The sequence below is a fragment of the Gigantopelta aegis genome, chromosome 6 (assembly GCF_016097555.1).
Source record: "Gigantopelta aegis isolate Gae_Host chromosome 6, Gae_host_genome, whole genome shotgun sequence".
In the NCBI taxonomy this organism is placed as follows: domain Eukaryota; kingdom Metazoa; phylum Mollusca; class Gastropoda; order Neomphalida; family Peltospiridae; genus Gigantopelta; species Gigantopelta aegis.
Window position 1 is genome coordinate 22,948,333 of NC_054704.1, and position 72,089 is coordinate 23,020,421.

General features: G+C 37.7%; 2 protein-coding genes and 1 long non-coding RNA gene across 3 annotated transcripts; 1 reads left to right on the forward strand and 2 right to left on the reverse strand.

Annotated features, from left to right (window-relative positions):
- Positions 1-4,395: 4,395 nt before the first annotated feature.
- Positions 4,396-32,099, forward strand: LOC121374426 (uncharacterized threonine-rich GPI-anchored glycoprotein PJ4664.02-like). Its single transcript, XM_041501527.1, has 7 exons — positions 4,396-4,456; positions 5,690-5,788; positions 17,096-17,290; positions 24,255-24,440; positions 25,002-25,181; positions 26,981-27,163; positions 29,119-32,099. The coding sequence occupies exons 1-7, from the start codon at positions 4,396-4,398 to the stop codon at positions 30,183-30,185; spliced, it is 1,971 nt and encodes a 656-aa protein (XP_041357461.1). The 3' UTR covers positions 30,186-32,099.
- Positions 32,100-32,197: 98 nt separating this feature from the next.
- On the reverse strand, positions 32,198-38,925 carry LOC121375476. The gene is made up of 4 exons (XR_005958315.1): positions 38,848-38,925; positions 38,341-38,493; positions 36,950-37,004; positions 32,198-33,845 (listed from the first exon to the last, which is right to left on the reverse strand). It is a non-coding gene; the product is annotated as an uncharacterized LOC121375476 (long non-coding RNA).
- Positions 38,926-39,897: 972 nt separating this feature from the next.
- Positions 39,898-57,943, reverse strand: LOC121374427 (sulfate transporter-like). Its single transcript, XM_041501529.1, has 10 exons — positions 57,682-57,943; positions 55,732-55,842; positions 54,563-54,741; positions 53,528-53,692; positions 51,770-51,925; positions 50,589-50,671; positions 49,319-49,466; positions 47,147-47,260; positions 45,661-45,738; positions 39,898-40,188 (listed from the first exon to the last, which is right to left on the reverse strand). The coding sequence occupies exons 1-10, from the start codon at positions 57,941-57,943 to the stop codon at positions 39,898-39,900; spliced, it is 1,587 nt and encodes a 528-aa protein (XP_041357463.1).
- Between the last annotated feature and the right edge of the window lie 14,146 nt (positions 57,944-72,089).

Genomic DNA, 72,089 nt, shown 5'->3' on the forward strand with positions numbered 1-72,089 from the left:
TATGGTGAACACTGGACAGGATTTCTCCCGAATATTCCATATTTCTTGCACAAAGCATGCAATCGCTGCAACAACTAAATGGAGAAGATGAATTAACATTCGGTGCGTGTCACATGACCTCACATGTCCCAGATCAACAAGGCCAAATCATAAATAAAATAAAAATGTAATGAATTTTTAAGCCCCCTGTTGTTAGAATTTGTTTCCAATTATTATATTCGATCTGTAAACGGTGTGCTACATGTTTGTGCCTCTGCTGTAGTGAATAGTATGTGTAATCCATTCATAACAATTGTAAATAATTTTGAGTGTTCAAATTGTGTTAATTAAGAATCATTTCATTAAAAAATGATATGTTACAAACTATTTACTGGTATGAATGTAATGCCTATTGACATCAAGTGTTATCGATGGGTGTTGGTAAAACGCGGACAACCCCAGAACGCTTGACAAAATTAATTTTTTCTTAAAATATTAAATAATTAAACAAAGTATTCGTCAATTGTGTATAGTTAAGAAACATATAATTGTTCATGTAGTGGCCTTAAAAATGAAAAATGTGCGGTACGATACTTTTTGCAAGCACATGCGCCTGAAACGTCGCACGCTTTCCTATTTACTGGAGGGTAATTCACTTTTGTTTACTGGAATGGATTTGTTTTACGTCCACATTGTGGATTATTTTACGTTAACTGATTGCTATCTGTTTTGTTTCACGTATCTTCTAGATGAAATATGTAGAATAGCATTTCCGTAAATATTGTATTCGTGTTTCTGTCGTTAAGTGAACGCAGTTTGGGACGTCGATGATACATTTCCTTCTGCTCCTTTTCCATTTCCCTCAAATTCAAAATATGCTGAACTTTATGTTGTGTATAATCATGTACGTTATAAAAATATGTGATACTTGCATATCATATCGATATATAGGACTTCACCTTATTTTTGTAAATGTGTATTGAAGTACAGATGGTATCGCAAACGATATCGACCAATGTTCTCAGGTTTTTATTTTTTTTAAATACAAAATAGTAATACAAAAAATTGTACATAAAGATGTATGTTTACTTCAAACTGATCTTCATGTGAAGAAGAAGATGCCATCTTCTTATTTAAATTCTTCAAAACAAACAACGCAAACAGCATGTCAACGTTTACACGTGACGTCAAATTGTGAGGCGCGTTTACTCGGTTTCTAACGTCATGCTAAGTTGTAGGTTTTCGCGTGTGACGACTCATACACACACACACACACACACACACACACACACACACACACATATGAAGACTTGTGCACGTTTCATATATATATATATATATATATATATATATATATATATATATATATATCCGGTGAGAATGTAAAACTGATGAAAACTCCACAATGTAGAAAGCAAATTCTTCTGTAGTATAATATTTTTTCTATGAAAACGAAGCATACCTGAGAATCGTAGCGTGTTCAGGAGGTCGAAACAAGGTAAATAACAAAGGGGATACATTTTCACCTTGTCTTACACCAACACAACATGGAAAATAATTTGTCATTGAGTTATATGCGCGAACGCAAGACTTAATATTCTGATACATATTATAGATTCTCCAAACTGAATCAAAAGCTTTGCTAAAATCTATAAATGTACAAAAACTTTTTTTATCCCGTGCTTTCATCAGTACTATTAGTCTATATAGTGTGACGACATGATCATTTGTAGAATAATCTTTCCTGAATCCTGCTTGAACTTCAGAATATAATTCGTTTCTAGATGCACTTTTAGTCTATTATTTAACACAGCAGTAAACAGTTTTCCAAGAATACTAAGTAATGTAATAGGTCTATAATTTCAGGATTATCTTTATCACCACTTTTATAAATTGGCTTGATTATAACAACTAACCATGAGTCAGGGAAGATGCCGTTTTCAAATACTAAATTAAAAATTTGAAATATACATAAAGTTTGATATATGCTTAAAATATTCATTAATTAATTTGTCGAGACCCGAAGCTTTGTTATTCTTAAGATTAAAAACAACTGTAAGTATTTCTTATAGGGCTATATGAGATACAATTACTTTCTAAATCTCTAGTAAAGTCTGGTTCGGGAGTTGTGTCACCATTGCTGTTTACTTCTTTAAAGTATTGGTAAAGTGCTTGTGAGGGTGGTAGATTGCAATCACTTTGTTTTTCTTTTAAATATTTAAAAAAAAAACTCGCGCGTTGTGCGGCTGAGATCTGTGAGTTTTTGTTCTGTTTTCCAGTTATGTCTTCTTAAGTGTTTTAATATTACATTCTTGTATCGTTTACTGGCATTTAAAAGTCGTTGTTTGTTATCCATTATATTCGAGTTCTTGTTCTGGCTTCCATGTACTTTCTTCTAAGTAATCTGCATTGATTACCGAACCATGCCTTGTTACTCCCGCGCTTGGGTCTAACACTACTTCATCGTTTATATAAAATTGTTATTACCTGTGAGAAAATCTACACCATTGAATATATTATATGGAGAACTTGGACGTTACCGGTATCGACTAATCACTGGAAAACAATCTAAGTTGGTGTACATATTAATACTGAATGATGTTAAAAATAACTTGTTTTAATCACAAATGGATTATATATGTTACATCTGTTTTAGATGATATTGGCTGTACATATACATGGTTACCACGCTGAATGATATTACTAGTGCTTCCATGTTGAAAACTTATATTAACACAAAACTTACTGACCAATGCTTACAATCAATGCTTACAATCATGGTATACATGTACTTATATTGAAGAATCACCCAACGCTTCACACCCAAACCTATAAATTAATTTAAAATACTGTTGAATTTGAGACATACCTCACAATTATAGAACGAAAACACTGGAGTCCATTGTTACATTATTACGTATCAAACCATAATCTTCTAATTGAAACGGTCAGATGAAACAATGTACCAGTACAAAATAGAATATGTGTAATAATTACGATATTGGAGATGAGTTTCATTATATATTTACATGTATGTTGTTCAAGAATGAAAGAAATCGCTACTTACCATCTTTCTGTCAGTCTAAACCAAATATATATAAATTTTATAAATTTAACTCTAAGGAAGCTGTAAGTTATATTTTGTGGTCTAATTATGAATACTTTCAAATCCTCTGGCTGATATCCTATGTATTGTTTGTGTATCTTTGTATTTATGTACATTTATGTATACCCACCATCTTGTTACAATTATATATATATATCACTTCTGTGTTCTGCCAACTTGGTTAAACCATTGGCCGCTACTCTTTTAACCAAGTTAAAGGGAGAAAAAGTGTTTTTTTTATATGCACCTTTGATATACCAGTCATGGTGCACTGGTTGGAACGAAAATAGCCCAATAGGCCCAACGACGGGGATCGATCCCAGACCGACCGCGCTTTACCAGTGGGCTACGTCCCGTGTACTTTTGTAATGCGCAAAGCAATTTTTTTTAACCAAAACGCTATTGTTCAGACTTATTCGGGTGTTCCACCACTTGCCCATCCCCTAAACACGGCCCTGCATGTCCAAAATACGATAACATTGCTTGTACACATCAAGTCGATGGTCAGTAGCATATTATTTTCGACATATAATCTATGATTGCACGTGCTGTTGTAGCATTGTGTAAACCACATGAAATACAAGTATAGAAGGGTATATAAGTTCACAGAAAATGTATTACTGGACATTCCATACAATATTGTTATTTGAGTAAAATATGGGTAAATCGAACAGCATTACAGTTGATGTGAAATCTTGTATTAAGAACGTTTTTGATTATTTTGAAGACAAATATCAACGTGGTAGACCTAGATATGCCGCTGATCGAATTGTCGAATGAGTTTCCGCTGCACTTAAAGTTTCAATTTCAACAGTGAAAAGAAATATAAATATTTTACAATCCGATTACACAATGCATTGTTAAAGAACCTGACCGGAAAGTCATCGATTTCTAAACTCTGTTCGATAACTGGGACGAGAAAACGACTTATTATCTGTCATGCTGGCTGTGTTAAATATGGACCTATAGATGGTTGCGATTTGGTATTTGAAGCTAAAAAAATAGACGGAGACTACCATGGTGAAATGAATCATGAAAAGTTTACTAAATGGTTTGAAGAACAACTTATGCCTTCTTTACCAGAGGCTTCTGTCATCGTTATGGATAATGCTAGGTACCACAACAAAATAACTGAACTAACACGATGTCCTACACTTAACGCCAAGAAAGACGACATACAGTCGTGGCTACGAACCAAGAAAATACCAACAGAATAACATAACAAAAAAAGTTCTTTTTGATCTTGTGAAAAGTAACAAATGTGCACCGCAGTTTGTTACTGATGATATTGCCGAACGCCATGGACACTTATGCCTAAGACTGCCGTCAAGACATTCGGAACTGAATCCAATAGAACTGATTTGGAGTCAAGTAAAAGGGCACATAGCTCGTCATAATGATGGTGAAATTACCACGGTAAGGAAAGAACTGACACTTGGTTTGAACTCTGTCACATCTACAAACTTCTCTGACGCCGCTAAACAAGTAATAAAGATCGAAGAAGATTTCAGAAAGCAAAATAGTTTTATAAGAAATAAAATGTCACCTGTAATAGTCTCCCTTAACGAAGACAGTGGTGAAGAAATTAGTTCGTTGAGTGATTAAGTTGCTTATCCGTACCCATCAAACATACAACGTTCAATGCATTTATTAACTCTTTAACACTGAAAACTATTTATTCCCATGACATTCATTATCAGTCACTATCAAACAACCTGTCAATTGAACAAATATAAACGTGTATTACAAAACAGAGACAGTCAATATAAACCATATAAAATACACCTACACACGAAGCCAGAGGTGGGTGTGGGGTTGGGCAGAGGGCCTCGCCTCCACCAATCGCGTGTATACAATATTCTGGCCACGTGTGTATACAATATGTCACAATGAACATCACGAGATTAAGACCTCATCCCAACCCCCCTCACTATCAGGGAACGTGGCCTTCAGCGGAGCTGAAGACTTGCCCGTGCATTTGTAAATAATAAATATTATATATTATTCATGGACATACCACCTGACAGTTATAATGTATCTCATAGTTACTTTACAGTGTTTTATCCCCAATAGCACCCAAACGTATTTATTTTTGTATCAGTACATTACACATTAACGTAATAGAAGGCGCAGAAGTTTTTCAATAGCGGGGGTCCAAAACCCGTTGTTGCTTTTGAACAGGTGGATGGTATATGTTTTAATTTTTTTGCTTATTCTGTAATATATATTGTTTGAAAAAAATAGAGGGGGATTGTCACCTGGACTCGCCACCTGAATCCGCGCCTGAATTGTTTACTGGCTTACATTTCCAAATTGTTTTGTAAATATAGGTCATACTACAATATATTCCGCTAGGAAGGTGGAAAAGAACATTAGTTTGAAACACACTATGGGGTGATGCTTTTGTTATGCAAATAGCCGTAGTTATTTATAGGAGAAACAACCTGCATTCAAAACGTACAGAGATTTTTGTAAAATCAAAATAAGTCAACTTCGTGCATTTTAGAAGATGAATTGTATATGAAATATGTCGGGTTTGGGTTTGTTTTCAACTTAGGGTCTAAACAGTTGAACAGGACTATAGTACATGTATTGTTGTTTCAGAAACACTGGTACGTCGTCGGCCACTTCACGTATCCTGGGGTGTGTTACTGTGTATTATTGTGATACTGGGCGTAGTGGCCAATGTGACAGCAGCAGAAGGTAAGTAATTCAAAATCAACCCCTTTTTAGCTTAAAATAAATTTACTGATAGTATTAACAAACATAATGTAATAAACAAACAAACAAGCAAGGAAGCAAACAAGCAAACAAACAAACAAAACAACAACATAACATACAAAACCCCAAAACACAAACACACACAATAAACATTACAAACCAAACCAAACCAAACCAAAATACAAGATACAATATTTTCACCATTAAAGCCGTTTTTGATAACCGAAATCATAATTTACTTAGATTTTATTGTTTAGATTATCCATTTCCGTACATCCGAATTATTTTTGGTCATCCTGGTATTTTTAATATCACAAAATACATTTTTCATATTTTTGAAAACACACGTGTGTCTGAGAAGTAACGATTATGGGGTCGAGTTTTATTTTTATTTTTAAGGGTATTTAACCGTTTTGACGTCATACTCTTGCTTCACTCTATCGTACCTTTATCCACATGTGTTGTAGGTTTATAGATTAATTACACATAGTGTCCATTTTCACGGGCTGAAACTAGGCTCTGGCTAGTGCCCTATGTATTAGTGGATTTGTCAAACTCTAACATAGCCAAAGGATATTATTAAGATGTTAAGATAATGCACTGAGACACGAATCCAGGAGAAGTTAATCAGCGAACTCGGAGGTTGTGTGACAGAAGCCCTGGTTCTCTGTGTAAAGGGTCATTCGGAATCAGAATTCAGTATATGAGTATTTCTAATGCGAAACTTACATAACAGTTACGAAATGCCATAATATACAAAACAAAACTTCTGAGAGTACTGCTGAATCAATGTATGTCCCCTACCGGGCCCAACTATTTTTTTTTATCTCCCAAACTCACGGGCCACACCTTTGCAAAACAATTAGTACATTGTAGTGGAAATCAAGCCCGATCTGTAACAGTAAATGATAAAGCTATACACAAAATACCAGCTCAATATATTAAGGGATTGTGAACAAACGTCCGAAAAACAACATGTGGGACAAACAGACAGACAGAAAGACGGAGACGAAACCTATAGTCCCCTCCATTTGGACTGGTGGGGGATTTATAAAATCACAAAACAGGAAAAACAATTATTCATGTATTTTTCATTCATTAAACTGTACTTACTATACATGGATATTTTGAATTATGTTACTAAGCATTTACGTTGACATCATCGATGTATCTCTGACATTTTAATTTGCACTGATTACTGCTAGGATCAGGCTACCAACTACAGGCACAAAGTTGCTAGTCTGAGCGATCTTACAACTCGATTCTCATCATATAACCCATTAGTTGTTAATCTGAGCGTATCCGTCTAAGTCGGGAGTTGGCGAAATTACAACGCAACCGTCAAGTCGGTCAACTTCGTCGTGACAGTTGACAGTTTGAACCTAGTATTACAATTTTTTAATATTTTATTTGAATAAATAAATAAATAAATAAATAAATAAATGGATGCTAGATACATATTGTTTTATTCTTATATATCTATACTAAATGAGAAGTACGGTATTCACTGCGTGGGTAATTCAGCGCATATTTATAGCTGATCTCACTGAATGTCATTAACATCGATTCTCTAGCGATTACAGTAATTATACGTAACGTTTGTCTCCATAGTTTGTGAATAATAAATAAATTATCACATTTGCATTAATGTCACAGCAAATCTATGGAACTCGTTTGGGAATTAATTTTATATAATATATATATATTAGAGAAATCCCGCGTGGAGACCCACCTCTAGGAACAAATACAGACATTTGTGATGTACGAACCAGCGAAGGCTGCTAGCGATTCAAAGAATTACCGGTTCATTGCCAAGTACCGGTGCAGACGTTGATTCTATGAAATATCAGGCGACGACCGTCTCAGTTGCGACGGTTTGACTTTCTGGGTGTGCGAACTGCTTAACTGCACAGGTTAGAATACAGTGAAATGTGTTATGAACAGGCTCTGGTCTAAAGGGGCCTTGGGCCATGGTGTGCAACCCCCTTCCCCAGGTCGAACTCAGAAATGGCCCGAAAATTCAGTTTAATTATATATATATATATATATACACACACACACACACACACACACACACACACACACGCGCGCGTGTATGTATTTGTGTTTGTGTTTGCGTGTGTGGTGTGTGTGTGTGCGTGTGTGCATGCGTGTGTGCGCGGTGTGTGTAATTGTGAGCGTGTTGAAGGCCCTGTAAATTCGACTATATCTACACAAGCACCATCACCACCACAACAACAACACCGACAACAACAACAACAATAACAACAATAATAATGTAGTAGTAGTAGTAGTAGTAGTAGTAGTAGTAGTAGTAGTAGTAGTAAGAAGTAGTTAAAAACAATACTAATAATATTGACAGTATTGAAAACAACAATACTTCTACTAATAATAATAACAGCAACACAAACAACATACAGTACCGGTAACTAAAGCTTCGTATCCATGACAACATGCATGAACCGTCGCACAAATATCAATGTCCTCATCAATAATATAATAAGTCTCAATAAAATATTTGTATGTCGTCACAGCTCATTTATGTGTAGTTACAAGCAGGCATTGATATGAGAACTGCCAAGTGTCAGGGAAACCCGACCTGAACAACCCGCCGCTAATGCCCGGCGCAGACGAGCGTTTTTTTAACGCATGCGTCTGCGTTAAAAAACGCAGACTCGACGCAGACGGATGCGTCTCGTGTGCGCCTACCTGCGATGCGTTCCTGCGATCCACTGACGATTTTTTAAATTAATTAATTTATTTATACTTTACTCTAGGAAAAATAACAAAGATTAAATGTAATTTATTAATACATTTTAAAACATAATAAACTTTATTTAAAACATTATGTACAATATACTATTACGATATAAATCTTTCTTATTTCACAATTGTTTGTTTTAATTATTATTATTAGGCATAGTACAATGAATGCAATAATTTATATTTTTTAATTTCATCTATTTAGAAATGTCATTAATTACACATGCCTAGTATTTGTTTCAAAGATGAGCAGTTGGAAGAGAGAGAGAGAGAGAGAGAGAGAGAGAGAGAGAGAGAGAGAGAGAGAGAGAGAGAGAGAGAGAGAGAGAGAGAGAGAGAGAGAGGTTTAGAGAGGTTAAGGTCTGTACTGGTTTTTAAAATAAATAGGGAAAATCCTATCACTACCAACGTGCATCCGTGTTGTACGTGCATTTTGAGCACGATAAATTTGTGTACGGTTTGTGCACGTAGGCCTCATGAACAAAAATGAAATGATTTAAACTCGACGTCGAAAGCTGCATTTTTGTTTTATGTTCCTTACGTTCTAATGTTGTTTGGCATGCATGGAATAATGTGCCATAATTTATTTCATTTTAAACATAAAGATGTAGTCGTACCATCAGAAATAAAAAGGTTGCGTTTCTTTTTAGAGTAATATATACTCTTCAAAAGAAGAAACGCAAAACCACATTGTCGTAACATTTGGAGAATTGATTTAATTAGTCACTGAACCACACCTGTCTCCATCGCAGTTGAGGCCATTGTCGATGAATCTGGCACCACTGCAGTCGGAGTCGACGGTGTTGTGGTGTTAAAATGACACCTCGAACTGGACGTCTGGCACGAATTCCTACCTCACGTAGGCAGTTCCGTACGGTCTGGTCGGATATCCTGCGCAAACCTGGTATTGCTGCGCCTGTGGAGGTGGCAGTAGTCAATCGTTCCCGAAGGTGGCGTACCCGGATGTAGCGGTCCTGCCCGGGGGTAGTGACCCGTGGTCGACCGGATCTAGGGAGGTCACGTGTTGATCCATGTTGCTGGTAACGGTCCCACAGTCTGGAGATGGTGCTTGGGGACACATGGAATGCCCTGGCAACGGCCGTTCTGGATTCGCCTGCGTCTAGTCGGCCGATGGCATTGTTTCTCTGCGGTTCACTGAGACGTAGCATGTCCTGGATTGTCAACTGTCGGCCAGATACAGAGGCCAGGCAAGCGAACACCCTGCACTTTTATACTGTCGGTGTTCATGTTGCACGTGCAGACAACGCACGTGCAGTGGTGACATGGTTGGCACGTGGCTGCGTTTTTGCGAATATTCACATTTTGGAACTTTATTGTACAGTAGCTGCGTTTTATCGAATGTAACCGTGGGAATGTGTTTGGGACATGCAATGACCTTATATTCACAAAGCATGAACCGGTAGGAAACATAAAATCGGAGTTATAACCCATTTGTACCCTTTTGCGTTTCTTTTTTTGAAGAGTATATATAGATATTAGTCCATAAAGTATTGTTAAACGTAGGAACTCGGAAAAGTACAAACATATACAATGAATACCGACAACTGCCCTAATCGAAAACAATCATGGCTTGATGAAAAGTCTTTGGAGCATCCGACGCTAAATTACATTAATTTAAGATAACAAACCTCGATATTGATCACGTAATTTTTCTGTGAAAGTGTGCTTTAAACATACTATAGTAGGCCTATACCAGACAGACTATATATATCAGATTGACCATTTCGTCGAACGCTTACATTTTACGTGCAGACGTCCTTATTCAGTGTTTCCCCCAGGCCCTTAATGGATCCTGGACAAACCGTGTTAATTTCTTTACCAACACTGAATTGTACCCACGTTTTGAAACAATACAAATTTAATACTAATAATAAACCCCATTATTAAAATGTATACGTGACACCGATATGTACACCAAAAAGAAAATGAATTTCTGAGCTCCTAGCTTACTCATCACATTTGGGACCTTGGGCTACTCTTTTCGATTAGCAGCAAGGGATATTTTATATGCACCATCCCGTAGACAGGATAGCACATACCACGGCCTTTGATGTACCAGTCGTAGCGCACTGGCTGGAACGAGAAATAGCCCAATGAACCCACTGACAGGGATCGATCCCAAATCGACCGCGCATCAAGCGAGCGCTTTACCACTGGACTACGTCTCGCCCCAAATTCTGAGGGAAACACTATTTACTGGAGACTATGGGAATTCATTTCTGCAATGCATATATGCCTTTATACAAACGTAATGATAAGTTGATAGGTATAAAACAATTTTATTTCAATAAATATAATTCAAAGACATATTTAAAAAATAAATCGACTTCACACATTTTGTTGATTATATTTCATTTACTAGTATTTAATTTTCCTTTTCATATAGAAAAAAATAACAAAAACAAGTAAATTAAATAAAATATAAATATAAGCACAATGTTCCTTTATTGCCTTTATAAGTAGTTTCTTTTTTATAATGTCAAATACATCAAACTATAAACAAAATATGAATAGATACACATAAAAAGGATCATATTTAAAAGTAATAAAGAGTGATTTATTATGCAGTCTTTAAGTTATATATTAATATTAATCTAAAATTATAGCACTAATACTGTTTTATTATGAATTAAATTAACAAGTATATAAACTAATTTCACATCACAAATAATATATAAACTTAATGCATTTAGAAGCAAATGCAATGGATGAGCATATAAAACCAGTCTCCAGAGTATATACACATACATACACACGCACACGCACATATATTATTACATACATATACAGATACATATACATACTGGTCTAACGGTCACCTGCCCATAACGGCCACCATAATTCCCACCCAATGCATTTCCTTCTTTATTTTACCTGTATATAACGGCCATCTGATCAATGCGGCCAAGTTCGGCCAACGATCACTATTTTTGAACAAACATTAATGGTTGAACCTGCTATAACGGCCATCAACTTACAATGACCACTATATTTGTACAAAAATAACTTTTACTTTAGTTGAAATAACACATACGCATGCTCCAGTGATATGGTCGGTCATTTAATTTAAAAGGCGACTTGTTATTGGTTGAAGTAAGACTTGCATTGGACTTACGTATATATTTGACTCGTCAACACTGAAAGATAGTGTTTTTTAAAACTCTTTAAATTCCGAATTAGTTGTTATTAATATTTTATAAATCATACATGTCTAGACCACTCTCTATTTGTATACCATTAGAAAATATATAGGAAAAAAAGTAACGGAAAGAAGGAAACAGATCTTCATGAGGCCAAATAATTTACAAAAAATCCACACAAATCGCAAATTAATTTCATGATTTCATCAAATGACATATGGCATATTTTGACAATTCATTAACATATGTTCAATAGTTCAATAGCCCTCTTGGTGACTCGGATGGTGTGTCCAACACCATTGAGAAAGTCTGGTATAGATTTCGAGACACTGACACGGTCCTGGCACAGGTTCTTCAGTCTCTTCTGGAGACTGCTTGACCATGGTTGATGCACTTCCTCGGAGGGTTCCCAACGGCATCTTGCTGGATTACTATGCGTACAGTGGATTCCTGATGCTGGAACCACTGGGTAACCTTCCAGACTGAAGGGTGGTGGTGTCCTACCATACTGAAAAAACTTGTTGTTCCACTCTTCACAGATGTTGTCTGTACGATGGCAGTCGGTTAGAGTGGTGTCATGGGCATTCCATTCACAAGGTGGATAGAGTGGCGGAGTACATCGAAGTCGGAGATTGGTGTTCCCATCATCCTGGGTGCCAATTATACAGAAGCTTGGAAAACTTAGCTGGAGCCATAGAAACGTTACCATCCATGAAGATGGTACTAGCAGTTGCCAGTCGACGTAGTCCTACCTCTGTAGCAAAAGCGATGATTCTGCTTGAGCCCTCGGGTCCGTTGTCGTACAGAAGGAATGGCTCCGGATGTGGGCCAACGATCTGTTGAAACTCTGATAGCGACAAGTCGACGAGAGATTGTGGTACTGGAGTCATCTTACGTTGGTTACGTAAACTAAGCTTGACGTTGTCCTCTAGTGGTAGGCGAGATTGTACGTCGGGTCCAATGTCGGCAGTGGCCCGAGCGTAGATCTGTGATGGCGTGTCTAGTGAGCTTGTAGCTTGGTTGCGTATGCCGTGGCGACACTTGGTATACATGACATCCGTGGCATCGGGCGCGTCACTGTGAGGACGACCAGGCTCAGGATCTGTCACATCCAGTGTAGTAGACAGCGTATCCAGGCAACCTGCAAAATACAAAATATAATGATTACGAAGTGTCTCAGTTGTTGAAAATAAATACGTGAATTAATTAATTAATAAATAAAGGTATTCTAGTTTTAAATTTGATGCATTATCCAAAAGCGTCTTCTATGAGGATACAGTTATCATTTAAGTATATTAGTTAGAAATCATCTTTATTATTTAGGGGATAACCCTACTGTGTTTTTCAATTTGCGGACGTATATCAGTGGTTTTATTGTCGCAAATTTAGTTTTACTGGCGACACAGTAGGGTTATGTCTATTCCAATTCCAACTGTTTTATCACTTTTTTCTGAAATAAACTATGACTTCCCTAAGATATAGTGGCATTACAATGACGTCACTCAGGAATGTAAACCGATTTACATACCAACAAATGATTCCTACTCTCAACAAACGAGTACGCCGTTTTGTAATTTTGTAATAATTTATTTCAAATTTCTTCTCAACGTGGTGTACAATGAATTGTATTCTTGAGTAACTATTAACTGATAACAATAATAAAAACAGTAAAATAGAGCAATTGTTTGAAATAATAAACGACCTTGAAATTAACAAAGCATTGGTTTTTAAACTACAGTGAGCATGTTAAGATTTACTGCTGTTGGAAATTTGTCCAATAATTGTAATTTTTCGTGTTTCCTTTTTTCCGCTTCTTTTTTTCTTGTTTTCTTTTTTCCTGTTTCCTTCTTTCCTGTATTCAACTTTATTGCGTGGGAATTCTAAAACAATATATTAATTACATGTATATTATAACAATAAGATAATATATATAATATAATATAATATAATATAAGATAAGATAAGATAAGATAAGATACATTTATTTCGTGTAAAAATTCCGCATTTGATGCAGCTTGGGGAAAAACATTTTAAAAAGCGATATAATGCATTCATTAAATTTCCACTAATGCTAATATTTGGACCAATACGACTCATTTTAATATTTAATAAACCACGCATGACATCTCTTTATTGTCCTGTTTGAGATGCTTAGATGATAAATGAGTGCAAATCACCATACACATGCTTACTCATTTTTTATTAATTAGTTTTTGCATATTATTATAGATGTTGTTGTTTACAATGTTGTTAGCAACTCACCGTATCTTGGTTGTGGTTGAATTAAACTCATTTAGCTTTTAGTCACATTAAAGGCCATGCCATCTTTTATACACTTGGGAAATATTATTTGATTGTTAATTGTAGCTTCCTTTGACAATTACATTTGTGTCAGTAATTTAATAAATAATAAATTAACAATTTGTGTTTCCAAATCCAAACCAAACACACCCAGAACCCTCCAAGAAACCAAGCTAGAAAAACACAACAAAAAAAAACCCACAACGAAATCAAGCGAAACACTCACAATATTGCAACAGCAGAAACAACCTCAAAACACATTCAGCTATCTCTCAATTGTTTGACCTTAAAGCACTCATACAGCAAATGCTTGTAATAGCATAAACTACGGTTGAAACAGCATTAAAAAGGATTTCCACACTAAATAATCAGATATATTAGTGTTCGGTCCGAATATTCCAATATTCGAATATTCGCTCGCTAAGTTGTTATTCGAAATATTCAAATAGTATTTTCAAGTATTCGAATATGTCAAGATTTAGCCCTGCATTCCCTTGCCTCGTGCATTCAATCAAGAACATAAAGTATGTCTTTAATTTCACAATAGAGTGTTAGTAATGACGTCATGCGGGTGGCTCCATTTCGTAAAAAAAGAGAAGTAGTTTCGATAACAAGGGAACACTAATCAATATGTCGATTTCAAATCCGATAAACAAGAATTAAAACAAATCTCTGCGATAAATTCATACAACAGTAATTTTTCGGATGTTATAAAATGTTTCTAGGGCCAATTTTATACATGATTAAAAACCAAAGTTTACTTCAGCACCTATTTGACGAGACTATCATACCAAAGTAGGTACTGTATAACTAAACTGCCTACGTCAAATTTAAGATTAACGCTGCAAACAGGTACATGGTTTAATATTCCTAAATAAAACATATGTAAACCTTGTAGGCCTAATACTGATATTGGAGATAAATACTATTATTTATTCAATTGTAAGTATCAAAATATCGCAAACTGAAGAACACACACACACACACACACACACACACACACACACACACACACACACACACACGCACACATGCAACACACACACACGACTCATACACACGACACACATACACAGACGGATATAAATACACGTAGTGAACAGATAGGCACGCATTCGCACACACCTTTTTACACACTGTCACACACCCATTTTTGTACACACTCCCACATGCACTAAGAAGTTAAATACATTTTTTCGGCGCAACGTGGGCGCGGTCATCGAGAACAGCGCCGCTAATTTGGAAACACTTCATTTGATAACCATATTATTGACTATACACGCACATAATAATTATAATGTCACCCAAACATAACCAGCTATCTTTATTTGAAAATCCATTTACTTCTATTTCGTTAATTTTAACTCGTCTTCGTGCTAATATCAAATTACGGTTCAACGGCGTTGTCCTGAGCACACACCTCAGCTATCTGGACTGTCTGTCCAGGACAGTGGGCTAAAGGTTAGTTGTTAAAACTCGCTTTGGGTGGGAGCCGGTACCGGGATTCAAACCCAGTGCCTACCAGCCTGAACCACTACACTACCAAGGCCGGTATCCATTTACTAATGTATATGACGTAAACCGGTAGCCCAGTGGTAAAGAACTCGCATTATGCAAAAAACATTGTTATTTGATTAATGTTTCATTATGTCCATAAATTGCCTTATTCAAAATATCGACAACTGAGAAATAATAATTGAATAACCTGGGACACTATGAGGCTATGAAGCACTGTTTCGTCGATTATTTGAATCGATTATTTAAATATCTGTCTCAATAACGGAACAGTTGAGCAAGAGATCATTATATAGTTATGTGATTATCATATTATATAACAACATGTGCTAAATATCCATATCACATTTATGCAGATATAGTTATTAGTTTTTAACATCTTAAACCACGAGCAAAACACTGGTGAACATGATATAGAAACAGAAAACGTGTTTATTTAACGACATCCTCGTCGGCAGTTTCCGGTCCTGTAAGTAAGTCAACACGTGCTCATGTCAGTCGTGCGCGACAACAGCTTGTTCTGAACGTCCACGTTAAAACTCTTGACCGTGACCTTGACCTTGTCGTCAGCAAAACGCTCTGGCGAAGTCAGGGTTTGATAGAAACACGTCAACAATTACCCAGAGGTTTTACTACTCACTAGTGATATGTAATGTCACTACATCGACGGCTCTCTCGCTAACCAATAACAACTAACCTTTAACCTCTGCCCTGGATAGCCATATCGGATACATGAGATGTGTGCTCATGGCAGCGTACTTGAATCTTAAATGGAATATAATATAAGCATAATAATCAAGATCAAATGCAATTAACATACCATCATTTACCCATCTCGAAGGCCCCATCTACCCACCCACACTAGAAGTCACGTGACGTGCACTGAGGTCAGTGAAGGAAGGAAGGAAGGAAGGAACTGGTTTATTTAACGACGCACTCAACACGTTTTATTTACGATTATATGGAGTCAAACATATGGTTAAGGACTACACAGGTATTGAGAGAGGAAACCTGCTGTCGCCACTTCATGGGCTACTCTTTTTGATTAGCAGCAATGGATCTTTTATATGCATCATCCCACAGACAGGATAGTACATACCACGGCCTTTGTTACACCAGTTATGGAGCATTGGCGGGAACGAGAAATAGCCCAATGGGCCCACCGACGGGACTGACGTGCACTGAGGTCAGTGAATGCATAATACTAATATATTACTTCAGTAAATCTAAAAAGATGACCCCAACCAGTGCCTCGTTGCTGATATATGAACGGCCGTGGTATGTGCTGTCTTGTCCCTGGGGAAAGTGCGTATAAAAGTACGTTTTCGCTAATAAAAATATTTGCGAGTTTCTTGTGAAGAGTAGGTGTCAGAACTGTCAAATTTTAAATAAATTATAGCTGATGATTAATGACTGACTGACTGACTGACTGGTCGACTGTGCACTAGACACTGTGGTGTAAATAATCCAAACAAACTTACTAAAACTGAAAACCGACGGGGTATGAATGGAGAATTTGTCAATGCCTAGTTTTGTATGTTTCTTTCAGAAGTGAATTGTCAAGGTCTAACCGTCAAAAACGGATTCTTGAAAGATTACCACCCTAGGGCTGGCGGTCTGTTTCTGCCCGGAGACACCATAGCGTACGATTGTTTATATGACTACGTGGAAGCTGCCAATGGCGGAATTCTAGTTTGTAACACATCAGGCGGATGGGATGGCTTCAGCGACACTCTTTGTAGAAGTAAATCAGTTAATTTTTATTTGAAAACATTTGAATGTAAACCTGTTTGTATGTAAACACAACCTTTGTCTATATGTTGATAGTAAGTTTGCATATTATATCACGTTTAGATCATAATATGTAACTTGTCTGTGATTGTATGTCAACAGCAGCTTTGTATGTGAAGATTACATTTGTATTTAAAAAGTCAACTGGAATATCAATAGTATTTGTTATGGAAAAATAAATTGGTATGTCACAGAAATTTGTATGAAAACACTAAAAGTCTGCATGCAAGTTCATATAAAACTGCGAATGTGTATGCAAGTCTACATAAAGCGGCCCTCGCGTATCAGCCGGCGTCCGCGCGAGTTTTCTAATCGCAGGAGTCGCCGGGGTATTTAGAGCTCGTGGATGAATCGGGTGAATTTCATGTCTGCGACGTGTGCCCTCACATATTAGACGGAGCCCAGGCGGTGCCCTTTGAACATTGGTTAGCAGTGGAGACAGTGCGGCTGCCAGGGCGTCGGGCGGACACCGCTAGATAATCTGGCGGGCGCCGGCTGATCAAAGAACAAATCGGTAGGCGTCCTGGCGGAGTCCGGCCGGGCGACTGGCCATTGATGCCGGGATTCCCACCGGCGTCCGCGCCTCGAATGAAATGCCAAATCCAGGGACTATATATATTCCAGGGCCCAAATCTTGGGGTGGCAGTTGGGGCCCGCGTGGGGGCCGTTTAGAAGCCGCCGGGGGTGAGGGGGGGGGGGGGATGGGCGGTCGGGACCAGCGGGGCGCCCGGCCGTGAGGATTTTCCCCCAGTAATTTTCGTCAAAATCTTCAGGCGGCCGCCAGATCACCGGTCGGTTTCCGGCAGGCCGCCGGGCGGGGCCCTAGCGACGTGTCTACAGGATTGCCACGACCTAAAATCGCGCTTGAAAAATCGCAGATTTAGGAGTCAGGTTTTCACGCCCGCGGGGTTCGGCCGGACGCCTCGCGAAAATGCCCTTTTTAGGCCTGTTTTATGCCTTGGTCACAAATGGCCTGCGGCGTGTTGGCGGCGGCCGTAAGTTCCCAAAATTGCCATAACCGTGCGGTGGCCGCACAGTAGAATACGATTGTTTAAATTTGACATTATTGTTTTTTTTTCGGAAATCGCAAGGCCGTAGGCAGCAACCCCGCCGCATGTAGTATCGCAAGGTCACTGTACGGTGGTTTTTACCCTGTCTGGTGTGCCTAGAAAATCGTACGGCAGCCGCAACAACCGTGAGGCCTCCTTACTGTCACGTCACGGTGATCTTGGGGCCTCCGTGAGATGGCCGTGCGATGTTCAAAATATCGTACGGCGGCCGTACAGTGACTTTAGGGCTGCCGTACGATGGCCTAACGGCAACCGTAGAGTTGGCGGCCGCCGTACGATCATCTTTCTGAAGAGGTATATATTGCCTGCTGTGACACTAGCCAGATTAATTACTAAATTGCGCATAGGTAAATCTTCGCAGCTCAACAGCTGCTCTTTCACCAATAAAAACCCTAACTGTGTGTGGCACCCGGGAAGACATGACACACTATCTCCTGGATTGCACGCTAACAACAGCCAGAGAAAACTAATGATAGAATCAATAACCGAAGCCAACCACAATAAACCAATTACACCTAACTTTTTACTTAACCCTGATAAATATCTAAAACATAAAACCTTCAAAGCAGTATATCAATTCGTCCAGACCACCAAACCAAAACTATAAGTGCCACGTACTTGCCTTGCCACCGGCCTCGGTGGCGTCGTGGCAGGCCATCGGTCTACAGGCTGGTAGGTACTGGGTTCGGATCCCAGTCGAGGCATGGGATTTTTAATCCAGATACCGACTCCAAACCCTGAGTGAGTGCTCCGCAAGGCTCAATGGGTAGGTGTAAACCACTTGCACCGACCAGTGATCCATAACTGGTTCAACAAAGGCCATGGTTTGTGCTATCCTGCCTGTGGGAAGCGCAAATAAAAGATCCCTTGCTGCCTGTCGTAAAAAAGAGTAGCCTATGTGGCGACAGCGGGTTTCCTCTAAAAACAGTGTCAGAATGACCATATGTTTGACGTCCAATAGCCGATGATAAGATTAAAAATCAATGTGCTCTATTGGCGTCGTTAAATAAAACAAACTTTACTTTACTTTTACTTGCCTTGCCAGCGTTCGGTCGACGTGGACCACCAACCCGACTGATCGCAGGCAGGATGGGAAACCGCAGCACACCCATCGGGCTCCTGACAGTCATAAAGTTAAAAACTAAAATTAGAAAATGATCGCAACCACCCGCCTGTACGTCTCCCGGAGGGAAGAGCGACCTTCTGCACTCGACCGACATGCACTCCAATCCGGGGGACCAACGATCTATAATTAAGATAAGTAATTAATACGCTGCTTAACTCGTGACACCCGTAACTCCCTGGATGGAACATCCACCCTACGCACTCGAACAGACCACGTATTCCGACCCGGGGAGAGAACGGTGAAACGACAAAAGTAAAAGCATATACCTAGCCAAATTAGCTGGCACAAATTCAGCAATAAATTAACAATTACTAAAAACCACCCGCCTGTACATCTCTCAGACGGAAGAGCGACCTTAAGCACTCGACCAAACAAGCACTCCAACCCGGGGATCAACGGCGGGATGGTAGCGAATGATTTAATAACCGCTAGATATGATAATGCTTGAATCGTGACATATGTGACCCCCTTGGTGGAACATCCACCCTACGCACTCGAACAGACCACGTATTCCAACCCGGGGGGAGAACGGTGAAACGACAAAAGTAAAAGCATATACTCAACCAAATTAGCTGGCATAAATTTAGCAATATAAATTAACAATTACTCAAAACTACCCGCCTGTACATCCCTTGGATGGAAGAGCGACCTTAAGCACTCGACCAGGCACTCCAACCTAGGGATTAACGGCGGGACGGTAGCGAGTGATTAATAACCATTAGATATGCCAATGCTATCCAGACCTAACCACGATAACCATATTATTCTACTGTAAATATGTTCATGTTCTGAAGCTCGTGTTTGACAACTGGCATACACCACCCGCTAACGACACATTAGTTTGTTTGGTGTTTGGTTTTTGTTTTTTTAGGTTTTTTTAATTATTATTATTATTATTATTTTCTTTCTTTCTCACTAAGACAGGATCGAAGCCGCAGTAACCCAATTGGCTAATTAACCAGCCAATCAACATTGTTAGATAATCAACCAAGATAGGACACCACTAATTATCGCCTATTTTTTGCAGCACTCTCATTGGTCCAATCCAGCCAATCACGGATCAAGAACCCCACTACACCTAACTGTAAATAAACTGCACGAATTTGTCTTTGCACCCGCACAATGTTTTTTTTTTTTTTTTTTTAATTTTTTATTACTGATGCATTCCATCCCAGCTAACTAAGGTAAGTCAACTAGGGTTCCAGAAGCAAAGACATGCAGGAAAACCGATACCCAACTATCCAGATTGCCTGAAGACAAACCAAGTAAGCCTACTAAAATCCTATATTTAGGGGGCGGGAATCAAAATTCTTCAAACTAAGTACCTAAATCGGTGCATATATGTATACAATTGCTACATGCCACCGTTAGTTTCGTTTTATTGCATTGGTAATAAAGTTAAGTATGCCAAGCACTAGGCTTTTAAACCAATACCTACACTATAAGGGTTTAACCCTTCAAATTAGATAGCTAGGCTAGTTTAACTCCCCCTCCGTCATTGTATTCAATGCTATACAAGGACGGAGGGGGATGGGTGGTCATGAATGACCGTTGAACTCACTAGAATAGGGACTTAAGACAATAGGTACAACCGTAACACAAAAGTAGGATTCACACACAGACTACACGCTCACTGCATCAGTACACAGGGTGCATTAACTAATGATAACAATGCACCCGCCCCCATTTAATGACCCAGCACGTACTCTAATAAGGAACCGGACAAAAGAAGTTTCGAGTACACAATTGCAATGCACCCGGGGGAAGCTGAACAAAAGAATATCGGCCTTCCCCACCCAAACCCCCAATACTTGCTGCTGGTAATAACTTGGTACTTGGTGATGCCTCGACCAGAAGCGGCCAGGCCCTTATAAGCGCCATATGGGCAACCTAGGGAGACACCACAGCATCGTAAAGGTCTAAAATTAACGAGCTACTCTCGATTCACTAATATCGGCCATTTACCTTTCGACCGACCGTTCGAAATTGCGCCAAATTCCCTCAATCAAAATTGCGCACCCTTTTCTCTTTGGCATTTAACTGCTCCATTCAAATTCCATAGCACCACCACCACCCCCACCCGCCTGCTACCGAGTTGATCGGGCTGCTGGTGCTCCCTTGCACCTGCCAGTGCAGGCGGTCCCTCCTCTCCCCTCTCCCACCTTTCCTGTCATGGACGGAGGAGCCGGCCAAGGCCGGCTCTAGCGCCCACGACAGGCGTGCGCTACAACAGCTTGTTCTGAATGTGCACGTAAAACCCTATGACATGACATGACTAGCCAGATCGTCAAGATGGCGTTGATTCCATCACAGAGACAGCGCCTGGCACACCTGAGATTACGACTGAGGCAGATCCTTGCGATTGCCTTGCGGTCGCCGTGAGGGCGCCTCGCGGTTTGTTAACTAGCACCTTGCGGTCTCCTCACGCATTTTGATTTTATGACGTTTACGATTGCCGTGCGGACCCCGTAACATTTGTGAACACTGCTTCCGCAGCCCGCAAAGCCGCACGATTTGTAAAAATCCCATCTACAAACCGCAGACCGCAGAACCGTGCGGCGGCAGCATCATATTATGTGACCGAGGCATTAGGAGTCGCGCGGGCTCCGCGACCGATATGTGAGGGCCGCTTAAGTACGGCACATGTATATGTGATTTTAGCCAATTTATACATGCACAACAAGTCTTTGAGTAAACTGGAAGTTTCTATTTCAACAGTAAATTGTTTATATGCTAAAGGTAATTTTGTATGTACAGTTCGTTTTTATTTAATAGTTTTTTGGGTGTTTTTTTGTAAATAGCAAGTTTTGAAATTTAAATAACAAGTTTTTATATAAAACCAAATTAAACCACATATTTGCATTGTACATGGTGACATTTTTTTATGACATAACAGGTAAACCAGTAATGCTAGGATCAGACTATCAGCTGTCACGACGAAGTTGGCCAACTCAGCAGTTGTGTTGTAATTTTCCCAACTCCCGACTTACGGCGGGTGTGTTCAGATTAACAACTAATCTATCGTAACAGTTGTATATGACGAGAATCGAGTTGTAAGAGTGCTCAGACTAGCAACCGGACAGTCGTAGAAGTCGAGAGATCGGCGACTTGGCAAACTCCGTCGTGACAGTTGGTAGTCTGAAACTAGCATAAGTCTGTAATGTAAAACACTTTTGTTACTCATAAAAAACCAACAACTTTCCATGTGATCAACTGATAGTGACATTGTTCAAAGAGTTTGACAAGATCACACTAGAGTGCATTTCGCTTCAATTTAAAATCGTTTTAAAAGAACCTACCTGACCATTTTAAAATCATGTGTGGACGTGACAGAGTCGAGGGCGATGATCAACGGAGTGGAACGAACACTGAAGACGATCCATAGTCACAATTTTCAAAAACAGCATGTAATGATGAAAACGTCTAGTAAATTTTAAAAAAGCATGGGCGTTCGAGTCCTGGTTGGAGTTTGTTGGGTGTTTAATTAGTGCAACTCTGTGAAATGAGTCATGCGCGATTTGCTGTATAATATGTCGTCTTTGTACTTGTAGTATAGTAGTATAGAGAGTATATAGACCTCACATAATATAGCGCAGCACGCATCACTCGTTCCATTGGGTGGCACTAATTAAACAGTCACCAACTCCATCCAGGACCGTCGAGGTACAAGGTACTCTCTAATAAGCAAAATTACTGTTGAGTACACTGCATATACTATTAAGTTAAGTGTTGGTTCAGTGAATGGGAACTTGTAGCAATCTTCACGACACTTATGGGCAATGGGTCTTTAGAATGTTGATGATTGATTATTTATGCCATTTTAAGATGATTCAGATCGATTGATACTGAAATATGGTGTCATCATTTTGATATAGAAACTAAATGAAAACATCCCGGCTTTTTCGAAATACTTTTTACTGTGGAGAATTTTATTTCTTGTTTTCTTGGATTCTGCAAGACAGATAAATCAGTAATTTACAGGAAAATATATTTAATTTGACCCTGGGATACATCAATGCAATATTTGCCTTTGTCTCAAACCAAGGAGGGGACGGGACGTGGCCCAGTAGTAAAGCGCTTGCTTAATGCGCGGTCGGTTTGGGATCGATCCCCATCGGTGGGCCCACTTGGCTAATTCTCTTTCCAGCCAGTGCACCACGACTGTTATATTAATGGTGGTATGTGCTATCCTGCCTATGGGGTGGTGCATATAAAAGATTCCTTGCTACTAATGGAAAACATATAGCGGGTTTCATCTCTAAGACTATATGTCAAAATTACCAAATGTTTGACATCCAATAGCCGATGATTAATAAATCAATGTGCTCTAGTGGTGTTGTTAAACAAAACAAACAAACTTTTAAACCAAGGAGCTCATCTGATATGAAGTCGATTTAGGATCGATATACGTCGGTGGGCTCATTGGGCTATTTCTCATTCCATCCAGCGCACGGCGACTGGTATATCAAAGGTCGTGGTATGTGTTATCCTGTCTGTGGGATGGTGCATATAAACGATTCCTTGTCACTAATGGAAAAATGTAGCGGGTTTCCTCTCTTAGACTATATATCAAAATTACTAAATGTTTCTAATAGCCGATGATTAATAAATAAATACATGTTTGGTCTTAAACCAATGGACTGGTTATATATCTGTTGCATCAACCCGTTATTTAATTAAACTCATAGAGATATTTAAAAGGGGTCATTTATTTTGTTCAGAAATTGTTTGCAAAAAGGCACCCCAGCAAGTGCAGAGTTCGACAGTGAATCCGGTTGTTGAGAGTGGCTATTTGGACCAGACCGTGGTGTATACCTGTGTAGAGGGATTTCTGCAAGCAGGTGGAGAAAACCGAAAAACATGCATTTCGCAAGGCTACTGGAAGGGTATAGACATCGTGTGTTTAGGTATGGTGATTTTAAACAATTATATTATACATTCTCAGCATTATTATACTTCACAGGAAATATATTTTATAATGTAGATATCGAAATTAGTTTTCTCCTAAATACTAATTTATATTTTGTGGTAGGGCAAGGACATCGTATGTTTAGGTATGGTGGTTTTAAACCATTACATATTATACGGTACATTCTCAACATTATTTTGTTTCACAGGAAATATATTTTATTATGTAGATTAAGAAAGCAGTTTCTCCTAGATATTAATTTATATTCGTGGCAGGCCAAGGACATCGTGAGATTAGGTATGATGGTTTTAAACAAGTAATGTTACATGTGTATATGTTCACCATTATTATGCTTCATTCGAAATATATTTTGCAATGTAGATTACGAAATTAGTTTTCTTGTAAATATTAATTTATATTTGTTTCAGTATATGATGGTTTTAAACAATTAATATTATATTATATGCTCAGCATTATTATTATTCTTTTCAGAAAAATATATTTTGTAATGTAGTTTACGAAATTGGTTCTCTTAAACATTAATTTATATTTGCTTCAGCAAAGGTGTGTGGATCACCTCCTGCTATATGGAACACGACGGGCATGACGAATGTAGGCGGTTACCTAGGCCAGGCTATAGTCTACACCTGCCTGCCAGGTTTCTTCAGGACCGCGGGCAACGGTACGAAGATCTGTGACTCCAACGGTGTATGGATAGGAAAAGACATCGTTTGTTCAGGTATGATTTTTGCATATACTCATTTTAATTCATAAATAAATTTATTAAAATTATTTGTATAGTAATCTTTTGATATAAAGGAGCAGACACTAGTTTCAATCTGTGAAAATCGACACTAAGTTTAGTTAATATACAAACCTGCAACACACATTTGGATAAGGGTATAACAGCGAGAAGCAAAAGTCTGTGATGTTTAAATAGGGAAATACCTCTAAAAATAACTAGAGCTGTCCCTATAACCATTACTTCTCAGACGAACGTGTGTTTTTAGAATTATATATAAAAAAAAAGCTTTTTGGGGTATTGTAAAAACCTAGATGACCAGAACCACTTCAGATGTACGAAAATTGATATTTTAAATATTAAAATGTAAGAACTTCTAATTTAAATGATCAAAATCGGCGTTAACAGTTGGCCAACTCTCTGCTGTCACGACTTCTATGACTGTCCAGTCGCTAGTCTGGGCGTTGTTACAACTCGAGTTTCCCGTATGCAAGTCCTACGACCGATTAGTTGTTAATCTGAGCGCACACATCGTAAGCTGGCATATTACAATGCAACCGCTGAGTTGGGCAATGTCGTCGTTGCAGTTAACAGTCTGAGCCTAGTTTTAGCAAAGGCGTCATTGCCAACGATGTGTCGTTTATGTCTGCGTTTGGTGACGTGGCCGTATACGTATACCACGAGGGTTTTAGAATCCAATCCGAAGATGTTGTTAGAACAGGCGACAGTAATGGACTGGATAGGAACCAGTGTGTGTATGTGAGAAAATAATATTCACAATGTTATACATAAGTTATACTTGACAACATATGACTACAAACGCTTAAGACTTCAAGTGAATTGGCAGTGGTGACCCATTACTTGGGAATTGAGCAATGTCGGGAACTGTCTGAATTAATTAAAGGAAGAGTCTTCGTATACGATATACTCTTTTTATTGGTTGCTACAAAAAGCTCGTGGGACTGGAGGAAGCCTGTGATACCACCCCCTACCCCCACCTGAAACCCGAAACATCCACTTGTTTGTCTTACTGTAAAGTATATGAGAATAACACATAGCGATTGGTTTCTATGCTCTCTCTCTCTCTCTCTCTCTCTCTCTCTCTCTCTCTCTCTGCATATACATATACATATACATATACATATACATATACATATCATATATTTTACGATGCTATGTTGCGAAATGGTGTGTATATGAATTCGTACATTTTATGATGATATGTTATGAAATTGGTGTGTATATAATTCGTTGATTTTACAATGATTTTACCATGAAGCAGTGGATTTTACGATGCCATGTTGTGAAATGTGTGTGTATATATTATGTATTCGTAGATTTTACCGGCCTGGGTGGCGTCGTGGTTAGGCCATCGGTCTACAGCCTGGTAGGTAATTGGTTCGGATCCCAGTCGAGGCATGGGATTTTTAATCCAGATACCGACTCCAAACCCTGAGTGAGTGCTCCGCACGGCTCAATGGGTATGTGTAAATCACTTGCACCGACCAGTGATCCATAACTGGTTCAACAAAGGCCATGGTTTGTGCTATCCTGCCTGTGGGAAGCGCAAATAAAAGATCCCTTGCTGCTAATCGGAAAGAGTAGTCCATGTAATGGCGACAGCGGGTTTCCTCTCAAAATCTGTGTGGTCCTTAACCATATGTCTGACGCCATATAACCGTAAATAAAATGTGTTGAGTGCGTCGTTAAATAAAACATTTCTTTCTTTCTTTCGTAGATTTTATTATGAATGTTATAAAATTGGTGTGTATATGAAGCAGTGGATTGTATTTCAGAAATAAAGTGTAACTTCCCTAACGTCACAAATGGCCACCTGGTGTATTCTAGCAGTGAGTATCTTCACTATGGTGATAATGTGACGTTCGCATGTGACCGAGGATATAGCGTGCTTTCTGGAAATACATCAAGATCCTGCAGTGAAAGCGGCTTGTTGACGGGAGAAGATCTTCAATGTCAAGGTGAATGTCAACTTTGCTCTGTGGTACACTGATGGTGGTGGCAGTGGCGTAACGAGCGAGGACCACGAGGGCAATGCCCCCCCCCCCCCCCCCCCCCCCCCCCCAATCAAACCTTTGTTTTACAGTATTAAATCTTATAAAATCATACATACAAACAAACAAACATTGGCGCCTCTCTTTTCCTTTCATATCTATTGTATTTGTCTGTCATCACATGACGCGACTCATAGACACTGTGGGTGGCTCCTCCACCCCATCTCACACTACCCTGGCAGGCACTGAATCAAAATTATTATTATATTTTAATTATTTGTAGTAAATCCCGCTAGAGACTGGCGCCCTCGATCTCAGTCAGCCCCCTCCCCCCCCCCCCCCCCCCCCCCCCCCCCCCCCCCCCCCCGTGTCTACTTGCTTCCCCCGTGGCTGCCTGGGTGTTCCCAATATAAAATTCTGGCTACATCAGTGTGTGGCATATATATATATATATATATATATATATATATACAAAAGGTGATCAAACGTATATTTTTTAAATCTTCAGTCTCATACACACTAGCGCATGGTACATTATGCCGAACAAGTCGAAGGTGTACTTTTTATATTAAAAATACTAAATAAAATAAATCATAAAAGGTAAATTTTCAACTTTTGTTGGACATGTTGGTATATTTCTAAGTGTTTCATTTCCTCGTGTAGATAGTAATTAAAAAGAATAATGTGTACTGAATATTTCGTAGCCAAACTTTTAATAAAAATATTGTTGACGTATGTGTTTTAGAGAGCTTATGTGTAACTTAGATGGATATGAGCACGAAAGAGATAGTGAGAGTGAGAGAGAGATAGTGAGAGAGAGGGAGAGAGATAGAAAGTGAAAAGGAGAGACAGAGAAAAATAGAGAGATAGGAAGGAAGGGGGAGGGAGAAAGAGACAGATATATATACATACATATATATATATATATATATATATATATATATATATATATATATATATATATACACACACACACATATATATATATATATATACACACAGAGCGAGAGAGGCAGAGCGAGAGAGAGAGGGACAGAGAAAGAGAAAGAGGGACATAGAGAGAGAGAGAGAAAGAGAGAGATAGTGAGAGAAAAAAGAGATAGAGAGACAGAAACAGAGACAGAAAAAGAGGAAGAAGGAAATGTTTTATTTAACAACGCACTCAACACATTTTATTTACGTTTATATGGCGTCGGACATATGGTTAAGGACCACACAGGTATTGAGGGAGGATACCCGCTGTCGCCACGTATTGGGCTACTCTTTTCGATTAGCAGCAAGGGATATGCACCATCCCACAGACAGAGTAGGACATACCACGGCATTTGATATACCAGAGTTTTTATGAGAGTGTGTGTGTGTGTCCCCTGTTAGTTCAGCTGGTAGAGCCCTGGGACCTACTTGACAAAGCTCTCTTAAGCTCTCGTAAGCGACATCGCATTTTCTTTGCGTGTATTTTCCCACTGCATTGCTTGATCGCAAATTTGCGAGAGTTCAGTGAAGTGTATCTCTGGACTGTGACGTCTTTGGTAGAAGTGATATCGGCAATTTTAATGACTCCATTTCGAATATACTTTTCACTAACCGTGGAGAGTTAAACAGTTTGAGCACATTGACTTTTTAATCATCGGCTATTGGATGTCAAACATTTGGTAATTCCGACATATGGTCTTAGAGAGGAAACTCGTTACATTGTTCCATTAGTAGCAAGATATCTTTTATATACCCCGCCCTTTGATATACCCTTCGTGGTGCACTGGCTGAAACGACAAATAGCTCAACTGGTCCACCGACGGGGATCGATCCTAGATTAACTGCGCATCAAGCGAGTGCTTCACCACTGGGCTACCTCCCGCCCCAACCGTGGAGAGAAACAAATCAGCGAGTACACTGTGTTGATTTCGTTTTTATTAATGTTTCAGCTGTCTCGATAGAAAATTCAACAATAAATGCTACATCACCGACGTCATCATATTCTGAAGGGATTTTGACCAATAACACCCTGGATACGTCATCAAAGACTCCGACAACACTTGTTCAACCGACGGCTACGGTACCATCTACTCCTTCAACATCGTCATCATCTAATGGGACTTTGACCACAGGGACCCTGGATACGTCATCAAAGATTTCGCCAACAATTAGTCAGCAGACAGCTACGGTACCATCTACTCCTTCAACATCGTCATCATCTAATGGGACTTTGACCACAGGGACCCTGGATACGTCATCAAAGATTTCGCCAACAATTAGTCAGCAGACAGCTACGGTACCATCTACTCCTTCAACATCGTCATCATCTAATGGGACTTTGACCACAGGGACCCTGGATACGTCATCAAAGATTTCGCCAACAATTAGTCAGCAGACAGCTACGGTACCATCTACTCCTTCAACATCGTCATCATCTAATGGGACTTTGACCACAGGGACCCTGGATACATCATCAAAGATTTCGCCAACAATTAGTCAACAGACAGCTATGATACCATCTACTCCTTCAGCATCGACACCAGTTTCTATATCTACACCTACAACAGTAGTAATACCAATTATAACCTCGTCAGTAATTGTTACATCTACATCTACGACACCGCCAATTATTGGTGTATCTACCCCTTCGCTTACGTCATTGTCACCACTTTCAACGACCACGACTATACTGGCGCCATTAAGTTCAAATTTCAACCCCATTCTCATGTCGCTGACCTCAGCAGTAGACAGGTGTACGTTATGTACGTGTAGGACGCGTATACCGGATGTTGGAACCAACGGGAGTACACGTACACCACTGGATCTGAAAAAATCTAAGAAATTTAAACAAACCAACATAGTTGAAGCTAAAGGCGCGGTGGCTATAGGCTCTGTATCCATCTTGTTCATGCTGTCGTTCTTTGGTGTAATATTTCTACTGGATTTCCCGCGGATAGTCCACGACACGAGGCGACTCTTTTGTCGAAATATTCGAGAACCGTTTTACAAACTGTAACACAATTTAAAGGCACTATCCCGCTTTTTTCAGAAAATAACATGTGAAGAGTCCAGGAGAAAAACGATCTAAGCCACACGTTGGTGAAATATTCGAGAACCGTTTCACAAACTAACACAATTTAAAGGCACAATCCCACTTTTTTCAGAAATGAAAATATGAAGAGTTCAGGGGAAAAACGATCCAAGTCACAATTTGTCGAAATATTCGAGAACCGTTTTACAAACTGTACGTGTTCTGTATCAACGACAAATGAAGAATATTTCAGTTTCGTATCCCGTTTATATCCCTGGTGAAATACGTTGCATGTATCACAGACTCTATAAACAAGAGACAAATGAAGAATATTTCAGTTTCGTATCAGGTTTATATCCCTGGTGAAATACGTTTCATATATCACAGACTCTATAAACAAGAGACAAATGAATAATATTACAGTTTCGTATCCCGTTTATATCCCTGGTGAAATACGTTGCATGTATCACAAACTCTATAAACAAGTGACAAAAGAAGAATATTTCAGTTTCGTATCAGGTTTATATCCCAGGACAAATATGTTTCCTGTATCACAGGCTGCAAATGAGTGACAAATACTTCATGAGGACATACGATGGACATACATTTTAAAGGTGCGATGTCAGTTTATTTTATTAATTTTTGCTTTAAAACAAGTTTATACCTTCAGTTATATGCCTATAAATAAGTACAACCGAATAATTCCATTTACTAGTAGGGAAAACAAGTATTTTAGAGGGAATCTTGAGAGTGTGTCACACGCTTTAACTTGTGACGTCACTGTTTTATGCGTACACATTCAAAACACCCAAGTTCTTTCGATAATTCTTTGCAGACAACTGACAAAGAAACAAAGATGGTGATCATGCTATATTTAACCACAAATTATTCGGGAAACCCCTCTTGTCGTCCAGGGCCCCGTTCCACGAAGCGACCTTAGCCCTAAGATCAACGTAACTGCACACCTAACATATACACTTAAGGTAATCTTAGCGCTAAGATCGCTTTGTGGAACGGGGCCCTGTACAATACTTTTAAAAATTATTATTCTTGAGTTAATTATGGAACGATTATGCGTGGGATCGATTAATTTGTAGTTATTTATTACAAATAAATGTGAAAGTAACAAAATATTGTAGTTTTAACTTTGACATATGACCTTTAATGCTATATTAGATTTCAATGCTCTGTTGGATTGTATTACCCTACAATCGTATTCCAAAAACTGTAGTCCAGCAAACCTATTACAAAGAATGGAAACGGACAACATGCATGTATTTGTTCAAACCAGCATGTGACATCTCACTTTCTAGTGGGACTTCAATATGATCGGATGATTTCACCGTATGAGTAATAAATTAGTGATACAGGATGGAGATAGCAAAATCAATAGCAAATAATACGCAACACAAATTATTGTACAAGTATAAATGTAATTTAATAACCATGATTGTCTTGAATAATATATACACGATCGTCTCTTGTTGCAAGAACACTGTGAGATTCAATTAGCTTTCTGTTGAATTTAACAAAAAACACAATACGTAATGTACATAATATCGGGGAACTCTATATTACAGTAAAACACAGTAAGTTATGTACATAATATTGGGAAACTAGATATTACAGTAAATCAATATCTGCTGTAATTAGACTACAAGTGAAGGAAGGAAGGACGTACCCGGGCCTCGTTTCACAAAGCGATCTTAGCGCTAAGATCACCGCAAGTGCACACGGGTACGCGCGGCAATTATGCACTTAAATTGACCTTAGGGGCGAAACGAAGCCCAGTGGTAAAGGGCTCGCTTGATACGCGGTCGGTTTGAGTTCGATTCCCGCCAGTGGGCCCATTGGGCTTTTTTTTCGCTCCAGCCAGTGCACCACGACTGGTACACCAAAGGCCGTGGTATGTGCTATCATGTCTATGGGATGGTGCATATAAAAGATCCCTTGCTGCTAATCGAAAAAGAGTAGCCTATGAAGTGGCGACAGCGGTTTTCCTCCCTCAATATCTGTCTGGTCCTTAACCATATCTCCGACGCCGTATAACCGTAAATAAAATGTGTTGAGTGCGTCGTTAAATAAACCATTTCCTTCCTTTAAATTGATCTTACTCTTACCGCTAAGATCATCGCAAGTGCACACGGGTACGGGAGGCAGTTATGCACTCAGAGACGGTTTAAGGATCCGCGGAGTCTGCAGCACAAATAACAGCGGGTACCCCCTTCCCAGGATATATATTTTGCAACCCCCTCGGTGAGAGGGGGAAATGAGCTGGGGAAATAAATGTACACATGACCGCGGGGCCCCCTGAAGTGCGGGGCCCGTAGCACGTGCTACATGTGCTACTAGGATAAACCGGCTCTGTGGTAAAAACATAAGAATTGGGGCACTTTTAAATCATAATATAACACTCGTATTTTCTGGGGGGAGGGGGGGGGGGGGGGGGCTTCCCCTTGACCACCGCTAGACACGGCCCTGGTATATATGCCTAGTTTATGAAAGAACATGGGGTTAGTATCAGGAGCGTTTACCGTCATGATAGTAAAATAATAAAATATGGATTTTCCTAACATAGGTACAGTTAGATTACATGTAAAAAAAAAAACGTTTTGAAACAATTCGGAATGTATTTAACGTTATGTTGTTAATCAAATAGGCATTGAATTCGGAATGTATTTAACGTTATGTTGTTAATCAAATAGGCATTGCATTCGGAATGTATTTAACGTTATGTTGTTAATCAAATAGGCATTGCATTCGGAATGTATTTAACGTTATGTTGTTAATCAAATAGGCATTGCATTCGGAATGTATTTAACGTTATGTTGTTAATAAGCATGGGGAAACGTCAGTTCGTTGATTATCATGAAATAACAGGGCGGACAGTTCTATGGTGTCTAAATTTACATCTTCACGCATTTTGTGTTTCATATCAGAAGACCATAAGATACTTAATGCTGTAATACAAATTCATCAGACTAATCGTAAACTGAACGACGAAACCGTATTCCGATATCAAAATCGTAGTTCTACACAAGACAGAGTCGAAAGGATGTTAGACAAAGTCGCGATTGCTTCCATGATTCACTATTAGGTGCTCGTATTTAGGACCGCCATTCCTCTAGGAAATACGTTACATGATGTTTTTCATCCCTCTTGCACCCCCAGTAGGAGGACTGCCACTCCCAGGATGCTTAGAAAACCCAAACTTGCACAGGATAAAGATTAGTGGAAGATATACGGCTGTGATGGCATGCACTCACGAATCACTGTAAAACCAGTGATGACATCAGGTGTTCTCGAAAGTGGTATTTTTAACATCAGTCACAGTTAATTAAATGATCATCAAAGTTTACTTAAGTTGGTCTGTGTTTTGAATGCTAGTATTATGGCCATCTGATAACAGCAAGCAATGTCTGGATGCAATAGAAAAGAAAGTACATGTACGTGTATTTTAAATTAAAAAATTGGTTAAAAATGTAATGTCAGTCACCCTTGAATTGCCCGGATATAAAAAAGTCTCGGAATACTTTTTTTTTTAGTTTTTTAGATGACCCGTGGTTACGTCATCAACTGTTAAAAGAAGATGATCATGATATGTGTCCAGAAAGCCAGCTTCATTCAAGATCCCCAGACAACATTCTGAAAAATAACATAAAATAAATAATTAATGTAATTTTAAAGAATAATCTCATTTAAAACAATCTAGAACATGTCCATATCGCATGCTACGATGACAATCAGTTGACTTATAAATTAAAGAAATACCTGCACATTATCCAGATATAGTTTATCATCATCATCATCATCATCATCATCATCATCATCATCATCGTCGTCGTCGTCGTCGTCGTCGTCATCATTGTCATGATGATCATCATAATTTTACATAATAGTGATGTAGCGGTAGATATTCGCCTGGGATACGATTGATCGCACTCAGTGTACCCATTGAGTTTTCCAAACCTACCCACTGTCCTACGGATGTGTATAAAGAGTAGGGTATGTGCTGTCTGGTCTATGAGAAAATGCATATAAAATCTCTAGTTGCTATTCAGTAGGAATAATCTATGTACTGGCAGCAACACAACAGTGACACAACAATAAAAATCTGTACTTCATAACGGGATAAGGTGTCATTATGCTAATATGTTTTTCATTTTATATTTGCATTAAATTTTTTAATTTCTTAAATTAATAATATGTATGAATTTATTTATATTTTCTAATGTACTTTGTTGTTCTTTAATGTGATATTCATTATTTTAATGTATATTTAAAACGTAGCCTGGTAGGGCAAACAAATAGTTTTAATTGTAAAAATAATCCTTTAATTGTCACAACGAAAATACATTTTGTATTGTATATATTAAATTTTAGCTATTTTCAATTATCAATTTTTTTGTTTTGATTCAGCTTTTTGCACTGGGATATATTATATTATGAACATACTGTCAGACGCATTTTATATATTTAATCAGGTCAGTTTATTTTATAGTGAAGACAATTTTAAGTCAGAGGGAAACATCATGCAACATAATATAATGTAGCTTATCGAAAAATAAACAATATTTTTTCTGTGCTTTCAACTGTTTAAAACACCCATGTCCATTTCAGCATTAAAATGCATTTTGTTTCTTCTCTTTCTGTTTGTTACAAGGTGGCTACACTTGTTGTTGCAAAATAATTGTGGATTTGATGGATAATGCGCATTCTTTAATATTACTGTGAAATAATAAGGGAGAATACATGTGTGTGCGTGTGTGCGAGCGTGCGAGCGTGCGTGAATATAACATCTGGATCCGCTCTTGTAAATTGTAAGCTTCAAGTAAAATTATTCTGCAGGGCATAATATTTCACGCGAACCGCCGTTCTGTTTTTAGTGTCGGTCACGCAAAATTAAATTTACGCGAACCGCAATTCGGTTACGTCGTGACCTGTAGACGTTCAGAAATTAAAACTTGCAAACACGATTACAGGAAGTTTATTATACAGTTGAGTATTGTAATTTCGAGACCCTAAAGTTTGACTAGTTATCCGACAAATGTTTTAGACTGATTTTTAGATATTCGATGCGCAGCAAACCAGTAGACAACGTTATATTGCAACAGTTGTAACTTGCGACCAGTCTAAACTAAATGCTCAGTACAGAGTGGAGCCAAACGTTTTAAAGAAATGTGCACGGACCACCAATCTAATTAAAATTAGCTCCATTGGTTAATTACTATTACCTGTGGATCTAACAGCACACCGTTGGAGCTCACGTCCTGTTGACCTTTCAGTCGACCAATCAAACCCTTACTTGCAAAATCATGCCAGTGATTTGAAAAGAATTTGAAAACATTCGGGATTATGCCGAGTATACGAAATGATTCGGGTGAATTACGAAGTATGCTGGAAACTAATTTCAATATAAAATATTATATAAAATTCGTTTTAAGATGAAAAAAAAACCCCGTAATGGTATAGCCATAAAATCTGTTTATACTAGTACACAATCCAGACTTTATTACTACACTTTTCCCCCTGTTTTTTAATGTGGAAATAGACCAGCAAGTTCGCCTATTGCATAAATAGTCTCGCCCGAAATTTTTAGAATTTGTATGCTCCCGAATAACGCTATAAAAGGCGAAGTGTAATTGGTCGATATTTAAATTGTTATTTATAGATGAAATGTCACCTGGACATGGGAGTCCACGCAATGCTGTTAGATCTACTGGTAGACCAGTAGAGCAATTTTTAATCGGATTAACGGACCACTGGGGGCGGCTAAATTATCTACTGCTATTTTATCTCCAAAGGAATATAAGACATAATATTTTACAAATGTTATAAACGGTTTTAACGTAATCAGGAATCCAAAAGTGTCACAAAAGTTCAAAAATACTAACATCGCATAATGACCTTTAAAAAACAAACATTTGGAACGTTATTGTAGTATAGAAGTACCATCAATAAAGTGAAAGTAACTTGGCTACCGCAAAACGAGAAAAGGAATGTGGAAGTGTATTTGTTTTGTTTCAGTATAGGGGCTGATATTTAATCCTTTTACAATATTGTTAACTTTAATAAGCATTAAAGAATCTGTTTTATAAAATGTTTTCTTTTGTATTTTGTTTTAAAACTTTAATGTTTGAGCTAAAATTATATATTTAAAATTTAATTTCAACGTAACTTTGAGGTAACCGATGAGTTAACCCACAGGTTACGCAAATTTAATTGACGTAACCGAACAATTGGTTACCTAGGTAAAAACCATGTGAACCGACTTCCGGTTACCTCAGATTTCGAAATATTGTCCCCTGCTTCTGCTGACATAAATATTGTGTATTTTAATTTATGAAGCTTTATTTTAAAGGTTTTTAGGTGTTGTTGTTTGGGAATTTGTGGGTTGTGTGTATTATTTCGTTTTTAAAGTTTTATGTTATTAAACATTATATTATATATCAATAAATTCGTTTTGTGTTTGTGTTTGACCCCAAGATGTTGACCATTAATTGTTCAGTATTTCCTGTGTAATTATTTTAATCGTATTTACTACTACTACTACTACTACTACTACTACTACTACTACTACTACTACTACTACTACTACTACTACTACTACTACTACTAATAATAATAATAATAATAAGATGATGATGAAGAAAAGCAAGAAGAAAATGATGATAAAGAAGATGATTATGATAATGATGATGATGTTTGTGATGAAAAAAATTCCATTTGTAAATTTCAACGATGCTTACCTCGAAGTCCTACAACGTACATAATGATGTCTACAGATTTGTAGTCTAGTATAACCTGTAAATAAGACACAACACCTCTGATGAGTTATACTGTTATTACAGCCACGAAAAATAATTTCATTCTGTTAAAATAGTACTTGCTCAGTTTCCGTTATTTTACACGATAATAGGATAAATTGCACACAGATACTACACATAATACAGACCACCAACATTGCATATTCATTTTTAAACATTGAATAAGAAAGACAATGAGTTTAGAAGACAAGATCGCAGGATAAACTAGCAATAAATGTTATACTTTCTGCAACCCCACATTGACTTCAGAGAACGACATATGTATTATGTATTGCATTATACAGATGGTACAAAACCGTAACCCGTGGGTTGGTATGTCATTATTTCTCTTTAGGTTGTGGCATCAAAATGGGTCTATACGCCTCCTTCCATTTTTACTTTATGGGACCGTTAAAATCGTCGTCTAAGTTATTCAAAACTTTATAACGACGACAATAGACTTATTTTCATTAGAAAATACACCCACTAATTTTATCGATTATAGATGACTAATTAACCAAATAAAGCCATAGCGCCCTTTGTCCAACACGCTTCCTGTCCTGGAGAGGAAGTCCAAGCTGCTGAATGTGTCCCCATGACAGCGTGCTTGAACCTTAATTGAATATAGGTTTGTCAAATTCTTCTAAGTAAGTCAGTAAGTCAGTAAGGAAGTAAGTAAGCAAGTACGTAATACATGTGGTAGTCGAGAAAAAAATTAATTCATATACGTACATATTGAAGCATACGTTTTGTATTTATAAATTAGTAAGGTGTTTTTTAAACTAATTGTAATTTTTATATTTAATGCTACTGTTACCTGTTTCAAGGTGTTCAACTCTCTCATAGTTAAAAAAAATACCTGTTTCAAGGCGTTCAACTCTCTCATAGTTAAAAAATACCTGTTTCAAGGCGTTCAACTCTCTCATAGTTAAAAGTTATCTATTGTCAGGCATTCATTCTCATATGGTTAAAAGTTACCTGTTTCAAGGCGTTCAGCTCTCTCATAGTTAAAAGTTACCTATTGTCAGGCATTCATTCTCATATGGTTAAAAGTTACCTGTTTCAAGGCGTTCAACTCTCTCATAGTTAAAAAATACCTGTTTCAAGGCGTTCAACTCTCTCATAATTAGAAGTTACCTATTGTCAGGCATTCATTCTCATATGCTTAAAAGTTACCTGTTTTAAAGCGTTCAATTCTCTCATAGTTAAAAGTTACCTATTGTCAGGCGTTCATTCTCATATGGTTAAAAGTTACCAGTTTCAAGGCGTTCAGCTCTCTCATAGCTAAAAGTTACCTATTGTCAGGCATTCATTCTCATATGGTTAAAAGTTACCTGTTTTAAGGCGTTCACTCCCATGGAATCAATGAAGCTGACGCCGGACATGTCGAGTACAACCCGCTGTATGGAGCTCGTGTTGCGCTCAATGAGAACCACGTCACACCCACCTTCGTTATCAGCGTGCTTGGTGCCGTCATTTTGGGATTCCTGCAAGTTTTAGACATACTTTTATTTCATAGCATTTCATTTTCATTTTTTCTTCTTCATTTATTCTCCTTATATCCAAATAATGTTAAAGCACAATTTCCAGGACAGGGGTAAATGATTACTTGTTATTGGCTAATGAGAGTAATGTTGGTATTGGCTTGCACCTCCCGTTTACTGAGCCGTTAACATTCAAACTAGGAGATACTCGATATTAGGAGTACCTCGGTAATAGGACGCCGGCACTGGAATGCGAACACAGTACCTACTAGTCGTTAGGCCGAATTGCTTAACCACTAAGCTACTGTAAGCATAATGTATAAGGTAATTTCTCAAAATTAAATGAAATCTACTCACGTTCGCATTATTTCTGTCTGTACATGCATAAAGCTATTTATGGCCCCTTTCCACGAAACGATCGTAGCACTATTATCGTCGTAAATATATACCATCGCAACTATAACGATTCCCTACGATCGATAGTCCGTTTAACCACGCTATGTAGCTTTTCTTTCCCTTTAGCTCAAGAGTCTTCTAGCCCTACTCTGTAATATGGAAACATTCCACGACGACCAAATGACCGCCCAGTACTGTGTCTAAAATACACACAATGTTCTAAATCTGATGACACAGACCTTAAATGTTAGCATTTTCGAGTTCAGTTATGACATTACACTTACATGGCGCTACTAGAGTAGAACGGGGACGAAATGGCCATTAGCGTATGCAAAACATAATTAAACTTACATGGCGCTGCTAAAGTAGAACGGGGACGAAATGACCATTAGCGTATGCAAAACATAATTAAACTTACATGGCGCTACTAGAGTAGAACGGGGACGAAATGACCATTAGCGTATGCAAAACATAATTAAACTTACACGGCGCAACTAAAGTAGAACGGGGACGAAATGACCATTAGCGTATGCAAAACATAATTAAACTTACATGGCGCTACTAGAGTAGAACGGGGACGAAATGACCATTAGCGTATGCAAAACATAATTAAACTTACATAGCGCTACTAGAGTAGAACGGGGATGAAATGACCATTAGCGTATGCAAAACATAATTAAAAAAACAAACTTTGGCAAAAATATGATTCCTTTGTGTACGTGTAGCAAGTCGGTTTAGACATATAACAGCATGCATAATTTATCAATGAAAGCGAAATAGTTTTCACCCAAATGAGTTTTGTTTTTGTTTAACGAAACTACTAGAGCACATTTTGCTTTAGTAATCACCGGCTGTTGAATATCAAACATTTGTTAAATCTGATATAGTCTTCAGAGAAAACCTGATACACTTTTACATTAGTAACAAGGGATCATTTATAGAACTTTATTTCCCTCATAGGCATAAATCTACAAAAACTATTTCTAGACTCTTCTTCCCTCTGGAACCGCCCTAAATACTCACATCTGATTTTTTGAATTTAATTTTGTTCGACTTGGCCTGTAGTTTCTTCATCTTCATGGGGTCTACACCAATCGCTGTAACACACTTCTTAACAAATATTTCAGAGTTGGCGAAATACAGAGGCGAGTTGAATGCTATATTAACGACACCAGCGTCATGGCATGTCTGTAAATACAGAGGCGAGTTGAATGCTATATTAACGACACCAGCGTCATGACATGTCTGTAAATACAGAGGCGAGTTGAATGCTATATTAACGACACCAGCGTCATGGCATGTCTGTAAACCAAATAGAGTTAACACACTGTTAGAATATAACTGTTATCTAGCACTTTAGCCCCTCATCAATACAAAAATTATAATTTACGTTACCATTGCATGGTAGTACAACCATTTCTCATTTTGGTAACAGCAAATGCGCGTGATCATCTGTTGATGCTTGTTAGTTGATCAAAACTAGTCTGTTTTAATTTTATATAAGTTACATTAGAAAAGAGTAAACAGAGTACATTCATGTGTCAACATTATTTCGAAATCGAAATTAAAACAGTTTATTCATTGGTACAGATATTTTATCAGCTTGGAGGTTAATCTGTGGCCATCTGCTTCAATATTATTTTTCTTCTTTTTATTAGTAGTCAAGGGGACGTAACTCATAGCTTTTGACCACTTAAGTCTCTATTTCTGTTTATAGACCTATTTTAATCACAAATGATTTTAATGTACTAAAATGAAATTTAATGCCATTCTGTTTTATATTAAAGTTTCTAAATTTAATATTTTTAGTATTCCTTTGCACATTTTATTTGTAAAAATGTACTATTTGTCTAAAACATATAAATTCATCCCGCAAAATTAACACTTACATTAATATAGTCGTCGACAGATCTGTACTGGGACGAGTTTGCTATCCTTTCTACTCTGGTAAAAGTTGATCTAAAATAAATTTGAATATACTTTTAACATATTTTAATACGATGAAAAATATTTCAAATGAAAAAATAAATCCTGTTTCAAAATATAAATATTTGAAATCTGAAATTTAAAATGGTATTTCTGCATATTCCTTGGTTCTCAACTAATTATACATAAGAGTTATCTCCCATGATTGCGTGTGACGGTCAGACATGACTTCAAAAAGAGAATATAATTTTCTTTAAATACCGAGTTTCTTCAAGAGTATTACGCATACATTAAAATAATTTTCACACACACACACACACACACACACACACACACACACACACACACACACACACACACACACACATGCATACACACACACGTACTTACGCACGCACACACAACTTTACCCTTTGCTTGTGAACAAAAAGGTGTTAAGATATTAAGGTGCGGGATTGGTCGAAACTCCACCTGTTCAAGCAAATGTTCGACTCCCCTATATATTTTGCTCGCAGGAGTCTAGAACCTAACCCTTGCTAAAATATTCTCACACGCGATTGCATAACCTCGATACTAGTAATGTCTAGACATACTATCTGTGGACGAGGTGGTGTAAGTTAGGACAGGGGTGTTAGTATTTATTGTAAATCAAACAAAGTGTCACCTTTGTGTTCGAATAGCGATGGTAATTAACGAATAAATGATTCCAAGTCCAAGGCCGACATCCGGGTTCAAGAATACTGTGCACATGAACGTCACTATCCAAATGCTCTGTAAAGAAAGAACTTTCGAAAATAACCGTATCCAAATGTTCAGAATGTATGACACAATCCACTTAAAGGGACAGGCCCTAGTTTCAACCCGTGAAAATTAACACTGAGTTTAGTTAATCTATAAACCTGTAACACATTTGGATAAAGTTACAGTTGAGTGAAACATGAGTCTGTGACTTTGAAATGGTGAAATACCCTCTAAAAATATAATAAAATTCGACTCTATAACTGTTACTTCTCAGACGCACGTGCCTTTTAAAAATTATGAGAAATGCATTTTGTGATATTAAAAACACCAGGATGGCCAAAAACACTTCAAATGTACGGAAATTGATAATCTAAATCATAAAATGTAAGTAAAGTATGATTTCAGTTATCAAAAACTGCTATAATAGTCAAAAATATGCCTCAGTGTAGCCAAAAATATATATTTTAAAATTAATTCAAGGAGATTAAACTCATGGTTAAAAAAGAATAAGTACTCGATCTTTAGCGTGACCAGAAGGTCAAGTATTCGTGTATTCTCGCGGATGCCCACGATACGTCTTAAATGAACGTGATTGTATGGGCACCAGTCAAATTGTTTGCGAGCGCTGATTTGTACGTGCAATTATGGGCGTACGAGACAGCGGAGAAAAAATATCAAAAACATTTTTGTAGTAAAAAATAGTGAAAACATAAATGGTGAAGCTTCACCCATGGAGATCAGAGGCGGATCTAGAGGGGCACTGGAGATCGTGCATCTAAGCATTTTTTTTAAAACTCAAGCCCTGCCACGAAATCCTGTGCGGTTCAGTATACGATGGATCAGTTATTCCCAATAGTAAGGCGCATTATGTAAACATATTAATGGTGAAGTAACCGGAAGGACAAGTACTTACGAAATCATATTTTGATTTTCTCCACAGAACTTTGAGCTGCAATGTCTGTCTGAACATGCTCCTGAGGTTGACCAATATCACAGAAGATAGAACACACTGGAAATAATAGACCTCGCCAATAACAAATATATCAATACAGCACATTTTAACTTCACATTATTAAATCTTAGTCCATCAGATTGAACTATTTATTGAAATTCTTCTCGGTTTTGAAGGAAAAGTTGGAGGGTAGGTGGAATTAATGCATAATAGTCAACGTAACTGGATGATCTTCATTCATTGTGGCCATCAAACCTATAACTGTCAATTTTAAGCAATTTTTGAGCACAAAGGTCATCTTAACCTTGAAACTTGATAAATAAAAACAGCGTCGACTGTATAGTTATATGACATGATTTATCAAAATATTCATTTTAAAATACTTTTCAGACTTATATGCAATTAACTGGATTTTGGTTCAAGGACGATATCCTGTACACACAACACACCTCTCCATAAAGGCGTTTAAATGGACTGGGTGGAAGCTGGTACTGGGTTCACAGCCCTGCCGGCCTTATGGCCGATGGTTTAACCATTTAGCCACTGAGAGGTCAGGTCGGGTCATAGGGCTTAACGTGCACATTCAGAATAAGCGGCTGTGGCGCACGCCTGTCATGGGCGCAGGTGTCGGCCCATGCCGGCTGCTCTGTCCAGGACAGGAAAGGGTTTGGGGTGGCTGGGAGGAGGGACGGCATTTGTGGTGCTATTGAATTTTGAATGTTTCGCAGAATTAAGTAAAATGACAATGAAGTAATTTTGGTGCTTAATTTGGAACAAATATATAAAACTCAGATAATATGTTTCGCTTGTAGTGACGACTTCTATTGTAAACTGAATTATATAATTATAGGGGTCACTTTATTATCCATTATACAAGTGATTTTACTGATGTAGTGGCGTATATTTAGGAGAGTTTTGGGCTATCCTGGCAGTGTACTTATTTAATATGATGATGCATATACACACACAGGGTGAGCTTCTCTTGTTTCATTCTCCTGCTAGTGCACTATTATAATTTGCATAGTAGAGAAAGTTTGTTTGACTCCACCAGTAATATATTGGTCTACTATGATAATGTATTTAGCTCTCCGGTTAGTCTATATATAAATAACTATGTGATAAATAGAATCTCACATCCGTGCTAATTTTATTACAGTGGGTGTGTGGGGGTGGGGTGGGGTGGAGTGGATAGAGGATATATAGTGGGAACTAATAATTCCATACTTTCTCAGAAGCTCTTGGTATCGTATAACAACAAATGACATTATATTCAAATCAAACCATAAACATTTTATTTCAAATTAAGTATCCATCAGGGAACCAAAATGCAATACTTGCATAAAATATAGTAAATAAAGAGAACGAAAATACGAAGTTATGAAGTCCTATCATATAAACACGAGTCTTTTTTCTTCTTAGATGCACACGATTTTATCCATCGATTTTTTTCTCAGTGACATATAATCGAATGCTCGCATCTTCCTGTCTTCAATACATTTTAAGATATGATTGCGCATATTGGCAATGTTATATTTCACTGAGGGAGACATATCCTGGGCCAACTGGAAGGCATTGGCTATTGCAAAGACCCCACAATCATTCCCATTCGGCTGAGGCTGAACATCTAGAACTGTCACTGTTCAACAATAATTTACCTGAATATTGTTCATTAAATGACAGAATAACTAAAAATGAGTAAGGGGCGAATATTTTATGGGGGTGATTCTATTTCGTGGGTCCGGGCGATTCTATTTCAAGGGGGGAGGTTTTATTTCGAAATAGATTCGCCGGGGGGCGAAAATGTTACGGGGGAGATTCTATTTCGTGACACCGGCCTTATGGCCGATGGTTTAACCATTTAGCCACTGAGAGGTCAGGTCGGGTCAAAGGGCTTAACGTGCACATTCAGAATAAGCGGCTGTGGCGCACGCCTGTCATGGGAGCAGGTGTCGGCCCATGCCGGCTGCTCTGTCCAGGACAGGAAAGGGTTTGGGGTGGCTGGGAGGAGGGACGGCATTTGTGGTGCTATTGAATTTTGAATGTTTCGCAGAATTAAGTAAAATGACAATGAAGTAATTTTGGTGCTTAATTTGGAACTGTTCATCAAAAGAGATATGGAGCTATTAAGTAGTTTTGATTTAGTTTGCCGAATGGTAGCTCATACTCATATTCTGATATTTTATAAAGCTCATAAGTTACATAAAGAAAATATATAAATACACAAATACATAAATACACAGGTGAACAATGGTGACACAAAATGAAATAATGTGCATTGAAAAGTAAGAAAACAATAATTAAATAAATAAATAATACTTTTTATAAGTAAATAAATAAATAAATAAGATAACTACATAGTGTTGTTTCTTAACTGGGCAGCTTGATACTGGAACCTTGTCTATCTGGGGCCGTCATTGTTGGCCTCCGGTGGTTGCCCCATAATTTAGTTGGGTGATCATTTTCCCGGTTCTGCCATTAAAAGGGCATGGCCAATTGTTGGGGCAACTCGTGGGAGTCTTAGCCACTGAGTACAAATTTACCCCTTACATCCTCTCTCATTTGTTCATTAAAATCTGTTTCAAGCAAAATTACTTTTGAAAGTAAACAATGTCGATAATAGTATCACACTTTATTACACGTGACTGAAGTAACACAAAAGGAAACGCCGAGGAGATCGTTTTCCTCCTCAGAGAAACTATTTTCAATACATCATTGTTGTATTCTGTGTTTTAACAGTCAGTACGTGACTTGCCATGTAATTTTAGCTTCATCTCCATCTCAAGTATCAAAAGATCCATTTATTACTTTGTCTGCTACTTACGTTTGGCGGTTACTCGAGCCATATCATAGCAGTCGGACGATGTGAGAAACGGGGGCGGGGAAAGTGCCCCTGCACGCCCACTCTCATCCGACGCTTATGCAAATATATGTGTGAATGTTTAAGAGTTCCAGATAAAATATGACATATTTTTCATATTAATACATCACCGAGTTCAGCTAGACAGTGCAAAACAACGCTCGTTAGACTGGTTTATGCGCTTCACGTTCAACTGAACAACCAATCGACAACCGAACAACCTTGAACCAGTCAAAACGTTTGCAAACGTTAGCGTTGCTCGCCATCGCTGAACGCAGGGCTGGAGTGTTTGACCTACCTTTGGTAATGAGTAGAAGAGAGGACCCACAGCAATGACCACGATGAGGACTATGATGCAGGAGGACAGGGCTGCCACCTTGATATATTCAAATACAAACACATGTATGAATACACACACACACACACACACACACACACACACACACACACACACACAAACGTGTGTGTGGACACAGAAACGTATATTTTAGACAATTTTTATCATACATTTTATTCCACAAACCTCGCCGTTTAAGGGGAGCTATAACTCGGCAGCTGTTTTCCACCACTCCCCTAAAACTAGTTCAAGGAGACTAATTTTGTTTAGCTCCTGTTAGGTTGTGAATTAAAAAAAACCCACCCAAAAACACCCCCCCCCCCTAAAAAAGAGAGACATCAACAGTTATACAAAAGGATTACACATTGGTGCCCAATATGGTAATATTTTAAATGGCTCCCCATAATATAAATTAGGGAGCCATTAATTGCTCTCCTAATTTGTTTCTAGGTGAGGTCTAATATCAGTATTTTATTTTACATACATTATCTTAACACATTGCTTACAAAACTATTTTCCGTCAATTTTATTAGTCTTTTCGTTGATTTGCTGTTGAGTTATGTATCCGTCACATATCTTTGATAGCTGTGTATATGTCTAATATTGTAATAGTTGTGACATATCTAAACTATATGTGTATACATTTGACAGTGAAATAGTTATGACATATCTTTGATATCTATGAATGTGTTTAACGGTGCAAAGATCGTTACATAGCTTTTATATTTGTGTATGTGTCTAACAGTGTAAAGGTCGTGACATATCTTTGGTATATGTGTATGTGTCGAACATTGTAAAGGTCATGACATATCTTTGATATATGTGTATGTATCTAATAGTGTAAATGTCATGACATATCTTTAATATCTGTGTATGTATCTAACAGTGTAACGGTCGTGACATATCTTTGATATCTGTGAATGTGTCTAACAGTGTACAGGTCTTGACATATCTTTGATATATGTGTATGTATCTAACAGTATAAAGGTCGTGACATATCTTTGATATCTTTGTATGTGTCTAACAGTGTAACGGTTGTGACATATCTTTGATATCTGTGTGTATGTGTCTAACAGTGTAAACGTCTTGAAATATCTTTGATATCTGTGTGTCTAACAGTGTAACGGTCGTGACATATCTTTGATATCTGTGTATGTGTCTAACAGTGTAACGGTCGTGACATATCTTTGATATCTGTGTATGTATTTAACAGTGTAAAGGTCGTAATATATCTTTGGTATCTGTGTATGTATTTAACAGTGTAAAGGTCGTGACATATCTTTGATATATGTGTATGTATTTAACAGTGTAAAGGTTGTGACATATCTTTGATATCTGTGTATGTATTTAACAGTGTAAAGGTCGTGACATATCTTTGGTATCTGTGTATGTGTCTAACAGTGTAAAGGTCGTGACATATCTTTGATATCTGTTTGGAGTCTTGTACCTGTGTTTTGCCGCCGGCTCCCTCCTGGACGACGCTCCGGGCGACAGATGCTGCCGTGATGTAACCAGCGAAAATAGATGCCAAAACACTGCCAGCGCCATAAGCGAACATTTCCTGTAAATACATCACACAGCAAATACATAAATACATTATATTAATATTAAAACAGTCGGGCACTTGCAGTAACGAATTCATGAGTGAATGAAGAGATGTTTTATTTAATGATGCACTCAAAACATTATAAATTTAATTTACGGTTATTTGGCGTCAGGCATGTGGTTAATGATCATATAGATAATGAGAGAAGAAAACCCGCTGCCGAAATAGTTGACGATCAGTATTAATAAGTGGGCCATTTAAACGATCATAAAGAGAGATTACCACATGTGAACCTGAACCCGATTCTGTAGCTCCTATATTTCGGATTCAAAAAATTTTATTTCTGAGATTTATTATTATTATTATTATTATTATTATTATAATTTTTTTTATTTTATTATTATTATTTTTAAAGATTTATTGCCCCCAGAACATAAGCAGTGAACAGGTTGGGGAGCCGTGGTCACTGCCTTACAAAGTACATATTTAAACAATAGTATCTAAACAAAATATGCTATTTAAATATGTTAATGCTTTCTGTGGTATTTATAAGACGGAAAGGGCGAGAGAGAGAGAGAGAGAGAGAGAGAGAGAGAGAGAGAGAGAGAGAGAGAGAGAGAGAGAGAGAGAGAGAGAGAGAGAGAGAGAGAGAGAGAGAGAGAGAGAGGCTGCAACAGCAGTAGATAAGTGTAAAGAAGTTGTGGGGATATTGAGAGAGTATTAGAGAATGACATTTTAATTAGTACTCTATTTCCAAGTGAACTTCCAAAGCATTATTTTAAATTAAAACATTCTTTCAAAGAGTGTTTTATAGGGTGTCCATTGCTTATGAAATGCTTCATAGTTGCAATTTTTGTAATAAATATATTTTTCTGTTTCAAAATTATTTTGTCGAATATTTTTTGCGGCATTGACATGTAAATTTCTTTTTTGTATTTTCATACTGTAAATATAATATTTTATGTTAATAGTCAGCCAATTAAAAAAATCACCTTTTTCGTTGTTGATCATGCCTAATATAACTATGTCTCTGCTTAGAGTAATATTAATTCCAGTTTCATTTCTTATCCATTCTTCTATTGCTTCCCACAGAGAATGTACTAAACTACATTCAAATAATAGGTGTTGTATGGTTTCAGGTGATTTGTTGCAAAAACTGCAGGCATTGGAATCAATATAATTAATCATATTTAGAAATTTGTTAGTTGTAAGAATTCTGTGTATGATTTTATACTGAAACCAAGATAACGTTGTGCTTTTGACAGATATAAAGGGTAGAATGTAATATTTTTCCCAATGATATATATTATAGATATATCCTTCTTTAGAATATTTTATTTGTGATTTTGGAATGGTGATTTGAGCGTTCAGTAAATCATATATATGTTTGCAACCTTTCTGATCAAAACCTTTAAGTTATACGGAAGAACAGGATTTTGTAATGCTATAAAAACGTCATCATTTAAATTATCTAGGTTGTAAATGAATGATTTTATAACAATGAAGCATATTCCAGAAAATTGGTAATTATGTCGTATTTCTCTATGTTAGAAAATCGCCTTGTTCATTCAACAAATCGTTAATAAAGATAATACCTTTTGAGATATATCGTTTTAGTATAAATGACTTTTTATCTATACATATTTTACTGTTAAACCAGATATTGATCTGGAGAATATCATCTACGTTTACTGGAATTTGTTTTTCTTGTATCCTTAACCAACTAACCAATGTGTCTCTCCAAAATGTATTTTTTATTGAACTTTTTTTTACAGTATAGAAAATGGTCGCCATATATAATTGAATCACGTGTTGATATATTTGTAGAAGCTTCGAACAAAATGGTCCATTTTGGGTTATTTAAAAATATCCGTCGGATCCACGAACTTTTCAAAGCGGTCATAAAATTATTTATGTTTATCATTTTGATGCCACCATTTTTATAGTCTTGCGTTATTAAGTTTCTTTCTTCAACGTACCTGGTTATATGTGTATACTTTACCTGGTTATATATGTATTCAATTTACCTAGCTATATGTATTCAATATACCTGGTTATATATATTCAATATACCTGGTTAGCGTTGACCGTGTACTTGTTTTTCAGAGCTAGGGTCTTTGCCATGGACACGGACTGTGCGAAGGCGATGATGCCGATGATGATGGCGTCTCCGATCAGATGACTCACTGACCCCATGTCTGGAATAGTCGGGGCCGGGATTCTGTAGACAGAACATACAATACAGTGTCCAGATATGTAATACACATCCGTGTAATGTACTCGATCAAATCTTTTCATTCTTTTTATATGGTTTAGACTGATAACCGTGCCCTTCTTTGATATTAAATTGTTTAAAGTAAAAATGGATTACGAGAGTATGTTTTCAGTGTTACTGTAAAGGAGAACGCATGTCTGTTAACATTTAAAGTAACAGAGCCCAGTTTGAGCAACCGCTAAGTCAAGACTGGTCATAAACAATTAAGCTGTCTTTAATTGCATTCATTAAAATGCACCATACTAGGTTTAAAGATGCGACCTCAGATATATTTTCGTTGTTTTTAACCATTATGATTAGACCACTCATATTTCCCTGTGACACGACACTCATAGGTATCCATTAGACGCCGTTGATTCCCATGGTGACGTAAAATTGTATCAATTAGCCGTTAATGTTCAAAATGCGGGGAGCAGTTTATTAAAACTTTGGTTGTGCGTTTATTTCCAATTGGGACAAAACAACAAAACCATTAACACTTTCAAAATCGTATCTCTGCTCAGGGCAGTCTAAAGGATGTTTTGACAAGGTCGTGGCTGCTCCTATGAATGTAAAGTGTTTTGTCTGTCACTTCCCTCCATGATCAGTGTATCCTACTTCAGAGGAAAAAAAAGAAATACATATTTAACAACGCACTCAACACATTTTATTTACGGTTATATGGCTTCAGACATATGGTTAAGGACCACACAGATATTGAGAGAGAAACCCGCTGTCGCCACTTCATGGGCTACTCTTTTCGATTAGCAGCAAGGGATCTTTTATATGCACCATCCCACAGACAGGGTGGTACGTACCACGGCCTTTTATATACCAGTCGTGGTGTACTGGCTGAAACAAGAAATAGCCCAATGGGCCAACCGACAGAGATCGATCCCACACCGACCGCGCATCGAGCGAGCACTGTACCACTGGGCTACGTCCCGCCCCTACTTTAGAGGATGTCTGTCGTTTCCAATGCAGGTTATAAATTGGAGGTTGCAGCTTTAAAACATCATTTTATATTTTAGACTATACACATGTTATTGTAACTTTTTATTTATTTATTTATTTGTTGTTTATTTTTACCCCGCTGGAATGTGTCCTACAATCTGCATGCCGTAGTTTGCATTGAAATGGCCGTAATGGGAGGCAACTGTACCGAGTATAACCTGTAATTACAAGAGAAAACATTATTACACTCAAGGCTGACAATAAACGGTAACATAAATATCGTATTTCCCAACGCTATCTTTATGGCATTGGTCATTGAATGCCGTTATGACACAGTTTTGACGTCTTCTAGTTTGTATAGCAGACCCCCAGTTTGCGACAGGTGGGGTTTGTTTGACATCTTCTATGTAGTAGTAGTAGTAGTAGTAGTAGTAGTTATAGTAGTGGATTGCTTTAAGCCACGTGTTTCATATGGTGTATTTCTGACATTGCCACTTGCATTGAATAGTGAAAATATAAATATTAAATTGAATGGAAGAATAAATAAAAATGGCTGGATTTATGCTGGTTTATTCTTATAAATGGAAATTATTTATCATTTGTGTAATTCAGCATCTCTGTAACTGATTTCGTTGAATATTATTAACTTTGATACTGTAGTGATTATAATCGGCTTTAAGGCTGGTATATACTGTGTTCGCATCCCACTACGGTCTCAAATCCAAGGTTTTAAGACTCAGCGGGGAGGTGTAATGCCACTACATCTACCTATATCTAACCAATAACAAGCCGTCATGAAACTCAGTCCTGGGCAAACATCCTAGATAGCTGAGATCTTTGTCCAGAACAGTGCATGAACCTTCATTGGGGACTAATTCGATACTAACTACGATCAACTCTGATGGTACTAATTCGATACTAATTACGGTCAATTCTGATGATACTAATTCGATACTAACTACGACCAATTCTGATGGTACTAATTCGATACTAATTACGATCGATTCTGATGGTACTAATTCGATACTAATTACGATCAATTCTGATGATACTAATTCGATACTAACTACGATCAATTCTGATGGTACTAATTCGATACTAACTACGATCAATTCTGATGGTACTAATTCGATACTAACTACGATCAATTCTGATGGTACTAATTCAATACTAATTACGATCAATTCTGATAGTACTAATTCGATACTAACTACGACCAATTCTGATGGTACTAATTCGATACTAACTACGATCAATTCTGATATTAATTCTATACTAACTACGATCAATTCTGCTAGTCCTAACTGGATACTGACCACAATGAGTTCGATTGGTACGGGGATCCTCATCTTTGACTTGAATCGTTCGTTGATGAAAATCTTCACCAAGTAGATGACCAACATACTGATAATAGACATGATCACCGGCGCCCAGTTGATCTCGGCCGCATGCGCAAACAAAGCTACCCACGTCTGAAAATGTTATCAGTGTAAAATACAGGTTCGACGTGAAACATCAATCATATATTTTTGAATTATTCGAAAGATTAAACAAAATTTTAAAATGATGTATTGCAGTCGCTTGGACTACATATGAAGTCTTGGCTTTGCTTTTTGTTTAGTCGAGTTTCAAATGCGTCAAATAACAGTTGGAATTGGAAAGTTCCACTGATGATAAAGACAGTGTTCAGCATATTTTTCTCATATAAGAAAATAGTTTTATTTATTCATTTAATCGTTACAAGGTCTCATCCTAGTTTCTTTTTTATTTTCCAGACCGATTCAAAATCCAGGATGGTCGCCCTGGCCTCTTAAGGCCCTAACCAAGTGTTGTTATTGTCGGACCAATTTAAAATCCAGTATGGACGCGCTGGTTTATGATTAACAAGATATTTTCGACTTCTCAATTTTCACAGTGCAGATTTCAACCAAACATGGTACAAATGATTCTCTAATGGCCCTGACCAATCGTTAGTTTTCGCGAGGATTCGACATTCAATATGGCTGCTTACAAATGATTCTCTCGTGACCCTGACCATCACCAGTATATTCGCTATTCATATATTCCCAAATTATGTCACAGGTGTCACAAAATGTCAAGGCATATGCTGTGTGAAAGTTCACCATTTATTGGTTCGGGTCATAATACCAGGTGACTGAATCAGGCCCCATGGGCCTCTTATTACAAGGATTAAATTTTAATTTCTATAAAAATATTATTGGGAAAAAGGTAACCCAGTTTCATTCATTGTGTATATCAAGTTAAAATCAGTTAGAATACAGACTGCGCAGCCTGTGCAAGTGAATGTAAAGAGACATTCCTGGCTGTTTACCTGTTGTTACATGTTTCCGAATGATGGAGATATTATAAAGTATACATTAATGAATAGCTAATATTACGGTTCAGATCGTCCTAATCCATATAGCTTAAACTGGATTTTATTGGGGGAAGAAATTAGGCAATAAATCCAGATGGAACTAGTACAGACATCAGGACAACCCGACACGTACTGGTTATATAGGTATTAATATTCTAGTAATAAAATGTAACCTATACGTAATTATAATCTTGTTAAAAGCCCTGTTAACTTAAAACATAATATGCCAAAGTCAGGTATGCCCCTTTAGAGTTCTATTTAATTACGGAACATCTTTGGAAGGAAGGAATGAAATGTTTTATTTATCGATGCATTCAACACATTTTATTTACGGTTATATGGCGTCGGACATACGGTTAAGGACATCACAGATATTGCGAGAAGAAACCCGTTGTCGCCACTTCATGGGCTACTCTTTCCGATTAGCAGCAAGGGATCTTTTGTATGCACCATTCCACAGACAGGATAGTACATACCACGGCCTTTGTTACACCAGTTGCGGAGTACTGGCTGGAACGAGAAATAAACCAATGGGCCCACCAACGGGGATCGATCCTAAATCGATCGCGCATCAGGCGAGCGCTGTACCACTGAGCTATGTCCGGGAACATCATTGATGCAAGTCGCTGATGTAATGTTGATCGTTGTGTCTTTGATTTATTAGGTATGTTGTGTACCTCTCATCTTGTTAACTCACCTTCACCGCCTTGGACAGACCATTAGGTCGTTCTATCTTGATGCCCACGACGAGTTTCACCTGACTCGTCAACACTTGAACGGCCACCCCGGTCGTAAATCCTCCAATCAAATACTCCGACATAAACGTCGTCACGAAGCCCAGACCGAGTTTGCCAAGCAGCATCTGATAGGGTAAAACGTTTTAAATGTGTCGTCTGATAGTGTTATACTGCATACAAAACATAGATTAACATTCAACACATCTTGATCTTCTTTTTAAAATGATTGTACCATACAGAATAGATCATCTACAGTACTTCTTGTGAAGTGTTGTGATATGTTATGCCATCATACAAAACAGAGCTCAACACGCATTGTGGTAAAGCTACAGTCTCAGAAATGTGTATTTATTATTTAGCCTTTAGAACAGATCGTCTACATAATTTTTCTTCCCATCACGTTTTGAGATAATGTTATATAATATTAAAGATGAAATCACAAAATTATTATTATTATTATTATTATTATTATTATAAATTATATATACAATAGACCATCCACATTATTTTCCCAACTGTGATATGCAATTATTTTATATGTTTTAAAGGCAGTCGTTTAATTTAGGTGATATAAAATTCGCGGGTGTTATTTGTAAAACGTGGCGAAGAAATGCTTGTTGTACCAAGACAGTTGACTGTAAATGTTGGTGTGTTAAACAGTAATGGTACTATTTTGAATTAGCAAACGGTGTTATATGGCGGTGAGATTGCAGTTTTAAGTAAGTCCTGCACAAAACAAAAGAACGAAAACGTTTAATCCAGAGCAATCCTCTGTGTATGCTAAATGACACTATGTTTGTTTCAGGAAAGGAAATTAAATTACACATAATACAGATTGTTCTTGCGATTTAGTAGGGTGGGTTTGGGTTTTTTTTTCTTTTCATGAAATTTGTTTGGATAGCCTCAGCTTAATTTTATTAAATTAAAGGAGAAATGTTCCTTAAAGTTTGACCACAGCTTAACAACCAACAACCAACAGGATTGTGTTAACGCACCATAATAAGCCCGGACATGAGAGTGATTGCGGAAGCCATCTTGATTTTCTGGGCGTCAAACACTGCATCGAGGTCGTCAGTGACGTTCGTGTTGTTGGAAGATGATGCCATGAGGCTGCTGTTGACGATGTTAGCGTCAAGGACAGAGGAAAACATTAAACTGACAACAGCGATACATCCTGGAATAACATAAATAACAAAAAACATTAACTGCAAGCAGATTCATCTGTTTTCCCTCGGACAGACTAGGATTAAATGTATGCCCGAGAGATTTGCTACTTGGAAATGGCGTGATTTAATTTAGAAAGAAGATATTATTTAAGATTTAATCATTAAATTAGGATATTGGAAACTGGTGACCTTTGAAATGTCGCGAACATACAGTCCAACTGAATGAGAGTTTTGTTTTTGTTTAACGACACCACTAGAGTGCATTGATTTATTAATCATCGGTTATTGTATGCCAAGCATTTGGTACTTTTGACATATAGTCTTGTTCCATTATTAGCAGAGATCTTTTATATGTACCATTCCACAGACAGGATAGTACATTCCATGGCCTTTGATATACCAGTCTGAGTCATGGTGTACTGGCTGAAACGAGAAATAGCCCAAATGAGCCCACCGACGGGGATCGATCCCAAACTGAACGCTTTACAACTGGGTTACATCCCGCCCCCGAGTGCGAGAGAGAGAGAGAGAGAGAGAGAGAGAGAGAGAGAGAGAGAGAGAGAGAGAGAGAGAGAGAGAGAGGGGAGAGAGAGGGGGGGGGGGGGGGAGAGGCAGAAAGGCATTTTCCCTAGACTGTGGTTTAAAATTGGATTCAGATTTTTACTTTTTTTCTTTTACAAAAGTAACAAGTGATTGTGGGTGTTCCACCGAGTGTTTGACCCCGCAGTCAGGGGTAATAACCCACCAGGTACCACAGGGTCCTTGTTACGGTGATAACGATATAGCTTAGCTGAAGACACGCGCAGAGCACGACACTGTCAAATAGTTCCGTACCCGAGGGGTAATATTGTGGCTTCACCATTCATCTCATTGTTGGCCTCTATATAACATGTTTCATTTGATATGTCCTAACAAAACGAAATGTGTCTTTGTGTTACATGTGTGTTGTGTCTTTAAAAGCATTAAAAAGAAGGATGAATAGTAATGCTAATCCTCACCCATTGAAATATGTTTGGATGAGCCAAAGAAGAAATAGACGAAAGGCGCGAACACACTGGTGTAAAGTCCACACACTGGCGGCAAGGTGGCCAAACTGGCGTATGCCATACCTGCAACAACAAAACACATTTAGAATCACCATATTTAGCCTAATAACAAATAGCTTTAAATTGTCTTCAGTAATTTCTCTTACACGACCAATTGTTAGCTTTACATTTGATACGTATTCAGTCATAAGTGTACGAGACAGGTGGCGGACAACTGCCCCCTAGTGCTGGAGCAAATTCTCAAATTCATAAAAAAAAAATTATAGAGATATTCGAGCAAAATGAGCTGACTTGAAGCCTTTTTACCATGTATTTCCATCATTCTACCCTCAAAATAAATTAGTTGTAAATCATGTTAAAATGCGTATAGATTCGTTTGCAAACCTATAAAGCTGTTTTGGTAGTAATTGTAATATGCATAGATTCGGGAATTTTCGTTTAATCAAGTCCCCAACAAAAATGAGAGCCCGTTCGTCTGTACATATTTCGGTTTGCAAACTGAAAAACACTAATATAACGGTATCGATAGTTGCTTCAGAACACAATAGATGAAAGTCGTTTTTAGGCCCATTTTCCATGTGCGCGGAAAATGGATGCTTAAGCAAATCATTTTTATTATTATCAATAGAAGTGATTTTATGTGAGCGGGTTTGTGCGTCGTTTTTCCCGCGCTGTGTAAAAAAAACCCACCTACCCGACCCTTATTTTTAAATATTACATATTTTTTGGTTAATTATTCTGCGCTGCAAACGAAAAATTACCAACAAAATGATCTCGATTTTCGGGTCATAACAAAGAAATGAGAACAAAACAAAACATATCTTTATTGCATTCAAGACCACCAAGCGATGACATGAAAGGATCATATTTCCACTAGATATAGATTTTTTAAAACTATAATTACACTCATAAGGTAACAATTACCCGCAAAGTGATCATTTTTCCCACAAAAAGGGTTTCGCTACCACCGTTTTGAAACTGTATACGTGTGGACAGAATGCCTACAAGTGTTTTGTCTGCCGTGCCTGTACTACAACTCGGGGAGACAATGAACAAGAAACGCGATGACCCATGAAGGGGAATAACAAAACGTTCGGTGGAGAAAACATGAGGATATATTTTCACACATTCTGCTATAGAATAGTTCCTTAAGCCTATTCATTACAGTGTCATCTCCAGAGCTCGACGTTTACGGCTTCTATTGGCCCACATAATCGCGCTATCTTTGATTTACCGTATTTCTTACAATGGTACTAATATAACAGGCCTGTACGCAAAGGTGACAAGGAACAATGCGAAAAAGTACATCCATATATAGTAGAATAACGAATTTGGACAGGACATTTGTCATTGGCAAGTGTGTTTTTACAAGGTCCGGGTATCACGTTCCACATTTTGAAATTGAACTGCGGGGAAAGAGTCTAAACCATAACTTTGACAATTTGTATAATACAGCCAATTTATTTAGATGTCATGCTGCCGAAACGTAGGGAAAATTTCTTGACAAAAGCGATAAATGTAAAATTGCTAAATTTTAAAATGATGCATGATACAAATCATATTGTCAAAAAATTATACACGTGTTCAATTATGATTGTTACTTGAAACCGTGCGTTTCCAAAGATAGCATATCGCTCCCACGCAAAATGCTGAGTTCATGGCCTCAGATATATATTTTTCTTGAAAATATTTTGTAAGTCATTATTAATACTTTAAATAAAAACAAGGATATGTATACAATATGCTCTGGATGAACTATAATATGTTTATCCATTTAACAATATACAATAGAGTGCTGCGCTAATGAAAATCTATCTTGAGTCGTAAAAGCAAGAAATGACAGTTATGGGGGACCGGGAAAAGAGTGGTAGGTGGAGATGTTTTCTTACCAGATATACTTACCCTGTGGAATCTGCATTATTCCAACCGTAAAACCGGAAATGATGTCATTTGGAAGATCCTGCAGCACGTGGTATCCTCTCATGATGGACAAGAATGGGAAGTTGTTCAGGAAAGTCTTCTTGAGAGCCCGCTGGCTGCATGTTTTCCTGGCCCACCCCGCTGCCACTTCTCGAACTGTCCTCACTTCAGGGTCTTTACGATTAGTCTTCTCAAACTCCACCAAGTTACACGTGTCTGGCTCGGTTTGCTTTTCGTTATCCATGGTTCTAGTTAGTGAATTTGTCTTGAAATGTCCTTAAAATCAGTTGTATGTCCTATCCCATTGAAACGCAGTAGAATGATGGGTCTCGGGTTAGTGTACAATGCACACTATATATATTGTACGGTCATTCGATGTCTGGATAGTCTGTAAGACAATACGAATAAAAAGGAATGTTTATTTAATGTTATTTCAGTACAATGTGAAGATTACAAAGTTATATACTCTTAACAAAATCCAAAAATGGCAAACATTTAAACATTTATGGTAAAAAAACAAAAACAAAAAAACCCAGAGAGAATTACACTCTCTTGATGAAGCCGACACCATGCTGCCGAAACGTAGGGAGAAAATGGTGACGAAAGCGATAAATGTAAAATAATTAAAGTGGTTTTTTTTTAACGACACAACTAAAGCATATTGATTAATTAATCAGCGGATATAACTGGATGTCAAACATTTGCTAATTCTGTAACGTAGTCTTCAGAGAAAGCCTGCTACAGTTTACATTACCAGCAAGAGATCATCATTTATTTCCATTTTCCCACAGACACAACAGCACATACCATCACCTTTGATATACCAGTCGCTGGGCACTGTAAAAAGACAGTGGGTCCGTCGAGGAGGTTCGAGGGTATGACCCAAGGACCTCGGGCGAGCGCTCTACCGACTGAACTAAACACTGCCCACCAACACAATGTAAGAACATTATTGTAATAATTGGGTACACAAACAACATTAAATTGTCACGTTTTCAAAGTATCCCATAAGCTTAGGTAAATATGTGTATGCAATATTTATTATTATCAGATGCAAACTAAACTCCGTATGACCTTCAAGATGCATCATACATACGCTCGCTAGTACGCACATACACGTACACACATATGTGTTTGATCAGAGATGATTATCATTTTATTAAATGTATAAAATGTGGACTGCGCTATGGAGATAATCACGTTTATGCTTAACCTATTCTTGCCCTGTCCTTATATGGAAAGACATAAACTAGAGTTAAAACCGATTTTAAAAGAATCATCACGTTTCACAATAGCTTGAGTTTGGTTGAACTAGAAAACACGCCAAGAAAAACATAGAAAATCAATCGCGTCCATTAGGAGAAGTGGTTTAGAAAACATTTATACATTCAAAACACATTGGAGAAAAGTTGCTTGCTAGAGCTATTAAGAACAGTGATTTTTCTGTGTAACCCAATCCCTTTGCTACTTTAGATACAAATGGTTACGGATATAATTATTCAAAAGGGTACTCCCCCCAAAAACACCTATTATATTACTGATGAGGATTACTGTCAGTGTATTGATATTTTGATTCACATATAAATTTCAAATGTTTAACACATATCACTAAGTACAGTTTAGTGGCAACAATAGTATTATGTAATTGCAGTAAAAGAAGCCAAGCATTCGTATTTAATAAGAAGCGACCTTTAAGTGATAAGCACCTCTTGCAATAAGCCACATAATATAAAATCAAGTACTATATTGCTGTTTAATAAAGTTGTCACTTCATGAAATATATAAACAGTTAATTAATTGTTTAATACAGCTAATGGCGCAGAGAAATACATATTAGGCGTCGGAAGGTCAAAACAATTGGTGGGAGGGGGCAATTATTTGTTAATTTTAGGGAAGGGACGTAGAATGGTGGTAAAGAGCTCGCCTGATGCGCGGTCTGTATAGAATCGATCCCCGTCGATGGGCCCATTGGGCTATTTCTTTTCCAGACAGTGCACCACGACTGGTATATCATCCTGTCTGTGGGCTGGTGCATATAAAAGATCCCTTGTTACTAGTGGAAAAATGTTGTGGATTTCCTTTCTAAGACTACATGTATGTATGTATGTATGTATGTCAGGATTACCAAATGTTGAACATCTAATAGCCGATAATTAATAAATTAATGTGCTCTGGTGGTGTCGTTAAACAAAACAAACTTAAAACTTTATTAATTTGATTTTCAACAGGGGAATCAAAGCATTATCATCAGAGCTGTGAGGGTCAGTTTCCCCTGCCAGTCTCCCATGCTTCCGAGGCCTATGCTATGGGAGTGAGGGGTACTCTTAATTCATTTTCTCAATAGTATGATGAATGTTTTCAAAATGTCGATCATATTATTAGTTAATTCATGACTCGCAGTAAAACAGACTAATAGGAAAGGAATAGATGTTTAAAAATACCTCAATACATTTTAAACTACGGCAGTTTGGTATTTAACATAGAATGTTTCTTCACTTGGTCAAGACAGATGCGTCGGTCATGGAGCATGTGTTGAGCCAGGGAAAACTCCCAGTCTGTCGAGGGCGATCGATCCTACGACCCATGGCACCCCACTGAGCGTTCTACTACTGAGCTACATCGCGTCACCATTCACCTTATAGAAATTAATTGTATTCTATGCTACACCGCGACCATACTAAATTGGTGATTGGATGATGATGATGATGATAACTAGTTTAACGTGCTCATATACCACTAGGGTTTCGAACACGCCCATCCCGAGTCCGACCTCCGATAAGATCAGTGGCCTGACTCGGGATGAGGGAGGAGGGGGGGGGGGGGGGGGGGTGAATTGTAGTATTGAAAATGGGAAGAATTTTGAAAATAGCAATTAGTAAAAAGTTAATAGAATAAAATTGAAAAAAAAAAAAAATTACAAGCCAAAAAAAAAAAGAATTGACTGCTTGGCCGAATATTTATATAATTTGGAGCATTTTAGAAGGACAGTCCAAAAATAAATAAGAGAAAGAAAAGAGGATCGGACTATTTAATAATATTAAAAAAAAGAAGTAATTTCGACATAAAAGTTTGAACGACGGTCTAAATGTTTAAAGTCCGATCTATATGTCCACGTGAGTGGCCTCGTTAAGGCCGTTGGAGGTTGGCCTACGGCGAACCGATGAGCGGAGAACCGGCAAAGGCGGGGATGAAGTGCTTCCATCTCTGGTCGGCGAGGATGGTTATGACACTCCGGTAGTCGTTGCCGAAAAGGGCCTTGACGATCCTGTGGATGGTGTGGCTATCCATCTCTCTAACCGAGGGGGGGGGGGGGGGGGGGGGGGTAACTCGAGAGTACATGGCGAGACGTTTGTCCTCATCGCAAGTTAGCTTGGAAGTATGGTGATTGGACGTGTAACTGTCCTAAGTTCAGCCAGTAAACGTTTCGCTAACAATCTGATTATAAAATTGGCTCTACTGGTCTACCAGCAGATCCATTGCGTGAAATCCCAAGTCCAGGTGACATTTCATCTATAAATAACAATTTACATATCGACCAATTACACTTCGCCTTTTATAGCGTTATTCGGGAGCATACAAATTCTAAAAATATCGGGCGAGACTATTTATGCAATAGGCGAACTTGTTGGTCTATATAAAAATTAAAAAACAGGGGGAAAAGTGCAGTAATAAACTCTGGATTGTATACTAGAAAAAAACACAGATTTTATGGCTATATCATCACGGGTTTTTTTTTCGTCTTGAAACGAATTGTATCTAAAATTTTATATTGAAATTAGTTTCCGGCATACTTCGTAATTCACCCGAATCATTTCGTATACCCTCGGCATCATCCCGAATGTTTTCAAATTCTTTTCAAATCACTGGCATGATTTTGCAAGTAAGGTTGTGATTGGTCGAATGAAAGGTCATCTGGACATGAGCTCCAACGGGGTGCTGTTAGATCCACAGGTAATAGTAATTAACCAGTGGAGGTAATTTTAATTAGATTGTTTCGCTAACGTTCGCGAACTATTTGATTGGTTCCCGAAGTGGTCATTTGGTTTACCGTGAAGCGAATAAACCAGTCTAGCGAACGTTTTTCAACTAGGTCTGGCTCAACTCGAGCAAAACAGATTATAGCAGGATTAAAACATCTTCCTGGAACTCGGCTTACAAAAATCTGTGTTAAAGACACAGCAGTCAATGAGAATAGAAATAATCCTCTTATGAATTGTTCAAACAATGTATTCTACTTTCAGGGCCAAAACCACAATTCAGCATTCCACAAACTGAAACTGTCACGCGAATAACATTGTAGATTTACGACATCCTTTGTAAATCGGTCACCGTTCTAATGAAATATGATTAATGCCACTAGGAATGAAATCTAAGCATGGATAAAAATAACATCTTGCAAGATAATCAGAACTAGTTATTGTCAATGTTTGTCAAAATATGAGGAGGCCATTCTTAGCTTATTTTTTTCAAAGTGTATTTTTGTTTTTGTTTTTGTTTTTTGTTTTTTGTTTTTGTTTTTGTTTGTTTTATTTTATTTTGTTTGTTTTTGTTGTTGTTGTATTTCGATCTTTTTTTCGGTGGTGGGGAGGCGTGGGGCATACATGAAAAAGAAGTGATGAAAAACTATATAATTTAACTACATAAATAACATTGCTTTCTTCTGATTTTCAAACGTTCAAACTTGTTTTCTATAAATCATGATGTTGGACATAATTTATAAGCTGACGTTTTGTGATGAGGTGACACTTCCATAAACTATAGTGTAAAATTACTAGTGAAACACGGTTGTTAACAGTTCTGAAGAGTAAAACAAATTTGATAAAGATCCAGTGATGCATACGAACATAAAATGATTATTTGTTTTAAAAGAAGGGGAAAAAAGGAAGAAGAATTGCTGGATCAGACCATTGTGTATGGAGCTGTACTGGAACTATACAAAGTGGATAAACCACGCCAAAAAACCACAGCAACATAGCAGTGAACTAGCAACACGGTTTATTACAAACGAAATATTTGAAAACAAAAAACAACAACAAAAACAACCAACAAAAAAACAACAAAAACAACCAACAAAAAATAACAACGTCAACACAAAATATACTTGATAATAATATCACAAATCTTGTATAATAATTTTTAAAATTTCTAAGATATACTGGAGAACGCGCGCTTTATTTTTTTCTTTGACTGGTGACCCTTAGAATAAAACATTGGCCTGTGAATGGCCAACACAAATAATTTAGAAAGGTTTTAAAACATGCAACTATAGAAATGTTTTTTAAAAAATGTGTTATGTAAATAAACAAGTTTCTTAACAAATTACCATCAAATTGTATAACATCATTTTTAAAACATGGGTCAAGACAAAATTCTGGAACAGCCATGGTCAGAGTTTCACCTGGATTGTTACTAACTAATCGATAATGCTATACAAAGATTAAAGGTAGAACTGCACGTGCAATTACTTTATCTTGGCTGTCCCCATCGTTGTGTCTGGAATTTGATGGCAGCTTGTTAAGAAACGTTTTTATTTATACTGACATAATTGAGAAAATCCTGCTATGGGAGATGGTATGGGTTTAAAACATAATGGGCCGGATTTACAAAGCCTGTTTATGTGTTACACGCGTGTAACTACATACATTTACAGTGCTTATACGCATGCGTCTAAGAAAATCAGGCTCCGTAAATTCGGCCAAATTGATAGGCCTCAGATTACAGTTATCTTCCCATTTGGTTGTCCAAAATCCGGAAGTTTCACCGCGCAAGTAGTCTGCTGTTTGACTGTGATTATTTCATGGCAGACAGCTATGAAGTGGCAACTGTTTGACTGAAGTGACAGGGGATAGCATGTAGTTTGTAAACATGTGTAACTTGTTGACATTGAAGACTTGTTTGTGGTAATTCCGGCCCATGCAAAAGTAGTGCTTTTTGTGTAAAATGGGTGTACTCCGGCCAGGTTTAGAGGGTGTGTCTGTTTAAACCAATATGCTGGGAGAAAGAGCTGGACAACAGGGGTTGTCCTTTTCAGGGTATGTGTCCCCCATGCAGGCAAAGGTACATACAAAACTTCACGGGCCTGCTGATATTAATAAAAATATTATAGCCACTAAGGCTATATAGAAACATATAGCGAAATTAATTGTGGTCTGAGGCCTGATATAGTTCACACATTACACCGGTTAAATGCTTGATTCTGATGAAAGTATTATAACCAGAGAGGTGAAATTACACAGACTGATTGTGCATACCACAAGGAATATGAAAACTAATTTATTTATTTTCTAAATATTTTATTAAATTAAAAATTTTTTTTTTTGAATTTATTAAAAATTAAAATTAAAATTTTCAACTTTTAAATTTCAGTATCCTCCAAAATAGCATAAAATGACCTCTGATGTTACTACAGGTTGTTGCAATATTTTTTAACAGTTTTGAGCTAATAATTTGGTAAAAATGAGCAAAACTTGGATTTTGTTAGTCAATATTGAGATTTTTTTTTTTTTACATATTGAATTTTAATGAGTTTCTCAATTATTGCAATTGGACAGAAAATCTAAATATAATGAATATATCACTACTAAATGTAATTAAACACTTTAAATAAATAGTATACAGTTTTTAACAAGATTAAGTACTCTAATAATACATTTCACCTACATTTATGTAAATTACACACTTCAGTAATTTTTCAAAAATGGTCTTTTATCCTTAGAAAATCTAATAGGCTAATATTCTATGCTGTCTGAATGTATTTATTGTGTTCAGTCATCAGATGCTGGTATACTTGTCAAGTTTATTGCAGAAAATGTGCCAAAAAGGTTAACATTTGGCTTGTAATACAGATGGCAGAATAATCCATAATGCATATTCAGTGGTCATTACTACAAACATCCTTCCAATCAAGAAATACTACACTGAGGTATCCCAGACACTGGCACATGACTACACTTGTTAACAGTTATCACTGGAAACTGAAAAATATGGTGCAAGTACCTCTTGGTAGGATTTATATCAGCATTTTGTGACAAAATCTTCATTTTCAAAGTTGTCGTCAACAAAAAAAATATTATGGTGTATACCTAAGTAATATCTGTAGGGCATATTCATATTAATATGCATTTATATGGGACTGTTTTGCCTTTTACAAAGTGGCTACATGTCTAATACAGTAAATGAAGTAGATTAAGTAAATACAGCAGGTCAAAATTGAATATGAGGCCTATCATGTCTAATTTTCCCTGAAATTAGTGTGTAAACATTTGTTGCAAAATGGCCCCAATTTTGTGACTTTCACCATCCCTCTGACACATTTCTAATAATGTATCATGAATTCAGTCACCATATCTTTACTAAGCCTCCACTTATCATATCTAAAATGCAAAATTTTACAGTTTTAGATTTTTTTGTTTTTCAAAAATTTAAATTTAAGTTTAATATTTCATTTAAAATGAAGTAAAATCTAATGATTGATTTTTTTTCCTTTAAATATTTCAAAATCTTTCCAAGACAACACTGTGCAGATAGAACATATGTAGAAGAAAAAATAGCTGCTCATTGTATGAAGAAATTCCAAAATTTGATAAAGTTATTACATTTTGAAGTTGGTGTCACTCAAGTTTCCATTGCTAAAATTGGCCATGGCAAGGCACTGTGGTAGGTGTTTTAACACAGCCTCTGTATACTCTCAGTTTAAAGGTGACATACCGATACTTACCGAGCATTGCTTTAATATGTATATCATTGGAATGCATTAGTGTGGGCCAGATTTTAGGGGGAAAAAATTGACTGATAGGCCTCAGATTACAGTTATCTTCCCATTTGGTTGTCCAAAATCCGGAAGTTTCACCGCGCAAGTAGTCTGCTGTTTGACTGTGATTATTTCATGGCAGACAGCTATGAAGTGGCAACTGTTTGACTGAAGTGACAGGGGATAGCATGTAGTTTGTAAACATGTGTAACTTGTTGACATTGAAGACTTGTTTGTGGTAATTCCGGCCCATGCAAAAGTAGTGCTTTTTGTGTAAAATGGGTGTACTCCGGCCAGGTTTAGAGGGTGTGTCTGTTTAAACCAATATGCTGGGAGAAAGAGCTGGACAACAGGGGTTGTCCTTTTCAGGGTATGTGTCCCCCATGCAGGCAAAGGTACATACAAAACTTCACGGGCCTGCTGATATTAATAAAAATATTATAGCCACTAAGGCTATATAGAAACATATAGCGAAATTAATTGTGGTCTGAGGCCATCTTTTATATCAGATTTAACATTATTCATTATAGAGTCACCTGTCAATTCATTGGTTACCTTTTGACTCAAACGGACTATATTGTATAGTACGAGCAGGATGCGCGTTGGTAAATATTTGGAAGCAGGATATTTAATAAGTAGTAGACGCTGATACTAGTCTATCATGGTTTTCAAGAGTTAACTGCATTTAACGCAGGTCCGAAACAAAGCTGCATCGTCAAAATAGAGTTAACTATTAAACGAATCAAATTCATGATGAATCTATTTTGACCTCTGATTGACAACTCCACATCACAAGGACACGCCCATAGCTTTATTTATTTATGATAATATACATGCACAGTCACATTCGCTCTCATTTACGCCAGTACATTTCGTTCATCTCGCACTGACCGTGACATCAATTAAATCGGAACTTGGATTCGGTACATTTTGTGGATTTGAGATCTTAATAACTAGTTTATCTCATATTGCCTCTAGTGAGGCCAATTAGTTCTTTAAAAATCAGGAAACTGAGCATGGTGTTGAAATAATAATCCTAAGGTGGAGGTGTAGTTCCAAACCGTCCCCACGGGCGTCATCAAGGAGTTTTAAAAAGGGGTTCATTTTCATATCAACTAATACGCTTTATGGCTATTTTGTTTTTCAAGGAAAAACGTAAATAAAAAGAAAATAATTTACCAAAAGCAGTCCACAGGAACCGCGCCTCAGTTTCTTCGACTTCGTCTTAGTTGATATACATTACGATAATGGCGGCAACGTATGTGTGGTGGGTTTCAGTTACTACGTTACCGTTGGTGAATTAAGCCTAGATGACAGCTTGAGGGAAAATATGGGTTTTGCGAAATGTCCGCGCCAAGGCCGTACCAAGATTAAACTAAGTACGATGACAGTACAAAACAGAACCTTGACACAATAGTATAGGCTCATCACCAGTTAGACAGAAAAAAAAAGAATTAGTTAAATAAAATTCTATTGTATCTTTTTTATGCACTCTATTCCCTTAGGGGGCGGGACGCAGCCCAGTGGTATGGCGCTCGCTTGATGCACGGTCGGTACAGGATTGATCCCCGTCGGTGTGTTCATTGAGCTATTTCTCGTTCCAGCCAGTGTTCCACAACTGGTGTAACAAAGGCCGTTGTATGTACTATAGTGTCTGTGGGATGCTGCATATAAAAAACTCTTTCTGCTAATCGGAAAGAGTAGCCCATTGGTGGCGGTATCGGGTTTCATCTCTTATCTGTTTGATTTTCAACTATTTGTCCGATGCCATATAACCGTGATTAAAATGTGTTGAGTGCGTTGTTGCTTCATTTCCTTTCCACACGCATGACTTGGGGAGACATGTATATGAATTGAACAGGTAAATCAAATATCCCTTCATTCCCTTTCCATAAGCATGGCCTTTGGGGTGACATGAGTATGAACTAAACAGGTAAATAAAATATTCCTTCATTGCCTTTCCATAAACACGGCCTTTGTGGTGACATGGATATGAACTGAACAGGACACTGGTCATGGTACAACAACCGGCCATCATGGTGTTAAGCTATCTAACAATAGAAAAACGTCTTTTACGGCGTTGTTTGTTCGCGGTATATCGGTAAGAAAATATTTTTGACCTGGTTTTCAACTTCCAGGTTTATGGCAAAAACATCGGACGAAACAAAACAAAACAAAAACGATGGAAAGGCGATTTTACTTGTATTTGCTGATAACATGGTAGGTTAAGCTGTCAAAATTCTCTTGGTCAAGAGCCTCTTTGTCAAAATCGCCTTGGGTTTACACTCCTCCTCTAAACAACCATTGGAAAAATACTAGTATTCTCCATGCATCTGATAGATCATATTTTATTATCGCATCTAATACAGTTTGTCTTGTCCTTGGATTATTGATATGTTTATAATTTTCAAGGTCTATAAACATGACATTGCTATACATAATTTAAGGAGGCTCATGATGATTAAATCAATATCTGGTTTTTGTGTTTATAGTTACGGGCCTCGGTGGCGTCGTGGTTAGGCCATCGGTCTACAGGCTGGTAGGTACTGGGTTCGTATCCCAGTTGAGGAATGGAATTTTTAATCCAGATACCGACTCCAAACCCTGAGTGAGTGTTCCGCAAGGCTCAATGGGTAGGTGTAAACCACTTGCACCGACCAGTGTTCCATAACTGGTTCAACAAAGACCATGGTTTGTGCTATCCTGCCTGTGAGAAGCGCAAATAAAAATCCCTTGCTGCTAATCGGAAAGAGTAGCCCATGTAGTGGCGACAGCGGGTTTCCTCTCTCAAAATCTATGTGGTCCTTAACCATATGTCTGACACCATATAACCGTAAATAAAATGTGTTGAGTGCGTCGTTAAATAAAACATTTCTTTCTTTGTGTTTATAGTTATAATAAACTATTGGCTGAACATCAAAAATATGAAGCGTAATATTTTTATCGGGAGATGAAAATGCATCATAAGTCTGCAACTTACAAATAGTGATCAACATTCGAAACACAAAATATTAATGCAAACAACAAATATATATCGCTAGAAGGAAGCAAGAGGAATGGCATCAGTTCTATCCGTCATTGCATTGAGATATGCACACTATTGCAAGAACGTGTATCTTTTCTATGTTTTGCTCGATATTTTACGTGGGAAGTCACATTGTGGTTTTGGATGTTGGATGGTGGCAAAGGGGGCCGTAGGGTTCCCCTGTATTCACAAGGTAATTTATTTTGACCAAATATTTTTCATTTGTTTTCGCTACGCCAGACCGCACTAAAGAAACATATTTTTCAACCGTCTGGTAAATGTTATGTTACAATGCTGTTCATAATTCATCTACAGGTATGTTTGTGTGTGTGTGTGTGTGTGCGCGCACGTGCGTGCGGAGATTTGAGATTTATTATTATACATGTACATGTATATCATTTGTATATCAAACAAAACTAGAGGATAATTCAAGCATTATAAAAATACTGGTAGACTACTTTAGCAAATGACGCGCAACAATACCAAAACAAGCAATGATTATTACAAAGACTTTCGCTACATTCAGTCATTTTTTTTCTTTTGGCTGCTTTTATTTAAATAAAATGTTTTGTCGGAATTGGTGACATTGATGAGCATAGAGATATATCATGAAAACATACATGAAAGCAATAACAATACCTATTTTTTCGCAGTTGGTCACAGTGATGAGCATAAGCATATTATAAGAACATAATTATACATGGATGAGCATATAGGCATATTAAAAGATCATACAAGAAAACAATAACAATGCCTTTTTATCGCAATTGGTGACATTGATGAGAAACGTCATATTAAAAGATAATACAAGAAAACAATAACAGTACCTTTTGTTTATCACAAATGGTAATACTGATGAGCATAGAGAGTTATTATAAGAACAAACAAGAAAACAATAACAGTACCTTTTTGTTCATGCGAATCCCTTGCCCCCTCGTAAAGGTCAGCGCATTGGTTGTGACAAAGTCATGAGGCCACGACTGACAAGATTCAGAAACTGAAGCCGTTTTATTGAAACTCCCTGTCATTGAGTCGGTGTGTCGGGGTGCCCGCTGGGAGGACGGCAGCTAAATATAGTCACGTTTACAAAACTGGCGATTGTCTCTGGCAGAAGGAAAAATTCACATTCACCCAGTTGTGATCACCGTGCGGCGAGCAATAAGAAAACGCTAGTCGTACGTATGTACAGCTGGTGTGTTAAGATCGACTGGTCAATGTGGATGATATTTTTCTAATAGTATCTCCTAGAGGTAATGGATTTATGCAGAAGGTCTGATACTGGGGGCGAGGGCGGGTGGTGGGGGTGGGGGTGTCTTGACCGGTTCTGAATTTTGCTAACGTCATCACACCGGTAGTATTGTGTTAGGCGGTATAATCAGTAACATTCACACGTAATCACATTTTCGTGTCATTACATCTTCACGTTTCCACATTTATTATATTAAAGAAATGCATCTTCAGATACTTTGTTTTGTCAAAATGACAAATTAAAAAGTACAGAAAATGGTGATAAAGGATACAAATTAGGTTACTTGAGAAGTAGAAAGGAATATTTAGTTTAGTCATACGCCAGTGTATGTGTAACTCTCTTTTTTTCGTGTATGTGTGTGCGTGGTTGTTTGGTGGGGGTTTTCTGTGTTTTTTCTGTATTTTTTCTGTGTTTTTTGTTTTTGTTATCTTAGTAGTAGTAGATGTGTTAAATACACATTTAATGACACTCGGCATACTAGGTGGGCACAGCTCGGTGGTAGTGCGTTAGCCTAAAGTGTCATGGTTCGAACCAGTGGGTTTCCCCCTTTAAACCATCAAGATCAAATCAACAAGATAAGAATATATTGTCACTACTTAGATGCTCGCTCAAAGAAAAGATCGATGTTTAACGCATCCCAGCACATTTTGAATTACGATACAAGCTCATGTGGAGAGAGATGAGAAACCCGTTTTCACATAGCAGTTGAAGGAAGGAAATGGTTTATTTAAGGACGCACTCAACACATTTTATTTACGGTTATATGGCGTCGGACATATGGTTAAGGACCACACAGATATTGAAAGAGGAAACCCGCTGTCACCACTTCATGGACTACTCTTTTCGATTAGCAGCAAGGGATCTTTTATATGCACCATCCCACAGATAGGGTAGTACATACCACGGCCTTTGATATATGGCTGGAATGAGAAATTGTCCAATGGGCCTACAGATGAGACAGATGAGAAACCCGTTTTCACATAATAGTTGAAGGCCACTAGTTCGGATGATTAGAATCGACCTCGCTAAACATCGCAAGCTCACTAATGAACCCGATTATCATATTTGTCCCGCTACGCGCGTACACGACTAATACTGCTACATATGTCCTACACACCCATTAGTGTATTTTACCTGTGTTTACTCATTACCACCAGATGTGTACGTGCATTAGGTACCGCTAGCGTGCACATCCGTTATTTGTGTACCCTCACTACAGCTAAATAGGTCTATATACATTTTATTACCACTATATTTGCACTGTAGATATATTACCGCTAAAGACATATACGCATTAACGCCAATAAACCCATTACCGCTACAGGTCTACAGCACACCCATTTCAGCTACAGACCTGTACATCGTTACCATCACTGTTATACGTTCACAATAAACCCATTACCGCTACATGTGTGCATCCATTACTGTTATACGTTCACAATAAACCCATTACCGCTACATGTGTGCATCCACAATAAACCCATTTACTGCATCCATTATACGTTCACAATAAACCCATTACCGCTACATGTGTGCACATCCATTACTGCTATACGTTCACAATAAACCCATTACCGCTACATGTGTGCACCCATTACTGCTATACGTTCACAATAAACCCATTACCGCTACATGTCTACAGCACACCCATTTCGGTTACAGACCTGTACCGTTACTGTTATACGTTCACAATAAACCCTGTACATCGTGCACACCCATCACTGTTATACGTTCACAATAAACCCATTACCGCTACATGTGTGCACCCATTACTGCTATACGTCACAATAAACAATACCGCTACCCATTATTAAACCCATTACCGCTACATGTCTACAGCACACCCATTACTGTTATACGTTCACAATAAACCCATTACCGCTACATGTGTGCACCCATTACTGCTATACGTTCACAATAAACCCATTACCGCTACATGTGTGCACCCATTACTGCTATACGTTCACAATAAACCCATTACCGCTACATGTGTGCACCCATTACTGCTATACGTTCACAATAAACCCATTACCGCTACATGTGTGCACCCATTACTGCTATACGTTCACAATAAACCCATTACCGCTACATGTGTGCACCCATTACTGTTATACGTTCACAATAAACCCATTACCGCTACATGTCTACAGCACACCCATTACGTTCACAATACCGCTACACGTACAGCACACCCATCACAACGTTCACAAAACCCATTACCGCTACATGTGTGCACCCATTACTGCTATACGTTCACAATAAACCCATTACCGCTACATGTGTGCACCCCATTACCGCTACATGTGTACAGCACACCCATTACTGCTATACGTTCACAATAAACCCATTACTGCTACATGTGTGCA

Coding starts and splice junctions, on each gene's coding strand:
- LOC121374426 (XM_041501527.1), top strand. CDS start 4,396: ATGCCTAAGACTGCCGTCAAGACATTCGGAACTGAATCCAATAGAACT. Junction 17,291..24,254: donor CAGCGACACTCTTTGTAGAA/GTAAATCAGTTA, acceptor TATTTTGTTCAG/AAATTGTTTGCAAAAAGGCA. Junction 25,182..26,980: donor AAAAGACATCGTTTGTTCAG/GTATGATTTTTG, acceptor ATTGTATTTCAG/AAATAAAGTGTAACTTCCCT.
- LOC121374427 (XM_041501529.1), bottom strand. CDS start 57,943: ATGGATAACGAAAAGCAAACCGAGCCAGACACGTGTAACTTGGTGGAG. Junction 49,467..50,588: donor GTAGGACACATTCCAGCGGG/GTAAAAATAAAC, acceptor TTCTGTCTACAG/AATCCCGGCCCCGACTATTC. Junction 45,739..47,146: donor GAGCCGGCGGCAAAACACAG/GTACAAGACTCC, acceptor GAATATATCAAG/GTGGCAGCCCTGTCCTCCTG.